The sequence below is a fragment of the Notamacropus eugenii genome, chromosome 4 (genome assembly GCF_028372415.1).
Source record: "Notamacropus eugenii isolate mMacEug1 chromosome 4, mMacEug1.pri_v2, whole genome shotgun sequence".
Taxonomy (NCBI): Eukaryota; Metazoa; Chordata; class Mammalia; order Diprotodontia; family Macropodidae; genus Notamacropus; species Notamacropus eugenii.
The window spans coordinates 24,782,793-24,843,740 of record NC_092875.1 but is presented as its reverse complement, the minus strand read 5'-3'; the positions used below and the strand labels follow the sequence as shown (position 1 = coordinate 24,843,740).

Below are 60,948 nucleotides of genomic sequence, written 5' to 3'. Positions count from 1 at the left end.
ACCATGGGCAAAGTCATTTTTTCTCTCGGTTTCCTCAACTGTAAAATGTGCATCAAAAACCCTGCCAGCTCTCAGGATTCTTGTGAGGATCAAATCAGACAAGAGAGGGAAAATGCTTTTGAAAACTTAAAGCCTAAAATAAATGCTAGATATTATTATTCTTGGAGAAGAGAAAACTCTGTAAATAATAGCTGTCTTCAAGTACTGAAAGGCTGTCATATGGAAGAGGGGATTAGCCTTATTCTTCTTGGTCCCTGAGGGCAGAACCAGGAGCTGTGGGTGGAAGTTGGCAGAGTCAGATTGACAGTCAGAATAGCTAACATTTATGGACAGAGTGCCTTAAGACTTACAAAATGTTTTATGTAGGTCATGTTATTTGGTCCTCACAACAACCCTGAGATGGAAGTGCTCTTATCATACCCATTTTACAGATGAAAACTTGATGTTGAGAGAGGTCAAGTGCCAATGAGTGGTATCTCACCACCTGGATACCAGCACAGTCCAAATAACCATTCCCTCAGGTAGAGCAGATCCTTGCTTGGGTAGGAGTTAAACCAGATGGGCATTAGGGGCCCTTTCAGCTCTGAGGCTCTGTGATCTGTGATCCTGGAGGTCCCCCAAAACTCAGGCCTCCTGCTTTTCTTCAGTCTCTGAGGAGAGATCACGAGGTCCATCCTGATCACCCTCTGGCAGGCAGTGGGATGTGCTGGAAAGAGTCCAGCTTGGCCTTGAAAGATCTGGGGACTGTGTATATGACCTTGGGGTAGTTGTTGCCTCTTCCTGGGCAGTTATTAGTCAGAACAATGAATAGAATGTAGTTGTTGCCTCTTCCTGGGCAGTTATTAGTCAGTACAATGAATAGAATGCTGGGCCTGGAGTCAGGAAGACCTGGCCTCAGACATTTACTCCCTGTGTGCCCCTAGGCAAGTCTTTCTGCCTCAGCTTCCCCAAATATAAAATGGGGATAATCAGAACACCCACCTTGCAAGATTGCTGTGGAAACCAGAAAGAGTATTTGTTTAAAAAAATAAGAAGTGCCTGGCATAGAGTTAATTAATGTTTTTTCCCTCTTCTTACCCCCATCCAAAAAAAAAAAAATGAGGTTATCATATTCTGTTTCTGTGCTGCAATTTTGTCATCTATAATAAAGGTGGAGTTGTTCTAGATGTGAGGTCTGTGAACTTGTTTTAAAAAATATTTTAATAACTGTATTCCAATATAATTTATCTCTTTTGTAATCCTATATATTTTATTTTATGCAGTTGAAAATATGACTCTGAGGAGAAAGTCCATAGGCTCCACCAGACTAGCCTCTGATGAGGTTTCTTTTAGTTCTAAAATTTTGTGATCCTCAGAATTGATCAACCACTTATCATCCGAGAGAGTTCAGCAATTAGCACAGTGCATGTAGTAGGTGATTAATTAATGCTTGTTGACGTGAGTGTGGGCAGATCACTTCTCTGTGCACAAGGTCAGAGAATTAGGGCTGGAAGAGACCTTAGAGGTCATCTAATCCAGCTTGTGGGGAAATGGCCTAGAGAGAGAAAATTATTTGCCCAAATTTATACAGGAAGTAAACGGCAAAGCTTGGATTTGAACCCAAGGCCTTTGATTCCAAATCTAGGAGCACTGTTTCCATTAGACCAGGGGTAGGGAACCTGAGGCCTTGAGGCCACAAGGTTGCTGGTTCCCTACCCCTGCATGAGACCATACTGAACTTCATTTTCCTTATCTGTAAAATGGGGATTTTGGGAGAGAAGAGGTATTAGATTGACTACCAGATTGAAGGTCTACAGAGCCATTGTACTGACCTCATTGTTGTATGCCTGTGAAACATGAACAGTCTACCAGTGCCATGCCAGGAAACTGAATCGCTTCCATTTGAACTGTCTTGGGAAGATTCTGAAGATCACCTGGCAGGATAAGGTAGCAGACACTGAAGTCCTTGCTCAAACTGAACTGCCAAGCATTCAAACTATGCTTCAGAGAGTGCAACTCCGATGGGCTGGCCATGTTGTTTGAAATGCAAAACGTACACTTGCCAAAAAGACTATTTTATGGAGAACTCACATGGGGCAGGTAGTCACATGGTGGTCAGAAGAAGAGATACAAGGACACTCTCAAGGCTCTCTCAAGAACTTTGGATTTGACTGTGCAACATGGGAGACACTGGCACAAGACCGCTCAGCATAGCGTGTCCACCTCAGAAAGGGTGCTGTGCTCTATGAGCAAAGCAGAAATGAGACAGCACAAAGTAAACATAGGATGTGTAAATTTGAAGTATCCACCCTAAATGTCCACACAGACTATCTGTGCCCAACCTGTGGTAGAGCATTCCGAGGTCGTATTGATCCAATCAGCCACAGTCGGACACATTGAAACTTCACTTTATCGTGGTGATATCATTTTGGTCCTCTTTGAAAATGAAGGATAACCACCACCACCAAAATGAGGATCGAGGTGCTAGTGAGGAAAATGCCTGGTAAACCTTATATTATTCTGGAAATGGGGGATCATTTTTCTCTGAAGGGGGAAGGGAGAGCAGAATGAGCTGCCTGGGAGCCATGCTGACCACCCTTCCTTTTGTTTTCTCTCCTTATGCAGGAAAGCCATGGTCGAACACCTAAGGTAGGACCTCTAGGCATCCTGTGTCCCCTGTCCGTCTCCCCTGCTCTCTGACCCTGGGACAAGAGTCATCAGGAAGGAGGCTTAGCCGCTATAGGAGCACAGTAAACATCTCCAGCTGCCAGAAAGGCTGGCTTCAAACCCTTAGCCCAGATCAGCTTGGCCTTGTATGGCCTCCAGGGACAGATAAACCCAGCAAGCTGGCAGAGGAGGATTATTTTGAGGTCAGCTGCCCTGGGGGCCTTTAAACCTCTGAACATCAAGGCTCTCCCTGTTCAGTTCATAAGAGGAAGCCCCAGATGCCACACAGTGGGAGGAGGGGTCCTAGTCTTGGATCAGCTCCTCCAGCAAGAGTGAAGCAAAGTAGCTGCCTTTTTCAGTACATTCTACTGAAGCTGATTTGAACGAGGGCAATCCTAGAACACAGAATATAGACTTTTAAAGATGGAAGAGACCTTACGACACAGAACACAGGATGGGAGAGAAGGCTTTAGTCAATCAGTAAACATTTATTAAGCACCTACTATGTGCCTGGCATTCTGCTAAGTTCAAGAGATACAAAAAAAGTCAAAAGATAGTTCCTATCTTCAAGGAGCAATGGTAGAAATGGAAGGGACCTTAGAACAAAGAAGACAGAGTAGTTGAGCTGGAAGGTGTGTGGGATGGCTCAGGTCCCTACATAAATCAATTACTCAGAGGCCTCTCAAAGTGATGACAGAAAAGTGATTTATTCGATTCTCGAGAAGCGGGGCTCACCTATAGGAGTAGGAAAGCCGAAGACAAAGAACAGGACAGTGATTTATATAGACCCTAACGCAAGTCCCTCCTCCCCCCACTGACCATTATCCTCATTAGCTGAGAATATGGTCTTACATTCTAGACATGAAATCTAACCAATCCCTTTTGAAATGAAGACATCGAGGAATTATGTAAGTTTTGTCCAATCATTGAGACCCTAATACACTACACAGTTTTATATCCTTATATGGAACTATTCTATTCTAAAAATATTGTAACCTTGAGCCTTTAGGCCTTACCTCACCCCTGGGAGAAAAATTACAATCTGAGGAGTCTTCACTAAGTCTATCCCACTCAAAGGGATCTCAGAATCAGCACAAAGAATTTTAGAGATGGAGGAAAATTTAGAACATAGAGCATTAGAGAAGTAAGGGTGTCTGAACATAGATTAAAGAGTTTTAGAGATGGAAGGGAACTTAGAACCTAGAACACAGAATGTGAGAGAAATTGCAAGGGAATATAGAAGATGTTCAAATAAGGGTTCTTAATCTGGGGTTGGTGAACTTGTTTTTAAAACACATGAATAACTGCATTTCAGTTTAACTGATGTATTTGGTAATCCTGCAGTTATTTCATGCATTTAAAAATGCTGCTCTGAGAAGGGATCCTTTGGTTTCACCAAACTGCCAAGGGCATCTATGGCACATACAAAAAGGTTGAGAGCTCCTGCAGCCAGAGCTGGAAAGGACCTTGTAAGTCACTAGGGTGAGTCACTCAACCTACTTAGGCCTAGGTAACCTAGGCTGGACTAGGTAGCCCTCAGGGTTCCTTCCATTTCTAGACTTATCATCTATGAAAAGAGAATGAAGGAGAGATATTAGAACTTTGAATATTAGTCAATGGGATGGACCTTGGAACATAGAACACAAAGTGTTGGACCTAGAAGTGACTTTAGGAATCATCTCTATTTCAATGTATTTTATTTGACTTGTTACAAGGGACAATGGGGACCGGTGGGGGAATAAATTAGTTAGAAAAGAGTATTAGTAAAACATAAAAGATGTACAAGAAAACCAAAAGAATTTCAGAACAAAGCACAAATAGGGCATTTTGTTACTATCTTGCTAAATGTAATAGACACCTTAAAAAAAAGGACTGCTCTATGCCAAACCCCTCACTTAAAAGAAAAAAATTCTAAACTTAAACTCCCCCAAAAGCAAGCATTTAAAATATATATAGCAGAACACAAAAAGAGTGTATATATGTGTGTGTATGTATGTATATATACATATGAAACTGAGTCTCCCTTTTATACAGCTCACTTTTTTTAAAAGTATGCAATAAATTTCACACAACTTTCAAAATTGTCCTACTTATCTGTGCTTCCTTCTGAACTTTCTTCTGTTCTCTTCTGTATATTTAGCCCCTCACTTTTCTCCTTTGCACTACACCATCCTCCTGGTCCCTCAGGCTCCCAACCTAGGAGTCATCATGAACTCCTCACTATCTGTTACCACCCCTGTCCCACCCCTCCCCCATATCCAAGTTGTTCCAAGGCCTGTAGATTTTACCTCTGTAGCATCTCTTGTCCATTTCATCTTTGCAACATCTCTTGTCCCTTTCACCTTTGCAACATCTCTGGTCCATTTCACCTTTGCAACATCTCTTGTCCCTTTCACCTTTGCAACATCTCTGGTCCATTTCACCTTTGCAACATCTCTTGTCCCTTTCACCTTTGCAACATCTCTGGTCCATTTCACCTCTACAACAACTCTGGTCAATTTCACCTCTGCAACATCTCTCAAATATGCCCCTTTCTCTCCTCTGGTACTGCATTCACCCTGGTGCAGGCCCTCATCACCTCACACCTGGATTGTTGCAATAGCCATTAGTGGATCTGTCTACCTCAAGTCTTTCCCCACTCCAATCCATCCTCCATTTAGCCACCAAAGGGATTTTCCTAAAGCACATGGCCAATCATGTCACTCCCTACTCAATAAACTCCACTGTCGTCCCTATCACCTCCAGAAGCAAATATAAAATGTTGCTTGGCATTCAAAACCCTTCATAACTTAGCCCCCTCCTACTTTTACAATCTTCTTAAACTTTACTCTGCACCTTGTATTCTTCCATCCAGTGACACCAGCTTCCTGGCTTTTCCATGAACAGAACACCCCATTTCTCATCTCTGACATTCTCTCTGGCTGTCCTCCATGCCTGGAGTACTTTCCTTCCTTTGCTCCAACTACTGACCTCCCTGGCTTCCTTTAAGTTCCAACTACAATCGCACCTTATACCGGAAGGCTTCCACACCCCCTCTTAATTTTAGTGCTTGCCTTTTGTTCACTATTTCTTTTCTATCCTGTATATCCTGTAGCTTGTTTTCTATACATATTTGTTTGCATGCTGTGCCCCTCTATGGATTGCCAGCTCCTTGTGGGTCAGGACTTTTTGTGCCCTCAGTGCTTAGCACAGTGCATGAAACATAGTAGGTGCTTGATAAATGTCTACTAATTAATTGATTTATAGTGAAGGAAGCTGAAGCCCACAAAAGAGAAGTAATTGGTCCAAGATTTCAGTGAGGAAAAGGCAGAACTCCTTGACAAATTTTTATTGAGATTTTGGTTTTTTTATCACCGTAGTACCCCATATATCCCTCCCAAAGAATTTCCCATGGCACATTTTTGGAGAAGAAAAAAAGTCAGCAGAACTGATTGATACATTAAAAAAGTTCAAAAAATGGTGGCTGTGTTTTGCTATTTTCGTATCCCCAGCATAGTGTCTGACATGTTGGCTCTAATTCTGTGATCTTTCATGTACATTATGATGTGCCCAAGAGCACACAGGGGATAGTTGTTCTATTCTTAGCCTGTTTGAATAAGAAAATCAAACCTGGTATATGTTTATTCCTGCCTAGAGATACTTCCGCTTTCTTTCCATGACTTAGGGATAGACTTTTTTTCACAGCTGTTGCTGACATCTCTCTGGCTGGCTTTTGCCAATCTACTGTTTATTCAGTTTTCCTGAATGCCAGCTGTTAACTCTCAGCCCTCCAGACTTCTACCTGTAAGAATGAGAAAAGCAAATGAGAAAGCAAAGGGAATCAAAGTTTTCAGACTTGTGAGCCTGCAAAAATGCCAAACAGACAGAAACAAGAATACTATGGGTGTAGACAGACTCACTGCCTCCTGGAGCTGGGAGGGACCTGCTGGGAAGGTCCAGCTCCTTCATTTTCTGTTTCCTTTTTCATGGGGGTGATCAGTGGGCCACAATTCTTGTTGTGCACCTGCTCCCAAAGTGGTCGCTCCACCAGCGCACAGGCAGAGTTTTAAGGGGTCTGGGCTGTCACAAGGCCTGCTACCAACCCAGTTGGATCTTCTTTTCTACCACTCCCTAGCTGATCCTCAGCATGTCCTTGTCTACACTCTACATTCTCCAGTTTCCTCTCTTGTAAAACGAGAATAACCACACTTGCACTCCCTGCCTCCCAGAGCTATCAACATAAGTAAAGAGTTTTGTGCATTGCAGAGCCCTTTGGAAATGAGTTAATCTTATTAATAATGACAGCTTGAATTGATACAGCATGATAAGGTTTGCAAAGTGCTGAGAGCTGGAAGGACCCTTGGAGGTCATCTAGTTCAATGGTCTCATTTGGCAGAAACTGAGGGGGAAAGGAGGAAACTGAAACAGAGACAGAGAGAAAGAGACAGAAGGAGAGGGAGAGACAGAGACAAAAAGACAGATACGAAGAGGGAACTGGGTCCAGATAGAGACAGACGGAAATAGAAACAAAAAAGAGACAGAAAGATGAAGAAAGAGAAGTGGGCAGAGATAGAGAGGGAGAGACAGAGGAGAGAGACACAGAGACAGGGAGGGCCAGAACAGAGGTAGGACGGAGGGAAAGAAACAGACTGACAGACACTCAAAGGGAGACAGAGATAGCGGACAGACGCGGGAAAGGGGGAAGGAGAAGACTCAGAGAGGGAGAAAGAAGGGGGGAGGAATGGTGAACATCCAAGGTCACACAGGTCGTAAAACAGCAGCGTTGGGATTTGAAGCCAGGTTTAAAAATTCAGTGATTTTTTTCATTCCTTGACCTTAAGAGGATTCTGGGAGAAGAGTTGATCTCAGATTTAGAGCTGAAAAGAGACTTTCTCCCCTCTCCCAAGTCTACCGCACAATTGCCTCATTTTACAGATGATGAAACTGAGGCACAGCGGGGTTAATCGTGACTGAAGGGGGTAAGCATCGGAGCTGAATTTGAACCCTGGTTCTGCGACTCCAAATGCAGCGCGCTCTCCTCTGCGTCACACGGAGATGGGCCAGAGTCCAGCCTCTACCACCGGGAGGCTGGGCAGCCTTGGGTAAATTCCTCAGCCTCTCTGGGCTGGTTTCCCTCGATGGAGCGGTCCAGTCCCCGGCAGGTCGAACTTCCCAGGACGGTCTACGCCTCTGCTTTGTAAACTGAATAAAATATTCCGTAATGCGGCGCTCTTTGTATCCTCAGCCCTTAGTGCCGGGTGTACGGGAGGTGCTTAATGAATGCTTAACGACCGACTGACTGACGGGACTGAAGCTGTCCGGGTCCATAGAACCGTCCGGCACCGATGATCCAGAACCAACAAATGTCACGTGGGTACACCATTCCTACCTGCGCAGAACAGGGGCGGAACTTTGGAAGCCCCGAGCGCCAACGACGCATGCGGAGTAACCGGCGGCAAAGGCAAACCTACCAAGGCCGGACACCCGCAAGATCTGCTAGGTGCGCATGCGCTTCAACATGGCGCCGGGAGGGGAGGATGGGGGCGAAGCTCCCGGCGTACAGCGCATGCATCACGTGAGCTAGAGGCCTGCAGGTGAACGAGAAGCGAACCCGCGTCCTTCCGCACTGCGGCTTCGGAGGATTTAGGCGAGGCGCTGCGCATGCTCAGGACCCAATCCGGGATTGGCTCCATCTCAGCGGAAAGAGGCGTGGACAATGAACTGTCCAATAGGAAGCCGCCCTGGACGCCGGGGTCCCGCCCCGCGGACCCGTGCCTCGTTCCGGTTCCGGCGGCTGCTCTAGTCGCAGGATGGCTGTAACGGCGAGCGGTCGGCTGCTGGCGCAGCTGGGCCAGGTCCGCGCCGCGGCGGGGCGGTCGTTCTCCAGCGCTGCCCACAGCGAGGAGGGCTCGGGTGAGCGGCGGCGTGGCCGCGGGGCGGGCGGGCGAGGCGGGCTGGGCGTGGCCGGGTGACCTTGTCCCCAGGGCGCGGGCCCCGGGCCTGGCCGGGAGGGCGGAGGGAGCCGGGCCGCCCGGCTCACGGGCCGCTCCTTTCCCGCAGGCCGCTGGTGGAGGACGCTGACCTACTTCGTGGCGCTCCCCGGGGTGGCGGTCAGCATGCTGAACGCCTACTTGAAGTCGCGGGAGCATCACGAGCGGCCCGAGTTCGTCGCCTACCCCCACCTCCGCATCCGGACCAAGGTGAGGCCCCGGCTTTGTGCCGAGCCCTTCACGTGGGGCGGCCCGCGTGACCTTAACGCGCCCCGGCCTTTAAGTGTCCCCAGAACCCTTCCTCTCCGCTAATCCTTCAGCGGCCCGGGGCTAGTTTGTGCCGGTTAGAGGTGGAGCCCCCAGCACAGGGCTTGTCTCGGATCCCTTTGTGTCCTCGGTACCGACCCAGTAAAGGCGACCTTGATCCGGCCGTGCTGGATCCTCCCTGACGCCTCTTCCAGTTCTAAATCCACGACCCCGTGCACCAGATACTTTGTTTTTAAATCTCTAGGAAGGAGCTTTCTCTTTTCCTCGTCGCAGATCAATAACTACAGGAAACATAAAAGCCATAGCCTTGGAGCTTCTTCCACCCCTCCTCCCCCAGCAGAGACTCTTTCCACTGAATAATGAACTCTGCAGTCGCCTCAGTAGCGTTCTGGTGCGGGCCAACAGATACTAAGCGTGGCTGTGTAGGAGAACCTGGGCCCAGAATAGGTGATGCCCAGGAAACACTGACCTCCAGGAGGCTGAAGTGGCCAAGTGGTCAGTGCGCTCTCACATACACTGGTTCATTTATGCTCCTTGCAGTCCGTCTGCTTGAGAGCAGTGGTTTGTCTCTAGAAGCGTTTTTGTGGTTAATGCACATTGTTGGTACAGAACCCTTAAGTGCAATTGATGTTGAATTCATCTGATACCAACAAGTAATAGTAGCTAACATTTCTATATTGCTTACTATGTGCCGGGAACTGTGCTAAATGTTTTATACTCATTGTGTCATTTGACCTCACAGTAACCCTGAAAAGTATGATTCCTATTTTGTAGACGAGGAAACAGGTTCAGAGTCTCACAGCTAGCTACTAAGTGTGGGAGGTTAGATTTGAACTCAGGTCTTCCTGATTCCAGGCCCAGTGTTTTGTCCACTGTGCCACTAAAGGAGAGTAGGTGCTTTGATGACTTTCTGGATTTCCACCACCCTTGTCTCTGCCAGTGTGAGGTGAATTTAGGGTTTGCAGAATGGTTTACATCCTTTATCTCATTTGATCCTCACAACCACCCTGTGAGATATCTGCTTTTATCTCCATTTTATAGAGGCTTTGAGAAGGTAATGACTTGCCCAGGGTCACACAAGTATTAAGTATAAAAAGTGATATTTAATAGAGGTATTCTTGTCCTTCCACAAAACTGATTTTGTCCGTTTTACCAGGCTGCCTAAACTTTGCACATTGTGTACGGGCCGTGTTCCCTTTTAGAAGATTGTATAAGCTTGTTTTGTTCTTCATGTCCGACTCTCTGGGACCGCTTTTGGGGTTTTCTTGGCAAAGATGCTGGAGTGTTTTGCTATTATCTGTTCTCCAGATCATTTCATAAATGAGGAAACTGAGGCAAGCAGGGTGAGGTGACTTTCCCAGAGTCACACAGCTCTAAGTGTCTGGGGCCAGATTTGAACTTAGGAAGATGAGTCTTCCTGACTCCAGGCCTAATGCTTTATCCAGTGCCACCTAGTCACCCCTTCTTGAGGATAGGTTGTCACTTAATGTCCCCAAGTACATAGCCTTGTAAATTGTGACTCTACAATAAATGCTTATGTTGAGTTGCATTAAATGATTTACCTACATTTTCAGAGGTAATTAAAGGCAGAAATGGACTTTGACCCTAAACCTTAGCTAGTCCAGTTCTACTGGACCATACTTTTTTAACCTTTGATGTCACCTTAGGAAAGTGTTATAATTTATTTGCCTCTATTTCCTCATTGGTAAAAGGAAAACTACTGTTTGTACAGCTTTCTCACTGGGTGTGAAGAAAATGCTTTGTAAATTTGAAAGTACTGCATAAACGATGCATTTGTGTGTGATGGGCCTCTTGTGGCCCCTCCCTCCGCTCAGACTTGGCCTCATTTATCTGCTATCTGGAGATTGCTCTTAATGGTGAAGACCCTAGGTGAGGATGGTGTTGGGATACTGGTTTGTTTTGATTAAACTTTCAGGACATCAGAATTGTTGGCAGAACTTGAAAGGTGTCAAAATGCCTCTAATGGCAGTAACTAAGAAGAGGCCGATTTCTAGAATTGACTTATCCTTGAAAGAATTGGTTGATTAATACTGCTGGTTTGGGTTATACTAACAGTACACTAATATACTAATTTTCCCCTTCCCTCCCCTACATGTCATCTTAATAGCAGTGGTATCAAACTCAGAAACAGGGGCCATTAAACTACACATAAGGATCCCTGCCAGCTGTATGTTGGCTTAGAAAACCACATATTAACATTACCTGTGGCTTATTGTATTTTTGTTCAAAAATTCCCAATTTTTAACCTGGTTCCATGTTTGAGACCTCTGATCTACATCACTAGGCATTGAGGTGGCATAGAGGAAGCTGGGCCTACAGTCAGGAAAGCCTGAGTGGCCTCAGACGCTCACTAGCTGTGATCCGGGGCAAGTCACCTTATCTGTGTCTTCATCTGTGCCTTTTGTAAGATGGGATAATAGAACCTTCTATCCACATTTGTAAGCATAAAGCACTTTGCAGACTTTAAAGTGCCATAGAAACATGAATGCTTCTACAGAGACTTAATTGTGCTTGATCTGGATATACCAGGAGTGGTTGTGTTCACTCTGTATCCAGTAGAGAGCCTGTGAATTGTTGGAAAAGGTTGGGTGTATCCAAAGAGAGACAGGCAGTCTTCTGGAAGTGCCCTTACTGGGCATGGGTCAGAAGCATTCACTGGGATTGTTTGATGGCTGTTGGCATTTCTCTTCACAGCCCTTCCCGTGGGGAGATGGAAACCATACTCTATTTCATAACCATCACGTCAATCCTCTCCCAACCGGCTATGAGGACGAGTAAAGAAAACTTGGACCATACTGATCAAGCGCTGGGGGACCACTGCAGCGGTTGGACCATCCTTTTCTTTGTATGTGGAACAGAAAATTATAGGGGACCTTAAATTCACTTGCATCACACAATGAAAATATGCTGACCTTTTATCGTTTTGCTTGTGATTGGGATGGCTTAAATAAATAACACTTACCCTAGACTATGGTGAACTGTTGAATTCTTTCTTAAACACTCATGTGCGTCAAATTACACCCATGTAGTGTTTTCTAAACATTAGGTGGTCAGATTTCAGGATATGGTTTATCGTCGATGGGACATTTCTCTTGAAGAGCTGCTGTAAGTGATGTTTGGCTCACGGCAAGGATGTCATGAGTGAAAATTCTTTTCTCCCTTATACCAAATGGTATTGGATGCCTCTGACTGATAGAGTAGAGAGGCTGAGGCTGTGGGGTAATGAAATCTAAGGAGCACAAAGTCTGAAGACAGCAGTGTCTGCAAAGCTGTCTGAATGCCCACCCCCACCCCACTTGACCATCTCATCTCCATGTAAGTTATATTAGGAGCACATCCTAATCTAATCTACCCTGGGAATTAATAAAGGAAAATAATTTTTCAATTTAAATTCAAGGGTGTTATTTTCTCTACCTCATCACCCTGCCCAATTTTTTTCTGGAAAATTACACTTGATTAATCTCTAGGAACAAACTAATGATTTTTTTAAAGTCTTGAACATGGGATTGCTAACGGCATATAGCTAGCACCCATCCAGTCTTATATAAACAATTGCTTTATGAGGCAACTCATATCAGCATAGTGAATAGCTGGGCCTTGTTCAGATCTGACTTTAGACATTTACTGGATTGTGACCTTGGCCAAGTCATGTAAACCTTTTAGGTCTCACTTTTCCTCACCCTCCAGTAGGGATAACAGGAATAGTAAAAAGTGCTTGGCACAATGCACCTACTGGCTTAGTCTCCCCTCACCCTCTTACGACTTTCAAAGTGGGTTTTGTGGCATGAAACTGAAGTGACACATTATAAATCCATATCTGCTTTCCAATTTAAATTGGTAAGGCAAAAAAACCCCATGTTAGCTAGATTGATTACATTAATAGATTTCATCAGATACTGGCTTTGTGAATCTGAACAAGTCACTTAAAATAGCACCTATCTCATTGTGTTAGGAGATGAAACTTCAGGTGCCTTGCATATCTTAAATGGGTATAGAAATGCTATTATAAATCGTCTCCCTGAAACGTCATTAACTATGAAGTAGCTCTATCCAATTCGGTTCACTAAGAATGATATTTAAAGCATTTTATTGAAACATGACTGATTTTTAGGAACCCAAAAATGTTATGATCCTATTTTAAATCTTTAGTCTCACTAAACATACAAATAAGCTTAATTACAATGTGGTCTGTAAATGACCATGTATCAAAAGTACTCAATCCCTAAGATGATACCTAAGGTTTGCTGGTAAGAATCCTAACAAATTCAAATGATGTTCAGTTGGTGGGCTGTGTCAAGGTAGTCTGTGCTCACCCACTCATCAGGTGGTGTACTCTGTCTTGAGTAGCCAAAATATGAATTTGTTCTCTCCAAAGAGACACTCTTCATTCCTACTGATTAGTCATGGAAACAACGGGGTCTGGGTTCTAATCCCACCAGGCTCAGAATTTTTGCTTTTTCATCTAATGTAAGATTAGACATATATACTCGACAGTCTAAGGATAACTACCCATGTTACAGGCATGCTGGAGATGAAGTGCTACGAGGTCGATGAGAAAGTAAACTATAAACCAAAGAGCAGTTATTTATTCCATCTCTGATTTCAAATGTTACAGAACATGATAGACAAATAAGGCAAATAAAGCAAACTATTTTCTTCATCCCAATTAACCATGTGCAACTGTCAAGGTATTCAAGAGGCCTTGTAAACAACCCTCTTCCACCAACCCATGCAGGATAGTCTATAGCTCAAGCCCAGTGGTGTCATTTCTATCAGCATTTTTTTATAGTCACTATCACCATTCATGAAACAGCCTAAAAATCAAGAAAATCTGATTTCTGCATATTTTAGTACCTTCATAGCTAAATTCACAAGATTCAGAGGAAACCAGGAATCACCTTAATTTGTGCGCTTAGTACCAAACTTTGGGAGCTCAAAATGTTTCTTTAGAAGCCTTCAAGAACTTCCTGTTTTGTTTTGATTCCATCTAAATCCTCTTCTTAAAAGCAGGCAGTAGTCTCCTAAAGGCAGATCCCTTTTTGGCTAGCTCCACACCTTTAACCATTATTCCGTCGTTACCCAAACAAAACGTTGCTAATTAAATGCAGGAGTCACTCCCAGAGCATCAGAGGTGTGGTTCCAGAAAAAAAATTAATACTTTGCAGCAAGGATTCCTCATTCAGGACAACGTAGCCATTCTGACTCAGGAGTACATGTACTGGTATTTCTGTGCAGACCACATAAGTGCAGCAGACCAAGGTACATTCTGTTCATCTAAAGACTTGTTCTCTTATGCCATGTTTGGTACTGCAAGATGCCACACCAGCGAGGTGCCATCCGTCACCTGAAAGCAAATAATAAAGGTCTATCCGAGCCTTTCAGTAAATAAACCTAAGGGACTCTTCCTCTAAAAAGCTCCTAAAAACCAGTCGTCTCCAGAGACCAGTCTTCCTGACGTCTGAATGTTTGCAGCTGAAAAGGTCATCGCGAAGGCGGCCGTCAAGGTCAAGGAGAGCTTTCCGACTTCTCTTTGCTGTGGCCCATGAACTCCAGCCCTTCTATAGGAATCTCCTTCTCCTTGATCGCTTTCTGTGGATTGAGAAATGACATATACAAAGGAAAGACTCAGAGAAAGGAGCGTCTCAAGAATCTAAAGCGCTCCTGACCGGACGAGGAATCAGACCAACGTCGCCAAGCGCTGGGCTGGCTTCCCGACCTGTGACCCTCCTCGGGGAGCTCCGAGCTGGGCACTCAGGCCTCAGAGGCACACAGCAGGGGATCCCAGGGCTGGGCCGCCGACCCCTCCCCACCACCGCGCCGGCACGTGACCAGTCCGGCCGGCGGCGCTCGGGAGCCCAGTGGCCACGGCCACGCAGGGCCCACGCCCAACCCGCGGCTCTCGGGGCTCACCTGCACGCACTGCTGGTAGCGCTTGAAGAGGTCGGTGCAGGGGTCCCCGGAGCCGTCGCCCTTGAGGAACTTCTCGGCGAACCAGCGGTTGAAGCACTGGTCGTACTCTCGCTTCATGTCGGTGCAGGCCTCTCCCACGCTGTTCATGGCGACCAGCCCCGCAGTGGAAGGGCGACGGCGCGCTGCCGACGTCACTCGCGGAGCGCCGCTTACGTCACGCCGGAGCGCCCGTTTCCGGCTCGCAGTGAGGCGGCCGCGACCCCGGAGATGTGGCGTCGGATGCTCCAGCGGACGCTGCGGACAGGGCTGAGCCCCGGCGTGAGGGGCGCCATAGCCGGGGGGCCGGGAGCACGAGTCGGGAGCTGCCGGTCTGCGGGGGACGACTCGGGGAAGCCCCCACCCCCCGGCCCCCGCCCGGGCGACCGAGTGAGCGCCGAGCTGATCGAGCACCTGGAGCGCCTGGCCCTGGTGGATTTCCGAAACCGCGAGGGCGTAGAGCGGCTGCGGGCGGCCATCGAGTTTGCGGAGAAGCTCCGCGCCGTGGACACGGACGGCGTGGCGCCCATGGAGTCGGTGCTGGAGGACCGGTAGGCAAGGCCGTGCACGTCCGTGTGCACGCGGGGGCTCCTCGGGCAGGGATCCCCGATCGCCCAGCGCAGGAGCGCCACACGTGCCGGCGTTTTAACGGCCCCCTCGATGACATGACGTCATCTGCAGTTACCCTCCCAGGAGCGGGGTGGGCGTGCCTCCGGTGTCAGCAGGAGGTCACGAGTAGTGGAAATCCACCCCACCCAAAAGTGCGAAAACGCGGCTCCAAGTGATTGGGTTAGTGTGGAGACCGGCCCCAGGGCTGGTGGAGGTCCCCCGCCCCGTACCCCCGCGGCAGAAGCTCGGGGTCCGGGCCCCTTGCCTATGGGGCGGGCTTCTGGACTGTTGTAGGTGCCTGTACCTGAGAGCCGACGACGTGGTAGAAGGCGGCTGTGTGGAAGACCTGCTGCAGAACTCGCAGCAGACTGTGGAGGAGTATTTTGTGGCACCCCCAGGTAGATGCTACATTGGGGTGCTGGGCAGTCATGTTGCAGCTCAGAGGCAAGGTTTGGGGGGGATGAATAGGTTTGAAATGATTCTGGGAGTATAAAGTGCTGTTTGAATCCCAGGGAGGTGTTAGCCACCCTTAGGCTGTAAACGCGTTGTAAACCTTTTCCATGTAAGACTTTCAGCCCATTTGAACCCCACAACTTAGCAGCCTGTTTTTTGAAGTCAGTTCTACATTTTGGACTTTGAGCTTCATAACAGCGTTGTATCCTCACCCTTCTCCGACGTATGCCCAGCTTAGATGCCAGTCCAGGAAGCTGGTAGAGGGCATAGCACTTCCATATTACCCCCATACTGAAAGGGATTCCGGTTGGGTCAGGGAATCTCAATTTGGTATAGATCGTAGAGTGTCTCTGGTTCTGTGAATTACTTAAACGTTACCAAGTAGTTGCTGGAAGCAGGGGGAGTACCCTTGAGCCATATAGATTTTTTTCTGGAGAATATGGATTCAAATTCCTCTTCTTGGGATGTGTCAAGTGACTATATGGATTCACTGATTGATAACCTCCTCCCTCACAAAAAACCCCAATCCAGAACTAAGCCAGGTAGTTTTCATTTCCTTCCCACTGCTCAGAGGTGCCTATCTAAAGTATTTCAGGAATTACTTTGGTGTGGATGTTTCTTCTGCCAATTGCAACCCCCACTGTCTGAGGATGTTAGGTAATTCCACAATGGGCACTCCTTTCCCTCTTAAATGTGTAGCAAATCTAGTAGTGATCCAGGTATTCCTAGCTGAGAAAGCAGAGTGGTGACAACATTGTTTTCATGAAACACCAACTAGTTTCAGAAGCAAGAAGAGTTAGGCTTAACTGTAATTCTTTCCTTTTTGGATTTTAAACAGGGAACATCACTCTGCCAAAACAAAGTGAACAAGATCCAGCACTGCTTTGAGGAATAGTGCTCACAGTAGGAAATGATGTAGATGGAGGACCTTGGGAAAGACTAAGTTGAAAAAAACTCCCTTGAACTTCCTCAACACAACCAGGTTCTGGCCCCTTTTCTCCTCTCCCCCTGCTGCTCTCCAGTGAAGATGGGGTGAGGATGGAGAACTGCTGAAGTGAGATCCTGCTCTCCCCGATAGAGGTCAAGGAAGACTAGGGACTTGGAGAAAAGCTTCCCAGGAAATGGATCAGGAATTCACTTAGTACCTGGGTCACATGTTGGAAGTGTCTTGTGGTAATTGCAAAATCACCTTTGGTTCAGAGTTTCTGCATGCTGTTATGTAGAGTGAGTTTCTAACCAAAATGCACTTTTGCCCAAGAATTTGTTTTTTCCTGATCAAAGGACTCCATGCAGTCTGGATTATTCATATTTCCTCCCTAAGTATTCCTAGTCTCTTCATAAAGTATCTTCTTTTATCAGTGATTTCCTCTACTGCCAAAGCCTCCATTCAGAGAGAAACAGACTGAAAAGCTCAGCACTGGATTTCGTCTAACAGCAGACCACCACCGACTGTTCCCGTTCAAGCCCCTACTGAGAAGTTCTGTTCAGATAACTTCTCTTATTCTTTTAATCCTCTATCTGCCTGGCACAGAAAAACTGAGTTTACGTAATTAAAATAACCACGACTTGGAAACTATTAAACTTTAGAAATATATTTCTAAACAGAATGGGCTGATTCCTATATATAGTGTCTGTGCAGAGTAACCCACCTTGACACAGCATTGCTTTTTCTCCATAATTGGGGGAGGAAGGGGAACTATGCAACTTGCTTCTAAACCAAAACAACTGCAGCAGTTCAAAATATTTCACTGCCAATATGGCCCTGGTAGAAACTGTATGTATGTAGTTGTATGTAGTTTTTCCTTTAAAAAAAAAGTTATTAAAAAAAAATCCTAAGATACTAAGTCAATTTGGAATGTAGATTCCGAGCAGAGAGCAACTCAGTTCACACTAAAAAAAAAAACAAACAAAAAACAGAACCAAAAAAACCTCATAAGCGGTTTCAATATGGTGCAAAGGAAGAGGTGTAGTATGGGGAGCCCCTGCTTTGGTATGGAGAATCACGGCCCCTTGACCCTGAGCGGGACCGGGAGTAGCCATAGCTGCTGCTTCTTTCTGGATAAACTCTGATATAGGAAGTTTCACCCTGAAATTCAAACAAAAGGAAGGAAAAAAAAGTGAGGGATGAAGATGGGTAGGGGAAGGAAGAACAGGGACTCATATCCAGCCTATTCTGGGCCGGTAAGTGGAAGAAGGTCCAAGTGTCCCAAGTGTTATCCTAAACTTAAGCAGAAGACTTCATGATTGCAAGATCATTGCAAGTTCACAACCGTGGCCACTTTGCTCTTGAAGTGTAAGGTGGTTTGGGCAATGGCACGGTCGAACCAGTTGCCAGGTGAGTGAGGCAAACCACTTTTAAGGAAGGAAAAAAAATTTGGTAACTGGGAATACAGGAATTTTAAACACCGTTTGTATGTTGAAGGCAATCAGGACAACGGGGAGGAAGGTCCAAGAGGTCTCTCCTTTAGGTCCCCAAGGTATCAGGAAGCCAACAGCTTAGTCATTCCTTACAGAAAGGAATTTCACTCACAAATTACCAGGCACATAAAGGGACAGTAGCCACATCAAGATAAGTTGTGTTTGTAAGAGGCCTGGGACACAATCCTTAAGTCACTTCCAAGAAAGCAACTACAATGAGATGACAGCTTCCTGAATTTGTGAAAGCTCAAGTTCAGCCACTGGAGGCATAATCCACAAAAGCTCTCTTAAACAGGTGGGAAAGAGGTGGCTCACTCATGCTGACCTACTTGCCGATTCTCTCCAGGTACTAAAGGACCATTGCTAGGGTCTGTAAGACTTGGGCACGAAAGATGTTGGCTTGTCCACTAAGGTTCCTTACTGTTACTCTGAGATTATTTAACAAGCTATCTACCAGCCTTCTGTGCAGTGAGGACAGCTGCAGGCCCAACTGCCATGGGATTATAGAAGTTCTTCCACAAAAGGTGGGAACCCACCTCATGAGAACGGAATTTGGAGTCGTCCAGTCTACGCAGGGCGTATTCCATATCTTCCTTTCGGAGGAACTCAACTACCCCCATGCCATCTTTCTGCACATCTGCATAACACACACCCCCAGCTTCTCGCATGTGATCCTTCAAATCCTGCCAGCTGCCTGAGGGAGGAAGGCCTGAGCATGGAGAACACAAAACAAGACAGCGTGTGAAAGGTCTCAACATTCCAGATGGGCCAGGGCTCCTCCCCCACATCTAGTCCAGTGACAGGCTTTGTCACTGCTCCAGTCCTGACAGTCCCAAAGTCTTAAAACTTTTAATAAGTCACAAAGGGGCGTCAGAGACACTGACCACAAGGCATGCACTGTATGCCATTCCAGAGAGCTAGTCCTATGCCAATCTTCAAGAGAGAGGACTAATCTTTGCCTGTAGTTAGAGCAAGAAGCCAGTCCTGTGTAGTCCTGAGAATTCAGATAATTTGTTCTGTGTTGTTTCCAAGTCCTTCAAAAATACTCTTGTGGCTTTTGATTCCCCTGATTTAAAGATTTACTTGTTAACAATCTCACCTGCCCCTCATAAAGTAGATCACAGACACTGCTTCCCCAAAGCATTAGGACAGGAATTTAGACTCCAGCCAATGAAAAGCTTAGGTGTGGTTGGTGTTCAAGTGCTCTAGGGCAGTTTGGGTGACTGATAACACTCATTCTCTTAAGGACCAGGTTAAGACCTGAATGCTAAAACTAGACTGGAACCACACTTTTTCACCCTGGGGTTTCGTGTGATTCTGTGCAATTCCCCTCTTGAAAGGAACCAGGCTCTTGTATGCATTTTAGTTAGGTCCAGGGTCACAGGAAAGTCATACCTGGAGACACAAAGAAGATCCAGGGTTCTTACTGTCTTTCTTCTGCAAGGCATTGATTGATGCAGACCTTTGGCATTAGAATTGGTTATCTGTCATAACAGTTACCAGAGCACATGCTGTGTTTGGTATATCGCTTTTAAGACTTGGAAAAGCAGTCCGGGAGACTTCAACTTAATAATCTCAGCATAACCACAATCTTCCAGGATCCAAGGCTAGAGAGCAAGTTGTCTGATCAAATATGGCTGTTTTGATTCCTTTCTAGCTAACTTTATACCAGTATGAATTCCAGAGAAGAGAAGATCATCCAAGAATCTTTTCAACTGACAGAAAACTCTTTTATAGGAAGCTCTTTATGTTCTAAAGGGATATTAGCCCTTCTTCTGTAACAAAGCACCATTTCATCTTCGTAAGACATGCATCCCTGGCAGGGCTGTGCATTGGATCAGCACTATCCAAAGTTAATATTCAGTGTACCACCAGCCTAGACAGTCTTACATACCTGATACAAGAACTCGAAATTCAGATCTTCTGGACGGTGGTCCAGTTCTCCCTCGGGGCCCTCCACCCCCAGGATTCCTGGGTAGTTCCACACGAAGCCGGCACTGGCCATAATCATAACCATTCCTTCCATAAATAGCATCTTCTGCATCCCTGCAAATAAGAGCTAGTAGTTATTGCTGTTTAGGCAGCAGATTCTGTCCTTCCCGTGAGATGTGAGTCGATGGGGGTGTCCAGGTATGAAGATGGAAGATGTCCAGTCTTGATTAACTAATGCTCTGGCTTTAAGGGCCAGGAAGCTGTACCTCTTACATTACCAAGGCCATGGGATGTTTGTTTCCTCTTCATCTCAGAACCCCTCAACATTTACCCCCTACTCCTTCCCCTCTTCCCCCATTTTTCCGATGGCTCTTTTCCTTGTTAAGGGCAACCCCTAGATCTCATTTCATTTGCATTCTCCAGCGAACTACACCTTAATTGTCCCTTCTTTCAAATATTCATCCACTCCCTAGCTACTGACTCTTTCCCTTCTGCCTTTAAACACACCCAAGTCTCCTCCATACTTAAAAACTATCACTAGACCCAACCAATTCCTCAAACTATTACTGCTTTATCCTTCTCCCTTTTCAATCAGACTCAGTGGAGAAGAAAGGTGTCTTCACTCAGTGCCTCCACTTCATCACACCCCACCGGGAGGTCCCTCCCCACCCCCAACTTTTGCAATTTGACTTCTAATTCCATTACTCAACTGAAAATAGGTTCTCTCGAGTTATCGGTGTTCTTAATTGCACCAATAACTTTCTCAATTGCCAAATCTAATAGTCTTTTCTTAAAGCCCATCCTTTTTGATCCCTCTGTTGAATTTATACTGTTCTCCCTAGAGGCTCTCCTCCCTTAGCTTCTACTGCACTAATGTTTCCTGGTTCTCCTACCTGCAGGATTCCATATCTCCTTTCTAGTTTATCATCATGCCCTATAGCTCTGGATGTTCCCCAAGTTCAGTCTTGTAGGAACCTCCTCTACCTCTACACTGAATAATTTCATCAGGTCTCTTGGCTTTAACTATCCTCTCTGTACAAACAACTCAGATAGATTCAGTACCAACCTTCAGTTATTAAAGGTGATGTAGGACTGAAGCCTAATCCTACCAATCATTTCAGACTGAATATCCCAGATTCAACACATTCAAAACTGAAACCATCACCTTTTCCCCTAAATCCTATGAAGGGCACCATCATTCCTCCCAGGTCTTCAACCTCAGCATTATCCTTGATTCTTGTCTTTACCCCACATAGCCAATCAGCTGCCATATAGTTCTGTTTCTACCTCCAGTGTCTCCCATCTGATTACCTCACTATCTCTCAACTGGATTTTTGCAATGGTCTCCTACTTGGTGTCCAAGTTTCAAGGTCATCCTCCACACTATTGCCAAAATGACTTTCCTCAAGCACAGATCTGACCACACCCCTCTCTCCAACTATTTAATCAACTCCAGCTGCTCCCTGTTGCCTTTAGAATAAGAGATGAATTCCACTGTTTATAGTTTTTACAGCCCTTCATCTGTCTTCACTCCAATCCCATATCATACTCTGTGATGCAGATCCCCAGAACCACTCTATCATCATTCTTGTGTCCTATGTGCACAAACACATAACCATAACCTCCCCTTATCCCAGCCTCAGATTCCTTCTCCTCCTTTGGGACCCAATTTCTACAAGAATCTTTCCTAATTCCCTACAAGGCCAGCGTCCTCCCTCCCAAACTACCTCATCTTTAATTACTTTGGTACAGTTAATGAAGAGCTGTATCAAAGTCAGGAAGACCTGGGTTAAGGCCTCCTCTGATACATACTGGATGTGTGACCCTTAACCTGGAAGTGGTCTGGGCAGCTCTCGAAGACAGCTGGCAACAAGGAATGCAATATTTACTGTGCACTGGTAAAGGGAGTCGGTCTCCTTACCCAAGTTCACTCTACTAAGGTAGTCACAGGTCCAGGCTCTATCCCTTTTCTCTACATTTATTTTACATATGTTTTTATATGTATTTACTGTCTTCTCCATTAGAACGTAAGCTCCTTGTGGGAACGGATTGTTTCATTCTTTGTATGTTTAGCTTCGGACCTAGCAAAACACTTGGTAGGTGCTTACTAAATGCTAGTTGATGGGAAAGAGGACTAGCCTTGGGGGTGGGGTTCAAAGAAACGGGGTCTAAATCCCACCACTGCCATTTTCTAGCTGTGTGACTTTTAGTCACTTAACCTCCCCCAGCTTCAATTTCCTATTCTGTGAAAATAATTAAGTTGACCTAGACGGCATCTGAAGTTCTTGAAGTTCTAAAAATACAATTCCTTAGTGACATCCAAGTTCCAGAACTTTTAAAGTGACCACGTACTGAATTCCCCATAACAATAAAGGGGTCTGACTACGGCAGCTAGGTGGTGCAGTAGATAGTGCACCAGTGTAGGAGTCAGGAGGACCTGAGTTCAAATCTCACCTCAGATACTTGACACTCACTAGCTGTGTGACCTTGGGCAAGTCACTTAACCCCAACTGCCTCATCCTGGGTCCTCTCCAGTCATCCTGATGAATACCTGGTCACTGGATTCAGAAGGCTCTGGAGGAGAAGTGAGGCTGGTGATCTGGACAGCCCTCCCTCCCTCAACACAAAGTCAAGTGCAAGTCAGATCATCATTTCTCTGATGGCATGGTCTTCTTCAGCAATGAAGGACGAACACAAAGGGGTCTGACTACATGAAAAGATGACTTTATGAGTGACTAATACTACATAGCCCAAATTTGAAAACCTGTAAGAATACAAATCCAATCTGGAAAGAGACTAAAATAAGAGCAGGATCAGAAGCTCCTCATAACCTGACTGACAGTTTCTCCCTCTTGCTCTCACCTTAATCACTGGACTCAGCAACCTGGAATTTTATATTCTCTTATCACATCCATGACTATAAAGAACTGAGGATGGAAGATCTCAAAACCCTTCTGAAGGTTTCTCAAAATCTTTTGCAGGCTCCAAAGAACCAGTTAATCAAGAACACTGCTGAAAACTATTTTCTTAAACATAAATGACTAAGTAAAGATTTAAAAAGTCCCAAAGTTATAAAGTCTTCGATTTCATCATCAAATAATGAACTTTGGATACAAAACATTGCCCTTCTCATAGAAGTACAAAAACCCTAGGAATACATGAAGATTAAAAGATGCTATAGGCTTATTAGCCTTGGAGCATAAACAAGGTATTTTCCCTAGATTCCACATCTTTGAAGCAACCTTGCTGGAGGCAGCTGCCCCTGATTAATATGTATGTGCAGACCACCATTAATGGAGTCACAAATGAATAACAGTGCAATGCCAGACATATAGTCGGCACTCAATGCCATCCCCGTCAGCTCAGAGAATGAAAGGGTCTCTGCCATAAAATACAAACAGCAGGGACAAGGAGAAGAGGAGAATTGACCCAGCATTGAGACATTGTTCTTCAGTCTCCAAGTTTACTAAGATTAGCTACAGGAAACTGTCAAGTTGTATATTTCTGGCAAGTATTACAGCATTAGAACTGAGATCAGTAATAAAGTAATTCAGTTATCATCATGTGCAGCTTCCTCAAGGAAAGGGGTTACAGGATAGATTCCCAGACCACACTACATCTGGATCCTTTCAGGAGACCCAGACACTCTGCTGTGTCTTTGAATAACAACACCCACAGTGAGAAACCCAATCAGGGGCTGCTTTACATTGAGTTGGAGAAGAAGGAAGCTATACAGTTAAACAAGATGCAGCTACTAGCAACATGTGTGCTTCTCTGGTCATTTGTTCAAAGGTATTTTCCGGTCGTTCAGTTTCTCCAATATTCCTCATAGACTCCAAGGGTGTTCCTTTGGGGAATCTTAAGCATGGGGTTCTTAACTTTTTTTGTGTCCTGAACTGTTTCTGGTAAAACCTATGGATGAGCCTAAAATGTTTTAAAAAAAGTAAATTAATGATATTGACAAAATTAATTGAATACTAAAAAACAAGTTCAAAGACTCTAAATTTAGAACTCCTAAAATTCTAATGCGACACATCCTGGATGCATTAACCACCTGCAACTTGTGGAATATAAAGTAGCCTTTAAACTCTTTTTGGCCTAATAATTAAAGCAGTTCTTCATTTATGCGCCTTTTTATTTTATTTTTTAAAAATCAGCATAAGTAATGGATTAGATAGACCGGTAGAGGGCACCCTAGGGGAAAGCTTGAGGTCTGAGGAAACCCAAACAGTAACCAAGGCTTTCACAACCCTCTTCCTGGGGCAAGTAAGTCTTCTACCACAAGGCCTACCCCAGCGGGAGGGTGGAGAGAGGAGCCCTGGGGAAAATTTTCCTCCGGGAGGGAAGGTAAGATTAGGGCTCAGGATCCCAGTGTGTCACAGGTTTGGAGGAGATTCACAACACCGCTGAGCTCCAATTCCCCCACCCCTAACCCTTCATCTGGGTTCTAAGGGAAAACATCCAGGATAGCCCATCGCACTCATGTTACTGAAAATATCTCCTTGTGGGAGAAGAGGCACCAAGAGAGTGGTGTCCTGGCGTAGGTCCAGGAGTAGTTCAAAGATCCCCAAGGCCAGGAGCTTCTCTTTGCAGGAATAAAGTTTGAATTCCAAGGAAGGTGTTTTGGGGTCTCTGCATAGCAGAACCAAACCTGTTCTACTAGACACCGTTTTGGTCTCAAGACCCCTCCAGGGAAGGTTATCTTGGGGTCCAGGCATTATCAGACTGGAAGTCTTTGGACTGAATGCTTTTGTGAGAAGACTGAGGACTCTACTAGGGACCTAGGAAGGTCAAGATGCCCATCTGGAGAGGTCAGTCTGTCAGCAAATCCTCCCCTTCCTCCTTCTGGTGGTCACTCAGAGCTTTTCCCATGAGCTACTCCCCTAGCCCTAGAGCTGAGGGAAGGTCAGACCCAAGGGCAGGAAAGGCACCCCCTACACACCTTAGCCACTGAAAATACTTCCTTTCAGATTAGGGGATTCCAAGGGTGTCGGAAGTTCCCCTTAGCTAAGGACTCCTCAGTTTCCTCATCTGTAAAAGGAGCAGCGCGGTCTGGATGACCTCTGGGGTCCCCCAACTCTAAGTTTAGGGGAACAAAAGTAGGTTCAGCACAGCTTCAGGTCTTGCCCCGGAGGACTGGATCCTAGGTCCATCCCTTTATCCCTATTAGCTGGGGGCTTTCTGGTCTGGAGGGCCCGGGAGGGGGGCCCAGGGGGCTCCCCCCACAGCCCCGAGACAAGGAGGTGACATCATGACAACAAACCACGCGGAAGGAGCCGGAGCTCGCAGGGGTCACATGCGGGCAGTGTGGGGACCACCGCGTCCGATTTAATTTAAGCTTTAACAAAACCGCGCACGGAGCCGTCTCTTCCTCGGCGTCCGGGGCGCCCCATCCCCGCCGCGCGGGCCCCCAAAGTCAAGGTCCCCGAGTTCGGAGCGCCGCAGGCCCGCGGCCCGAGGCGGGAGTGGCGGGGCCCGACGAGAGGGGAGGGGCGAGGGGCGAGGGGAGGGGAGCGAAGGGGGGAGTGCGCGCGCAGCGGGGAAGGGCGTGCGCGCGAGGCCACGAGGTGGCGCGCGCAGCACAGGAGGGGAGGAGGGAGAGAGCGGAGGCCCCCGGGAGGCGGCGGCGCGCGCAGCAGGGAGGGGGCGGAGACTGAGGCTAGCGGAGCGCGGAGGGGGGGCGAGAAGGGGCGTCGCTGGAGGTCCAGAGGAGAAGGTGGGCTGGGGGAGGGGAGCGAGGAGGAAGAGGAGGCTCGGGTCAGGGGGCGGGGGCCCGAGGCCTCACCTGGGATCCTCGAAGCGCACGAAGGCGAAGGGCGCCAGGCCCCGGCGGTTCTTGAGCTCGATATCCCGGATGCGCCCGTACTTGTAGAACAGGTCCTCCAGGTCTTTCTCCCTCACGTCCGCCGGGAGGTTCCCCACATAGATCCTGCCGTCGTTGTCGTTGCCCCGTTCATCGTCCTCCCCCCAGCCCATCATCCCCGACATCCCCTCAGCCGCGTCCCGCAGCCCAGGCCGCTCTCTGCCGCGGCGCATTGTGGGAACCAGGAGCGGAAGTGGGTCGGAGGCTCTAAAAGAAGGTTTCTTAAAGGGGAAGTCGCCGGAAGGGCTCTCTTCTCCCCGCCCCCGCTCGGCGCTCCACTGAGCCTGCGCGATGGCGTCACCGTTTTCCTCCCCTCCCCCCGCACGCGCACACTCGCGCTCCGCGGCTTTTCCCTGCGGGCGTCGGCGTGGGAGCCGCGGGAGGGGGGCGGGTCCGGGGTCCGACCCCTCGTGGGCTCCCTGTGGCCAGGGTGCTGGTGCCCACGGCTCTGGGCGCTGAAGACTTTAAAGGTCGCTGGCGGTCAAGGCCAACGTCAGAACTGTTTTGCTTAACCATGCATATTTCCCATTGAATTTCCTCCCCCCGTGAACAAAAATGTGTTTTTTTCCTCCCGCCCACCCCCGGCCTTTGACGAAGAAAGACAAAGCCTCGCTTGTAGCCGGTGTCGTGGTCTGCAGGCTTTTGTTTCTAACGGGGGAGGTGGGAGGGATCCTCGGATGTGGGCCGACCTGCCCTGCCCAGGCCGGGGCCCTGCCGCCGGCGCTCGAGGACCTCCGAGGCCGCGTGCTTCGGGCCCCTAGGGAGAAAGTGAATGGGCAGTCTGGCCATCCAAGTGACCGCTGGTGCAGGGGGTGGTGGTGGGTGCAGCCCTGCGTGCTTCGGGCCCCTAGGGAGAAAGTGAATGGGCAGTCTGGCCATCTAAGTGACCACTGGTGCAGGGGGTGGTGGTGGGCACTGCCCCCGCGTGCTTCGGGCCCCTAGGGAGAAAGTGAATGGGCAGTCTGGCCATCCAAGTGACCGCTGGTGCAGGGGGTGGTGGTGGGTGCAGCCCTGCGTGCTTCGGGCCCCTAGGGAGAAAGTGAATGGGCAGTCTGGCCATCCAAGTGACCGCTGGTGCAGGGGGTGGTGGTGGGTGCAGCCCTGCGTGCTTCGGGCCCCTAGGGAGAAAGTGAATGGGCAGTCTGGCCATCCAAGTGACCGCTGGTGTAGGGGGTGGTGGTGGGTGCAGCCCTGCGTGCTTCGGGCCCCTAGGGAGAAAGTGAATGGGCAGTCTGGCCATCCAAGTGACCGCTGGTGCAGGGGGTGGTGGTGGGCACTGCCCCCGCGTGCTTCGGGCCCCTAGGGAGAAAGTGAATGGGCAGTCTGGCCATCCAAGTGACCGCTGGTGCAGGGGGTGGTGGTGGGCACTGCCCCCGCGTGCTTAGGGCCCCTAGGGAGAAAGTGAATGGGCAGTCTGGCCATCCAAGTGACCGCTGGTGCAGGGGGTGGTGGTGGGTGCAGCCCTGCATGCTTCGGGCCCCTAGGGAGAAAGCAAACGGGCAGTCTGGCCATCCAAGTGACCGCTGGTGCAGGGGGTGGTGGTGGGCACTGCCCCCGCGTGCTTAGGGCCCCTAGGGAGAAAGTGAATGGGCAGTCTGGCCATCCAAGTGACCGCTGATGCAGGGGGTGGTGGTGGGCACTGCCCCCGCGTGCTTAGGGCCCCTAGGGAGAAAGTGAATGGGCAGTCTGGCCATCCAAGTGACCGCTGGTGCAGGGGGTGGTGGGTGCAGCCCTGCGTGCTTCGGGCCCCTAGGGAGAAAGCAAACGGGCAGTCTGGCCATCTAAGTGACCGCTGGTGCAGGGGGTGGTGGTGGGTGCAGCCCTGCATGCTTCGGGCCCTTCGGGAGAAAGCGAATGGGCAGTCTGGCCATCCAAGTGACCGCTGGTGCAGGGGGTGGTGGTGGGCACTGCCCCCGCGTGCTTCGGGCCCCTAGGGAGAAAGTGAATGGGCAGTCTGGCCATCCAAGTGACCGCTGGTGCAGGGGGTGGTGGTGGGTGCAGCCCTGCATGCTTCGGGCCCCTAGGGAGAAAGTGAATGGGCAGTCTGGCCATCCAAGTGACCGCTGGTGCAGGGGGTGGTGGTGGGCACTGCCCCCGCGTGCTTAGGGCTCCTAGGGAGAAAGTGAATGGGCAGTCTGGCCATCTAAGTGACCACTGGTGCAGGGGGTGGTGGTGGGTGCAGCCCCATGGGCTGGGGTCACCTTCAGGCCATGTAATAAGGTACCTCTTCATTTCTGGTTCGCTCCCCTTCCTGAATTTTGTGTTCATCTGCCATTAGAGATGTTAAGGAATGAAAAGGCCTTCAGTCCCTGAAGGGCCTCCATCTGCTCCTTAAAGAGGAAACAAGTGGAAAATGGAAGACCCACAGGCAGGGACTTCAGACACCAGCTCGGCTGCACCTCTGGTACCCTCCAGAGGGGAGGAAGGCAGTAACATCTATGAAGTGCCTGTTAGGTGCCCGGCACTGTGCCAGCACCCTGTGGTCACACAGCCACCAAGTGTCTGAGGCCAGGTCTGGAGGAGATGACACTCCTAACTTCAGCATCCATCCCCTGGGCCTCCAGCTGCCCCAGTAATGAAACAACCCCTGTGCTAAGCACTTTGCAGGCGTGATAGTGTTTGATCCTCATGACAATCCTAGGATGGAGGTGCTGCTGTTATCCCCATTTTACAGATGAGGAAAGGCAAACATCATCAGTGAAGAGGGCCCACAGCTAGTGAGCGTCAGGCTGCATTTGAACTCAGGGCTTCCTGACTCCTGGTCCCATGCATGCTTGGTACCTGCACCCCCAAGCTGCTTTGTCACAATGACATTTTTAATGCATGAAATAAAATATATGGGGTTTACAAAGGAAACCACTTTTATTAATCTACCCACTGAGCCCCTGTGGGCCTCCAAGAGAAGGGCATTGTGGCCATGGGGCAACATGTGGATGGGAGACCTGCATTTGGATTCATTCTGCTGTTCTCTCTCTGCCTGGGTAAATTCCATTTTCTCACCTGCAAAAGGGGGCCTTGGACCAGAGAACCACAGAAGGGCAGGCTCTAGCAGCTGCAGTGTCTGGGAAAGGCCTCCTGCAAAAGGGGCCAGGGGAACTGAGCATCACGGAGGTGTGTGGGTGAGGCCTGTGCAGAGGCGCAGAGACAGGAGGGACAGCAGGGAGATGGCCTTTGAGGTTCCTCCAGACTCTGCATCTGATCCTGTGGTACCACTTCTCCCTGGGGAGTTTTTGTCTTAGGAACCACTTAACAAAGACTTGTGGAATTGGAATTAGTATAAAGTCTTTATTTTGCAGATCTAGAAACTGCAATTAGACCCCAGGACTGTGGAGAGGAGCTTGGACTCAGTTACCTTTAAGATAAAAGTTTTCAGTCCTCTTCTCACCACAAAGTCAGTGCTTGTTCAATATATATTTGGCAAACTCATCTGAGATGTAGAAAGGAAAGGCAGCTTACAGTCTAACAGGATCTTATGATATACAGAAGTATATGGAATGCAAGACAGAGTCTGGTGAAAGTGGAGGAGAAAACCAGATAAAATGCCTTAGAAACATCTGAAGAGGGGGAGAGAGTGTTATGTCTTAAGGAAAGGCTTCCTTCCTGGAGGAAGTGATCACTGAGCTGTGCCTTGATGGAAGAGGAAAGTCTCAACAGGCAGAGAGATGAGGGGAGCATGTTGCGATTCTGGGTCTAGGAAGTGTAGGGCTGCGACTGGTGAGAGCTTGTGCCTGGTGCTCTGGCCTTAGCTTGTTAGGGGTCTCAGACTGAGTTCAGGCCTGGCAGAAATCTCTTCCTCCACCCCTGAATCCTAACCCCCATCCCCCACCCCAGTAGTTCCCTTCAGGGAAGTATTGTAGGACATTGAAAGGGATTCCAGGCACACACCCATTTGACCACGCCTCAGAACTTCTTATGTGGAGGACAGGGCATTATGGGGAGGGGGAGGGTATTTTTCTGCCATTTTTTGTAAATCCATAGAAGACCCACTTAGCTGGCTTAGTGGGCCCTCCTCTGAGAGCCAGTGGGCACTCAGCTGTCTATGTTGTTTCTCTCTGTTTACATGAGCTGCTCACCTCTGATGGTCATGATCTGCCTCTGTGCTTCCTGGAGTGAATCAGGAGTATATCTAAGGCCCAGTCACATATCACCACTAGACATCATGAATTTAGTTAAGGCTTCATGTGTGCTAAGCATGGGGAATACAAGAGAGAGTGAAAATAACTCCTTCCCCATAAGGGACTTCCTTCTGATGGGGAGACATGATCTAAAAGGGTATATACAAAATCTCCATATAGGCTCATAACTTTAAAGGGGCTTAATAGCACTGGAAGTCACAGGCCCAGGAAAGGCCTCCTGCAGCATCTGACCTGAGACTTGAGGGAATGCAGTGGAGAGGAGATGGCATTCCGAGCAGGGAGATAGAGCAGGGAAGGGAAATAGAAGAATCCTGGAAGAAAGGGAAGGCTTTAAATGCCCCAGGTGTTTATATTTGATCCTGAAGGTCACAGGGAGCCACTGGAATTAATTGAGGTGAAGAGGTGCAGTGACATGATCAAATGGAAGAACAGTTTGGTCACTACGCAGATCGGGGAGTCAAGATGGGACGATCAATTTGGCAGCTGTTGAAACAGCCCCTTTGGGAGGAGAGGAGTGGAGTCTTAGGACAACACTAAGATGTCCAACCTGGGAACCGAGAAGTGGCGAGTCTGGGGAGAGATGATGCGTTCTGGTTCGGTGTTTGGGGTACCTGTATCTTCTGCCCTAAGAAAGATTGTTTTGTGGAGAGGCATGTGACTGGTCAGAATTCAGCAGCCTGAGTCTCTCCTCACACCGAGATTCTATCACAGGTCTTGAGTGCCTCCCAGAGCAGTTGTGAGAAACAAATGAGACAGTATTCGGAGAGTGTGTTGCAAACCTTAAAGCCCCATTCATTACCTTTGCTGCTCATTTGGTGAAAGGGGAAAGGTGGGAGAGAGAGAGAATGATTGCTTCTGAAAAGAAATGTTTTTAAAGTCAGTGCTTGTAGTGACTACCAGGGAATTGGTAAACTGCTTGTCACAAAGGGCCCATGATCACTCATGCAGTAGTATATAAAAGTCTGGAGATCAAGGACCCTCTCCTTTCTCCTCTCCCTTCCTCTTTTCTCTCTTCTTCTCTTTCTCTTTCTCTCATTCTCTCTCTTCCCCTTCCTTCTCCTCTCCCACCTTTGGTCTTTGGCTCCCCAGTGCCTGGCCTGTAATAGGAACTTAATCAGCGTCTCTGAATTGAATATATATGATCACACAGGACCAGGGTCAGACCTAGAAGAGACTTCGCTGTCCATTGTAGGCACTTAATAAATGCTTGTTGAATTAATTAATTAGCTTAAGTTTTATGAACCTTTAAGGTTTCCAGGAGAGGTAACATGGTACAGAGGTCATCTGGATTTAGTTTCTTCCTCAGACATTATTTGGACTCAGCAAGAATCACTTCCACTTCTCATTCCCCAGACAATTCTCTTGGATTCTTAAGTTGCAGAGCAGGTACTAACTGGCATTGGTAGAGAGAGTTTCTTCACTGGGATTTTCCATAGACCAGTGGAATCATAGGTCCTCAAAATCATTCCTTAGTAGATTAAGTGGTCAAGGAGTATGAACACTTCTCAAGAAAAGAATTGTGTTTAACAACTATGAAAGAATTCTCCAAATTGGTAATAATAATTGTGAATCAAAACAATCCTGAGGTTTGACCTTACACCCAGCAGAATGGCAAAGATGACAATAGATGGAAATAGTCAACACAGGAGGGGTGGTAGAAAGACCAAGATGCTAATACGTTGTTGGTGGAACTGCAAATTCATCTGATTATTCTGGAAAGCAATTATTATGCCAAAAAAAGTGACAAAAAATGTTCATACTCTTTTACCCAGAGATTCTGCTGCTAGGCATATACTCCAAAGGCCTCAAAAATATTTGTAGCAGCACTTTTTGTGGTAGCAAAAAACTGGAAGCAAAGTCCATTTATCTGGTAATAGCCATAAAAGTTGTGGTACATGAATATAATGGAATATTAGTGGGCTGTACAAAACAATGAATCTGACAGAAGTACGGAACAATTTACATCAACCTAGCCAAGGGAAGAAAGCAGAACCTGGAAAACAAGATACTAGATGACTCCAATCAACCACTAGGCAAGATAAACCAAACAATTGAAAGGGAAGACCCTAAAACAAGAAGGATGGGTGTTGGCCCCAACGAGGAGATCTGTAGAGACACCTGGTTCTCTCTATTTAAAGGACAGTAGGCTCTTGGATTCCAGATGGGAAGAGGAATACACTGGGAAATGTAGATTAAGTAACAACAGAAGATATAGATAAAATTATATATAAAAAGAAATTGCAGTTCCGGTCCAGAAAACCCCAAAAGGTTTACAAAATGCCCCCAAAGCATTAACCTTGTGAAGTAGGTAGCATTGTTGTTCTTACTTTACAGGAAGGGAAACTGAGGCTCAGAGAGGTTATTCTTAATAATATATATTGCCTTTGTTGTTGTCATTTTTAATCTTATCCAACTCTTTGTTGGCAAACTTTCCTTAGCAAAGATGCTGGAGTGGTTTGCCATTTCCTTCTCCAGCTCATTTTACAGATGAGGAAACTGAGGCATTGGGTGAAGTGACTTGCCCAAGGTCGCATGGCTAGTAAATGTCTGAGGTTGGAGCTGAATTCAGGAAGATGAGTCTGCTTGACTCCAAGCTCAGCACTCTATTATAAGGTGTTGGAATTGAGACAAAAACCTGTATCCAACCCCTCCAAATCCAGGTATCCTTCCACGCAATCATCTTACCCGCCCCCCAGGAGGCATCCCACTGAGCTTTACCTGCTGCCTTGTTCATGTTGGCCTGGCTTGGTTCAAGACTGGCTGGCCTGGTTTGGACCCCATCAGGAGAGTGGGAAGTCAACCCCGGAACCAAGCAGTCTCTTGGGACACTCATCCCAGTGACTCCCAGACTGTGCTCATCTTCTTTCTAGAAGCCTGTTCTGAAGTCAGTCTGCTTGACCCCAGGCTAGGCATATAAAAAGATCTGGTCCTGAGGGCATGCCACCCTAGAATTAGTTCTGGCTTTTAACTTTTTTCAGAATGGTTAAATATTATTTTGTCTATCTTCATGAATAATTCTGTGAGACAGATGTGGTAGGTATCATTATCCCCATTTTACAGATGAGAAAACGAACATGTGCTTAAGATCACACACAGGAAGCTTGTTATGGCAGAGCCTGAATTAGATTATACAGAGCTGGGGGTGGGGAGGGGAGAAGAAGGTGGTAAATCTTAGCCCATAAGGAAAGCAGAGTGTGGCATATAAAGAAAAGGAAGGAAGGGGAATAAGCACTTATACAGCACCTACTGTGTCCGGAATTGTGCTTAACACTTTTTATAAATATCTTGTTGGGTCTTCACAACATCTCTGAGAGGTAAGTACAACTGTTATTATCAGCCCCATTTTGCAAATGAGGAAAGAAGGCAAGCAGGTGAAATGATTTACTCAGGGTCACACAGCCAGTAAGTGTTGAAGGCTAGATCTGAACTCGGGTCTTCCTGATTTCTCACTGGGCCACTAGCCTGTGGACCCTTTCTAATTATAACTAATCTTTACCTATCCTGGAGTCAGGAAGGCCTGAGTTCAAATCTACCCTCAAACACTAGCTTTGTGACCCTGAGCAAGTCACTTCACCCTGTTTGCCTCAATTTCCTTATCTGTAAAATGAACTGGAGAAGAAAATGGCAAATCATTCCAATATCTTTGTCAAGAAAATTCCAAATTGGATTTTGAGTCAGGCATGACTGAAACCACTGAACAAGAATATAGCCCTTTGAGGCCTGCAAAGAGCTTTACGAATGTCTCATCTGATCCTTACAACAACCCTGGGAGGGAGGTGCTATTATTATCCTGAATTTCATAGATGAGGAAACTGAGGCAGACAGGAGTTAAGTGACTTGCCCAGGGTGTCACAGCTAGTTAATTGTCTAAGGTTGTATTTGAGCCCAGGTCTTCCTGACTTCTGGTCTAGTGCTCTATCACTGCACCACCAACTTTTCAGAATGCTATTTTTAATACATGAAATAAAATACATAGAGTTACAAAGAAAACCCATCATATTGAAATAAGTTAATAAAAATACTTAAACAAGTTCACTGACCCCAAGTTAAGAACCCCTGGCAGAGTGTGATGGACCCAAAGCCCAGAGGGCATTAATTTAAATCTCTAACACTAGGTATGTGTTTATGGGCAAGACCCATGCTAGCTCAGGGCCCTAATTTTCCTTCTCTGTAAAATGGGGAATAATACCTGTACCTGAGCCTCAAATGTGATACAGTATAATAATGGTGATTTGCAAACCCAGCACTATGGAAATGCTCATTATTACAGATGAGGAAACTGAGGTCCAGAGGGGTAGAGCTAGAGATGTGGAAGGGAAGTACTTCCTCTGCATGTGTCCCCAAGCAGGTATAGGGTTAATTGCCCTGTTATTAGAGACAGAGTCATTTGCCTGCAGCCATGGAGCTCCAGCCTCAATGGCCCCACTTGCAGATCCAAATGCCAAGAAGTTACACCTAATTATTTTTTTTAATGGGATATAAGCTCTTAAGAAAGCAATCTGAAGCCACATATTGTTTATCCAATATCATCGGAAAGATATTAGTTAATTATTTAATATCCAAAGTATCTCTTACATCAGCTTGCTGCCCAGGCATGTCCTCAGAAGTTGGCTAACATAGCAGTTTTATTGATTTCTCTTTAAAAACAAAACAAAACACACTTAGAGATACAAGAAGAAAACACTGTGTTTTCTGGAAATAGGTTGTGCCGTTAGGGAGTCCTGCATACTCTGGGTCTAGCATTTCTGGAAAATATGGTAACTCAAAATGACAAGTTCAGGGGACCACTTAATATCCCTTAACATCATTAATTGATTTGTTATCAGAAGAGCCTTTGGACTTAAAAAGCGTCAGTCAACAAGGATTTCTTCAGCACTTACTGGCCGCTAGGCGGCACCATAGTGGATAGAGCAAGTTCAAATCCACCCTCATGCACTTACTAGCTGTGTGATCCTGGGCAAGTCACTTGACCCTATTGGCTTTAGTTTCTTCATCTGTCAAATGAACTACAGAAGGGAATGGCAAACTACTCTGGTATTGATGAGGTTTAGGGATGCTGGGGACCCCAAAACACCGACAGTGCGAGTCCTGCTAGAATGAATTTGACTCAAGCCTTCTTAAAGCCAAAGAAAACAAAGTTTGTTAAAGATTCGCCATCTTGGGTTGGCTCTTAAGGAACCTAAGCATTTGTAACTCTTGTATTCGCAAGCGGGCCAGATAGAATCTCAGCTAGACAGAGTCTGAGCTGGATTGCATGTGAGCACCTTCATGGAGGCAAGATAGAACTAAATACAGAAAAGACTACAGGAGGGACGGGGAGGGGGGGGGGGGTGTTTCTGGTAGTCCAGGGTGATAGGAGGAGGGATTTAGGAAGGGTCTTGAGGAGAAGTCCTGGGAGGGAATCCAAGGAGGGTCAAAGGCTGCAAACAGCTGGAGGCTATCAGGAGATATCAGGCTATGGAGGGTTTGGGTGGGAAGCAAGTGGGGCAATCCAGAGATCTTGATAGGGGCAGTATGGGAATGAATACAGATCTTGATGGGAGTAGTTGGCCGCCTGGGGAATGGGGTTTTGATGGGATCAAGGGTGGGGGGTGCAGCAGATACCTGAGCAGAAAGATAAAGAAAAGCCCATGGGCTTCCTGAGACTGCCGGAACAAATGGGAAGATTCGATTTGAGTGAGCAAGGCCAGATTAAGTGGGAAGATTCAAGGGGAGCTCAAGGAGACTGAACTACAATAAAAGTGTGCCAGCACCTGTGCTGTGCAGGGGATGTGACTTAGGGCAAAATCACAAAACCTGGGCCCTGGCCTCCAGAAGCTCCCATTCTAAGGAGGGAAACAACATGCAAATAATTGCCTATGCACATGTAAAGTAGGTATAATTCAAATGGAAGTCCCCTCCTATGTGAAGGCTCTGGCCTGGGGTTGGGGGGGTGGGGGTGGGGGTGGGGGTAGGAAAGGCCTCTTTGAAGGAATTGAGAAAGGAGCCATATCTTTATAGTTCTCTATGAAACCACCGCTTATAATCCCTTTGTATCAGTAAGCAGTGGTTATAAAATATTACCTGTATTTCTTGAAGTTCATACACTTTACAAGTTTGTAATTATGAATGAATCTGCAACTGAAATGGATTTTGCTAATTGTTTCCAAGCAACTTGGAGTGAGGAGGAATCAGTATTTGAACCCTAGTTTAGGGCTCTTTCCCTCTTTACATTCAACCCTGCTACGTGCAGGGTAGGATTTCATCAGGGTCCCATTCTCCAAGATGGCAGTTCCTTGCCCAGGGCTCTTCCTATACTTGCTTCATAATAACCAAGTGAAGAAGTAGGTAGCTTTAGAGTAAGAGCTGAATTCAGATCTAACCTCAAACACTTACTGACTGTGTGACCCTGGGCAAGTCACTTAGCCTCTTTGTGCCTCAGTTTCCTTATCTGTAAAATAGGAACAATATAATACAGTGCAATTCAATAAACATTCATTAAGCGCCAAATGCTGCCAACCTCTGGGGTTACAAATAAGAAAAAAAGACAGTTCCTGCAAAGAACTTACAATCTAATGGGAGAAGACCACTGGAAGAAGGAACCAAAAAAGGAGGCAAGGACCAGGGGTACTCAAGAGGGGGCAGGTCCTTTTGAGGAGTGGAAGCCAAGCAGAGGCGCTAGAGGAAAAATGGAGTTAACAGGAAGAATGAGTCCTCCAAGCAGAGTGGAGAAGCAGTCCCAGTAATGAGATTTCAGGTGATTGACTTGGGAGTGGGGGCAGGAGGCATATTGTTTTTGCAAACCTTAAAGGGCTGTATAAATGCCAGCTATTATTATGTCACGAATGAATGACAATAACAACTATTTAATAGCATCTTCTAGCACTTGAAGGTTTTCAAAATCCTTTCCTCCTGACAGCCACACCAGGAGCAGTCTTCTAGGTTTACGAAGGGAGAAACTGAGGCATAAAGACTGAGGTGTAGCTAACTTACTTGAAAGTATCAGAGCTGGGATTCAAACCCAGCTCTCTTCCCGGTCCATGGCTCCATTTCCATTCTCTCCCAGTCTTTGGAAGTTTGTGCATGAATGCTAGACAGGAAAAGGGCCATAGCCCAGGGTAAATACAACGGTGATTCACAGATGAGTACATCTGTCTCATTGTTTCCCTGTGGAATCACGTTTGCATCCTTTCCCGCTCAGCAGACTGGGAGGACCTGCAGAGCTGCCGTAGTTTGTGGGAGATGGTCTTGGACTTCCCCTGGAGGCAGGGGAGAGGTAGGAACAGTAATGATGGGAGGCTGCCTGGAGTCTGCAAGTGACTCACCTGGAACCACCCAGATTTCTCCTGGGTGCCAGCAGTCTCCAAAAAAGGGCTTAGTTACTCACCCCCAAACCAGTATTTACCAAAGAGTGTTCTCTGAAATTCTGGGGTTCGGTAGGATGGGGAAACTTTAAAATAGAATATCAATGCTAGCATTATATTCCCTTCTGAAATATTAAATGTGGAAATAGCTGTTCATATTCAAGTGGAGTCTCACTTCTAAGTGTAAATTTATGGAAGTCCACAAGCAGTGATTAAAGCACCCACTGTGAGCCAGACCCTGGGAATACAAAGAAAGATAAAAGCCTGTCCCTGCCCTTTGAGGAGTTCCAGTCTGATGAGGGAAGATAGTAACAAAAATGCTTCACACAGGAAGTTTTCATTATGAAAATTAGTCATTTTCTCTATTTTTCCTCAAGTTTCCTCCAATTTAATCAATCCACAAACATTTAAATGTTAACCAAGGGCCAGGCACCAAGCTAAGCACTCTGCTTATAAGAAAAGGCAAAAAACCTCCTACAAACAAACCCTCCCACTCCCCCAAAAATCCCACAACAAATAAACTCTGCATTCAAGGAGTTCACATCCAAATGGGGAAGACAATAGGCTGACATTCTAACAACCACAGACAGTTTTTCTGCGGGGGGTGAGATCTGCACTAGGTCTGGACACCAGAGAAGACAGAAGGCAGCATTTCAGACATGGGGGACAACCGGAGAAAATGCCCACAGTTATAAGTGTCTTAGGGAAAGAAGAGCAAGAGGGTGAATGTGGATGGATCACAGAATTCTTGAAGAAAAGGAGTAAAGTGTCCAAAGACTAGAAAGGTAAGAAAGGGCTGACTTGGGAAGAACTTTGATAACCAAATCAATGACTTTATATTTGGTCTGAGAGATAATAGGGAGCCACAGCAGTTTACTGAGTAGAGGGGAGACATCCAGAACCTGCACATCAGGATAATCCTTTTGATAGCTGAGTGAAGGATGGTGTGGAATGGGCAGAGACTGGAGGTAGGGGGTCAATTTAGGAGGTCATTGCAGTATTCCAGGCTAGGAGTATGGCTACATGAGTGGAAAGAAAGGAACATAAAGTAGAGATGTAGTAAAGGTAGAAAAAACAGGCTTATGTGAGTTGAGTGGAGGGTGAGGAGTGATGGATAACACTACACTTATGAGCCTAGATGACCATGCCCTCTACAGCAGCTGGGAAATTGGAAAGAGGAGAGAACTTTGAGGGGAAATACAGTGAGGTCTATTTTAGGCACTATCCCAGGGAGGCCATGTGATATTACAGGCAAAAGACCAGAGTAATACTGCTAACTGTCACTAACTTATTCTATGACTTTTGGGCAAGATTTGACATCTCTGGGCCTCATCTTTGATGTACGTTGGAAGGGCTGGACTAGATCAGGAGTTTTTGACTCAGGGGCCATGAAGGACCTCAATTTAAAAAAAAAACAACTTTGATAAATATTTCAATATCATTAATTTGTTTGATAGATTTTATGGTATGCATTTTGAAGCATGATTCTGAGAGAGGGTCCATGGGCATCCCTTGATAAGGCCAGAGGGGTCCATAATTCAGAACAAGTTAAGAATTCCTGGACCAGACAGTCTGTAAGTACCTTCTAACTCTTAAGATTCTGTTATTTAGAAATTTTGTCAAGGTATTGGGATGGGAAGAATGTAGAGCTTCTTAGTTAACCAAGATACACATAGAAGCAGAAAATGGCAGCCATGATTCTTCATGAGACATTGATAATGGTAACCCCTGGTGGTAGATTCCTGTGTTGTGTTGTGTTGTGTTGTCTAGTCAATCCCAGATTGTTGCCAAGGCCTTGCCATCAATGTTCATATGATCCCCAATGACATTTAGGAGAGAGTTCAGGACTATTTGGAGATGCACTGAGAAGGAAACATACACAACCCCTCAACACAACCAATCATCTTTCAGATATGAACTGCTGGTTACGAAGGAATCATCCAAGAGACTAGGGCTGGTTCCCACTGCTGAAAGTACAAACCACAGAGGATGTCCTAATGGGTGAGTATCTGTTCAGATAGAGAAGTCAGCATTATCATTTAATGTCTGCTGCTTGTAGGCATTGTCCTGGACACTGTGAGAAGTTATAAAGAAGATACAGGCCCTGACCTTGAGAATTTTACAGTTAAGACACCATGAGGACCCATTACATGTATCCAATTCCTAACATGGTTGATGATATTAATAAAAACAAAAGCGATTTTAAAATGGACTTGATAATATCCTAGAAAAAACAGATGATATTTATAGAAAGTGGCCACTCACTCTCCACTTAAATACCTCCAGGGATGGGGAACTCCCACAGCCTGTGAATAGCCCATTGAACTTCTGGAGAACTGTAGAAATTAGAGGGTCTTCCCATGTATGGAGTCAAATTTTGCTCTGCTTCTTCCCCCCATGGCTCCTGGTTCTGTCCCTTGGGCCAACAGAAAGAAGGCTAAACCACAGCAGCCCTTTTAATACTCAAGAACAGCTTTGGTTCCTCCTCTGGCTCCCAAGCCTACTCTTTTCCACCATCAGCTCTTTTCCATCAATCTTCATAGGGCATGTTCTCTAATCCCTTCTCCAGACCGATCATCTTCCTTGGATTCTACCCAATCAAAATAAAATAATTAAGTTCAGGGAAGAACACTGAAAACCTGTCCATCCTGTTTCCTCACTTTCCCTGTGACATCAGTTCCCACTGGCACCCCACCAAAGTGTGTTCCCTTGATAATCAGGGCTGGTCAGGAGCTCCTCCCAAGCTTCCAGCCCTGGAAAAGCTGTAGAGCTAGAGGGGATGTGATGGGCCGAAGGGGTAACCATGGAAAGATGAGTCAAATCAGCAAAATTAGTCCAGAGCAATAGGGAAAGATCAGCAAGGGAGGAGTTCTAGGACCCAACTCAATGACTTTTCCTTTTCCTTGCTGCCTCTGTATTGAAAATACCTTTGTTTTGTCATTGAAGGCTTCTGCGTATGTCTGTGTACATGTATACGTGTTTTGGGGGATGGGTTCACATTTCATAATTCCAAACAGATCCCAATTCTTTCCTTTTATTTTTGTTTTTGATGAGGTAATCAGAGTTAAATGACTTGCCTAGGGACACACAGCCAATTCTTTCCTCTTAAACATATTGATACTAATCACTCTCCTGAGAAATCATCTCTTGATTTTTGTCTCCACTCCTTGATGCTTGGGCCTCTCCTGGACACGTAGTAGGCACCTTAATAAATATTGGTCCTCTTCATGATGAAACATGCTTCCCCTCTCCTGACACAGGTGGTAAACTCAGGATGTGACCCTGGGCAAGTCACTTGACTGTCTGCTCTTAGTTTCCTTATCTGGGTAATCATTGTAGCTATCTCTCAGAATTGTGAGGATAAAATTAGATGATATTTGTAAAGCACTTTGCAAGCCTTAAAACGCTATGTAATTGTTAGCTATATTATTTTTATTATTAATTTTATTTAGATGCATCCAGTTCTCAAATCTATATCCAGACTAACTTGTCTCCTGAGTTATACCACAAGCTGCCTCTTGGGCATTTCAAACTAGATGACATTTTAAACTCAAAATGACACGTACTCTGTGAATCTCCCTTTTACCGATGAGGAAACTGAGGCAAAGAAAGATAAGTGCCTGTCGCAGGAGTCAAAATCAAGCCTTCCTGACTCCCAAGAATCCAGCCTTCTATCTACTACAGCTGTTACATAATGATAGCTAATTATTGCTTGTTGATTGAACTGAACTTGATTGAATGAGTAAAGTACATAATAATTTTAACAGCAAGCATTTACGTAGGCTTCAAGGTTTGCAGAGTGCTTTATATATGTTCTCATTTGATCTTCACAACAACCCTGTGAGGTAGGTGCTGTATTTATCTCTGTTTTACAGGATAGGAAAGTACAAGTGATTTGCTCAGGATCACACAGCTATTCAATTTCTGAGGCAGGATTAGAACTCAGGCCTTTTTGACTTGAGGCCAGGTGTCCTATCTACTATGTCTTCTAGTTCCCTATACATCAATCAGTCAGAACTCTGAAGATCCTAACAGGGGTGGGGAACCTTCAACCTCTAGGCCCCATGTGACCTTCTAGGCCCTCAGGTATGGCCTTTTGACTGAGTCCAAGTTTTACAGAACAAATCCTTTTATTAAGGGGATTTGTTCTAGGCCCTCAGGTATGGCCTTTTGACTGAGTCCAAGTTTTACAGAACAAATCCTTTTATTAAGGGGATTTGTTCTGTGAAGTTTGGATTCAATCAAAGGGCTGCACTTGAGGACCTAGAGCTATGTGTGGTCTCCAGGCCACAAGTTCCCCATCCCTATTTTAGAGCTAAGAATCTCATGTCATCTACCGATCTTTCATTTTTTTGGAGAAAAAAACTTAGGCCTAGAAAGGAAAGGAGAAGTATCATTTAATACTGAACATATGGAACATTTGAAACCAAAAATATCAAAGCAAATAACAAAAACTCAAAGTGAAAGGCCTTTTCTGAGGTCGCTCTGTCTCAGATCAGATCTCTCATGATTTTTGAAGCCTCATCCTGAATTGTTCCAGCAAAACATTTTCCAGCTTTTCCCACTCTGTGGTGCCATGATTATAAATACAGTTTAGGGCCCAGAAGACTACAGGGGCTTGGGTAAGATGGGCTATTCTAGCACAAATTATTTTTTAAGAAAGTAAAAATGAACATGTGGATGTCATTTATTAGTGAAATTACGATCTCAGTGCCACCAGCAGACCTTACAGATGCAAATAAACCCCCAAAACAACAACCAAAAAATCAAAAAACCCTAAAACATAACCTGAACCTTACCAACTGAATGTCTGGGCATCACGCGCGCACACACACACACACACACACACACACACACACACACACACACACACAGTGAAAGCCAAGAGACTTGGCATCTGCACATCCCCCAAAACTAACACATGCAAGACACAGTAGCTAAAGTTCCATCTGGTCTGCTTTTTCTCACTCTCCCCCACAGCCGACACATGTGTGGGGCTTCTGTGAATAATATCCTATCGCTATAACTTTTGCATTAGTGCCAAGAGGCAGTAACATATGTTTGGTGTTTTCATTAGTCCAGCATGTGGGGACCCTGTCCATTTGCTAAGATATCCTGGTTGAAATCGCTTCGTTGAGAGACCCTATTTTCTTCCCTCTCTGGGTGTTCAGGTACCAGTTACAAGAACCCAAGTCTCTGGGCAGGGAACTCTCATCCACTTTAGTAAAGGACTCTTTAAAAACATTTTTTAAAAATTTATTTTCGGTTCCAAATTCTCTCCTCTGCTCCTCCCGCACCCATTCTGAAGGTAAGAAATATGATATCCATTATATATATATATATATATATATATATATACACATGGAGTCATGCAAAACATATTCTACATTAGCCGTGTTACAGGGAGAAAAAGGCAAGAAAAATAAAGAGAACAAAATATGCTTCAATCTGAACTCAGAGTTAATCAGTTCTCTGTCTGGAGGTGGGTGGCATTTTTCATCATTATTCCTTTGAAATTGTGGTGGATGATTGTCTTGATACAGTTGCTAAATCTTTCACTGTTGATCATTGTTACAATGTTGCTGTTACTGGGTACAATGTTCTCACTTCACTTTGCATCAGTTCACATAAGTCTTCCCAGATGTTTCTGAACTCATCCTGCTCATTATTTCTTACAGAACAACAGTATTCCGTCACAATCATACCACATCTTGTTTAGCCATTCCCCAGTGGATGGGCATCCCTTCAATTTTCAATTCTTTGCCACCACGAAAAGAACTTCTATAAATATGTTTGTATATATGGGAGCTTTTCATCTTTCTTGATCTCTTTCTGGTATAGAACTACTAATAGTTTTCTTGGGGCATGGCTTTATAGTTTTTTGGGCATAGTTTCAAGTTATTTTACAGAATGATTGCGCTAGTTCACAACGCCATCAGCAATGCATTCTTGTCCTTATTTTCCCACATTCCCTCCAGCATTTTCTTTTCTGTCATCTTATCCAATCTGATAGATTTGAGGTGGTACCTCAGAATTGTTTTAACTTGCATTTCTCTAATCATTAGTGATTTAGAGAATTTTTCATATAACTATAGATACCTTTGATTTTTTTCTTGTAAAAACTGCCTGTTTTTATCCCTTAATCATTTATCAATTGAGGAATAGCTCTTATTTTTATAAATTTGGCTCAGTTCCTTTATGTATTTGAGAAATGAGACTTTCATAAGAGAAACTTGCTCTATCTATCTATCTATCTATCTATCTATCTATCTATCTATCTATGTATCTATCTATCTATCTATCACCAGTTTCCTGCTTTGGGATCCTGATTGGGATCACGCAGTTGTTTTTCAGATGAGGAAACTGAGACAGAGGTTAAGTGTATGACACCGGATTCAAACTCAGACCTCCTTAACTCCCAAGTCTAGTCTCCTTTCAGAGGACAGAAGCTGTGGATTAGCTCTCTTTTGGAATCCCAGGTAATTAAGATGACATTCGAGATCCTTCTCTATACCCCATGTGTCACTAGCTTGGGGTTCTTAGCTTTACAGCTGAAAGTTCATTTAGTCCAACCTCCTTTGTTTTTGCAAGTAAAGAAACAGTCCCAGAGATAGCAAGTGATGTTTCATGTTACACAATTAATAAATAGTAGAGTCTAGACCAGAGATTTTTTTTGGAAATAGTATTTTATTTTTTCTAATTACATGTAAAGATAATTTTCAACACTTATTTTTAATAAGATTTTGAGCTTCAAATTTTTCTCCTTCCCTTTCTTCCTTCCTCCCTCCCCAAGACAGCAAGCAATCTGATATAGGTTATACATGTGCAATTATGTTAAACATATTTCTACATTAGTCATGTTATGAAAGAAGAGTCAGAACAAAAGGGAGAAAAAAACCAAGAAAACCAAAAAAAAAAAAAAAAAGAAAGAAAAGCACAGATCTTTGATCTGCATTCTGACTCCATAGTTCTTTCTCTGGATGTGGATAGCACTTTCCATCATGAGTCTTTTGGAATTGTCTTGGATCCAATATTGTATTGCTGAGAAGAGCCAAGTGTATCATAGTTGACCATCACACAATGTTGCTGTTACTGTGTACAGTGTTCTCCTGTAGACCCCAGATTCTTAATCTGGGATCTACAGATGCCCTTAGGTCTATGGATAGATTTCAGGAAATTTATGAACTTGGTTGGGAAAAAATTACATCTTTATTTTTAATAACTTTTACTAATATAAGGGTGCATGGACTTCACCAGACTTTTAACAAGATCCATAACACACCAAAAAGTTCCAACTAAACTACAACCTTCTGCAGGAATTCTTCTTAATATTTTTGTACATATGGGACCTTTTCCCATTTTTATGATCTCTTGGTGATACAGTCCTAGAAGCGGTATTGCTGGGTCAAAGGGTATGCACATTTTTGTAGCCCTTTGGGCATAGTTCCAAATTGCTCTCCAGGATGACTGGATCAGCATACAGCTTGACCAGCAATGAATTAGTGTTCCAACTCTCCCACATCTTCTTCAACATTTATCATCATCCTGTTTTGTCATGTTAGCCAATCTGATAGGTGTGATGTAGTAAAAAATATTTATAGCAGCACCACATCTTTGTGGTGGACAAAAACTGGAAATCAAGGGGATGCCCATCAATTGGGGAATGGCTGAATAAATTATGGTATATGAATGTAATAGAATACTATTGTGCTATAAGAAATGATGAACAGGAAGACTCCAGAGAGGCCTGGAAGGATTTATATGATCTGATGCTGAAGTGAAAGGAGCAGAACCAGGAGAACTTTATTCACAACAATAACCATATTGTGCAATGATTTTTTCTGGTAGACTTAGAACTTCATTGCAATGCAAGGACTTAAAAAATTCCCAGCGGTCTCTTAAGGCAAAATGCCTTCCACATTCAGAGAAAGAACTATGGAACTGGATCGCAGAATGAAGCAGATCATTTTCTCTTGTGTTATGTTTTGGTTTGTTTTATGATTTCTCCTGTTCATTTTAATTCTTCTATGCAACATGACTAAGGTGAAAATGTATTTAATAGGAATGTATGTGTAGAACCTATATAAAATTGTATGCTGTCTCTGGGAGGGAGGGGGGAAAATCTAAGTTATATGGGAAGTGATTGTAGAACACTGAAAACAAATAAAATAATTAAAAAAAAAGATTCTTCTTAATGCTAGTGCCTTTTCTCTGAGATAACCTCTAATTTATCTTGTCTATATCTTGGTTATCCATGGTTATTTGCATTGTTGTCTTCACCACTGGACTGTAAGTTCCAAGAGGGTAGGGACAGTTTTGGCCTGTCTTTGCAATTTTAGTTGTCTTGACACATGGTCTACTACAAAAAAATTCCTCCTGTGACTTTACCTATCATAAAATAAACACCTCTGAGCCACAGAGAGCAGATTTTTTCAGCCTAAACTACATATTTTAAAAATTATATTCACAATCCTTTTTCTACTCCTTGTATATTGAAATGTTTGTTTTTGTTGATTGTTATTAGGTTCATAATAAAGTTGTTGAAACAAAAAAATTACATTACTGAGGATCAAGGCTGTGTCATGGAAAAAAAGTGATGTATTGAGAGGGTCTTGTCTGAAATTCCAGTTTTATTTCTTGCCACCTGTGTAATCTTAAGAAAGTCACTGACCATCTCTCTACCTCAGTTTCTTTAACTGTAAAAAAGGACTAAGATGACCTGTAAGGTGCCTCTCATCTCTAGACTGAGGATCATATGAAGTGTTCTATTTGTTGCATCCTGGGTCTGGGGTCAGTTCTGCTCTGTGCTCCTTGAATACAGCCTCCTCAGTGTTTCCTGGAGGTCATCCTAGCTGCTGTCATTCTTTTGGCAAGTGATCAGATGAAAGTTTCTGGCCATCCCAGATGGATTTCAAAGAATGAAGCTAGGACAACCTTTGCATTCCAGATAACTAGCTAACTGCCAGGCATTTCAAGAGTTAAGCCCTTTCCAGGAACTCCAGACTTAGCCTTCCAAGCAAAGCCTCAACATGAAGGCTTTTTGCCAGGAAGAACAGGTCTTAGACTGAGATCTGTGACCCCAGAGAGAATTACTGAGACACCTTCAACCATGAGGCTGCCATGAAGAAAGTAAACTGGATTTGGATTATGGAGACCTGCCCTAGTTCAGATCTTGGCTTTATTGCCTATCTGAGTTCTGGAGACCCAAGTACAAATCCTGGCTTTGCTACTTGACTATCTCTTTAACACTGGCATATTTTTTTTCCCAAGTAGAGGCCTTAGTATCCTCATCTCCAAAATAAAAGCATTGGGTTAGATACAATTCACCAGGCATTCACTAAGTGTCTATCACGCTTAATGCACTGGATGGGATGCTGGGGGTACAACATACAAGAAAAATGGTCCTTGCATCAAAGAGATTTACATTCCACTGGAATTAGAAGTTCTTAATCCTGGGGTCTGGGAACATAAAAAAAATTATTAATTCAGGGTCAAAGTAATTGACTTCCTTTGTAATCCTATGCTACTTTCTTTTATGTGTCAAAAAAAGAAAGAAAGAGAGGGAGGGAGGAAGAAAAAAAAAGAAAGGGAAGAGGGAAGAAGGAAGGAAGGAAGATAATAGCATTAAGGAAATATATTATTACTGGCTGAAAGAATCAGACATACTTCTGGTCACCAACAAGCTGGTTCAAAATCACAAATTCCAGTCACAGCTAATCACGTAGTGGTAAATAGAGTGGCCCTTGGAGGGAGATGGGGAGGTGTATTGAATTTTTCCTTTCTCCCTTACTCATTGACCAGATGATGACCTTATAAATTTTGAAAGGTCAGAAGATCTGGAATTCCCATTGGCACTGATAGTGATAACCCCTGGTCAACAATGGTTGCCAGCCAATTCCGCATCAGGAGCTAAGACAATCTAGATCCAACAAGAAACAGCAGCTTCAGTTCTACAAGATCACCAAGTCCAAGAGCCCAGCATAAAGCTGTACCTAAGAGACACATCATGAAGTCACCAGGAAGGGAGAAAAATACTTTCAGTACCCAGGAGATATCAGTTTGTGTTTGTCCCCATGTGCTCTTAAGTCTGAACCTACTCTCTCCACAAACTTTACATGTGCAAAGGGAGACTTTTTACCTGGTTCACAGAGATCCAGATCCACTGGTTTCTATATAATATGTCCTTGTTATACTGGTTTCAAAGTTGCTTGTTCTCAAGCTTAGTTAACTCTACCTGGGGAGCACACTGATGGGGGTTTGTGAGCAACAGTAGTAGAAATAGCAGTAGTGATCATTCTCTCATTGGCCTGCCATTTTGGTTAGGAGTTGGGCATGTAAGCCCGGAAGGGGGTGATATACAATTGGGGCTTCATCCAGGATAACATGAAAGCAGTGTGGAATCAGAGGATTTACGATTAAAACCCAGCTTTGCCACCTAATACCAATGAACCCTGGGCAAACCACTCCCTTGTCTTAATCTCAGTTTCCTCATCTGTAAAATGGAAAGGTCAGATTAGATGACTGGAGGGTCCTTCCAGATGTATGTCTATGATCTTGTAATGTCCAAGACATTAAGTCTGAAAATGTCAGTGGGAGGCTTTTTTGCTGATTTCATTTTCTTGTCTCAAAAGGGATTGTGAATTCAACGTGATACAAAATACAAAATGGGATTTAGGATCAAGGACAGCTCCCCACTCTTTCCCTTTTAATAGAATTTCAACTTTGCTAAGAAGTTAATCTCGAGGAGGTATTTTTAAGCCCCTTGGTGGAAGTTCCTTGGAGAAGAAACCTTCTTATTTCCTGTCTTAAGTCCCAGATTGATGGCCCTTTGGTGCTTAGAATGGAGTTCTCAGTCTTGTATTCACACTGACTAAAGTGGAACAACTAGATCCCTGATTTTCTTTACCCTGGGGAAAGCTGAGGCTTTCTAACAAGAGATGTCTCAGGTTGGAAATGGAGTCACCAAGATGGATGATAATAGTAATAATACCTGGCATTTGTGAATAATGATAGTTGACTGAGTTTGTGGTAAGATGTACAAAGCATTTCACAGACATCGTCTATTTACAGATGAAGTAGATACTATAGGTGTTATTATTCCCATTTTCCTGATGAGGAAACTGAGGCTCAGAGATAGGAAATGATTTAATTACTGCCACTCAGCTAGTATCAAAGACAGGATTTTAGTTAGTCAGTCAACAGGCATTTATTAAATGCCAACTATGGGCCAGGCACTGTGCTAAGCACTGAGGCACATTGCCCTTTATTTAAAAAAAAAAATAGCTAAGGGTAGAAATGCAGCTAGAAGTCAAATTAAGTGGAATGGATTGCCGGTCAAATTGCAGGCCTACTTCTCAGCATGTTTTGTTTCCTGCATTTGTAATTGAAGGAAATGCTCCATTTCAGTTAGAGTTTAGTGAAAATAAAGATGGAATTTTTAAATTTTTTTAAAATTTAATTAATTTACTTGTTTTCAGTTTTCAACAATCACCTCCATAAGTGCTAAATTTTCTTCTCCTTCCTCTCCTCTCCCTCCCTGATTCGGCATGCAATCTTATGTGGGTTCTATACATACATTCTTATGAAACACATTTTCACGTTAGTCATGTTGCACAGAAGAATTAAAATGAATGAGAGAAACCATGAGAAAAAAACAAACAAAACAAAGCATAACACAAGGGAAAAGAGTCTGCTTCATTCTGAATTCTGATTCCATAGTTATTTCTCTGGATGTGGATGGCATTTTGCCTCAAGAGTCCTTTGGTAATGTTTTAGGTCCTTGCTTTGCTGTGAAGGACCTAGTCTATCAGAAACAGTCCTCCCACACTGTGGCTGTTACTATATATAATGTTCTCCTCATTTCACTTAGCATCAGTTCATACAAATCTTTCCAGGCTTTTCTGAAGTCCGACTGTTCATCATTTCTTATAGTGCAATAGTATTCCATTACATTCATATACCACAACTTGTTCAGCCATGGATGTAAGTTTTTCCTATCTAGGTTTACATACCCTCTGAAATCTATCACTGGACTCCTTGTGGTATCTGAGGATGCCCAGGTAAGAATTCCTGACCTAAGTAGGACTTCTTTGAAATATCCTTAACAATGTCTTGAAGTATCTACTAGGTTCTAAGTACCATGCTTGCTAGGAACTAGGAATACAAAGGTTTTCTGGTTTTTTTTAATGGTCCAAACTGCCCACAAGTTGCTTAAAGTTTCATGTCTGGTTAGAGAAAGATCTAATAGCTATAGGGAAAGACATAGCACAAGGGTAAATACCCTGTTTCCATAGTTAGCTTATTTCAACCCCATCCTTATAGGAGAAAGATGTGCTGAGGGTAAGGGAGAGCCAGAGAAAGTGCTCAGGATAACCTGAGGAGGTAGAGCTTCCTTTGAGGGGAGGTGGTGGTGGTTGGGGGGTAAATGGGGAAGGCTTCATGAGGAAGGCAACATTTACTTTGAACCTCAGAGGGATAGAGGGAGGGACTTTTATAGATAGGGGAGGGGTATGTGGCATCTGAGGAGGTTCTTCCAAGAATGGAAAAAGGTATGAACAAAGACAAGGAAACAGAGAATGTGATAGGTGTTGGGGGTGAGATGTAGCATGGGATGTCATCCAGTTTGGCCAGAAAATAGATTATTTGAAGGGGAATAACATGAGAAAAGTCTAGAGAAATATGCTAGAGGCAATTTGGGTGGGCCCTTTAATAGCAGCTTCAGGAATTTAAAGTTTATTCCTTTGGGAGGCATCAGGAAAGGCCTACGTGAGATTCCAGACAAATCCTGAAAGAAGTCAGGGAACTGAGACGGAAAGTGAGGAAGGAGAACATTACAGGAACAGGAGACAGTCAATGCAAAGACGTGGACACTAGATATAAAGAGTCATGGACGAGGTAGTGGGTCAGTCAGTCAATAAACAATTTTTAAAGTGCCTACTATGTGCCAGGCACTGTGCTAAATCCTGGGAGTACAAAGAAAGGCAAAGACTATCTCTGCTCTGAAGCAGCTCCCAGTATAATTGGGGGGACAACATGCAAACAACTATGTACAGGATCAATCAATCAGTTTTTATTAAGTACCTACTATGTGCCAGGTACAGTGCTAAGCACTAGAGATATAAAAAGAAGCAAACGACAGTTCCTGCCCTTAAGAAGTTCACATTTTAATGAAGGAGACAGCATGCAAACAACCATGTACAAATAAAGGTAGAGATAATTAGCAGGGAGGAGGAGCTAGAATTAAGAAGTACTAGGCCAGTATCGTTAAAATGTAGGTTTGTTGTGGTTCAGCCATATCAGTTGTGACCCCGTTTGGGGTCTTCTTGCCTAATATACTGGAGTGATTTGCCATTTCCTTCTTTAGCTCATTTTACAGAGGAGAAACCAAGGCAAACAGGGTGAAGTGACTCGCCCAGGGGCACACATCTAGAGTCTGAGGCCAGATGTGGATTCAGGTCTTCCTGGCTCTAAGCCTGGTGCTCTAACCGCTGCACCACCTAGCTGCCCAAGGATTATGGGGTACATAGAGGGAAATAAAATGTAAGAAGATTGGACCAGGTCAGACCAGATTGTGAAGTTCTTTAAATGTCAAACAAAGGACTTTATGTTTATTCCTAGAGGGAGCCAGGGGAACTCATTTTAGTAGGGGAAAGGGGAGGTGACATAGATCTATGCATCAGAAAAATCATCTTTGCAGCTGTGTGGAAGATGGATGCTAGTGGGAAGAGACCTAGCAGGGGCTCTTCCAACAGTCTGGACAAGAGATGAGGAGGGCCTGCCCTTAGGAGTAGTTATGTGAAAGAGGAGTGTTTGGGAGAGATGCTGGGGGAGGTAGGCAGGACCTAAGACTTGGCAATGGTTATAATAGTTGAGGGAGAGTCAGGAGCTGAGGATAGTACCAAGAGAAATGGAAGGATAGAGATACCTTGGACAGTAACAGGAAAAGTCAGAAAGACATGTTGAATTTAAGATCTTTGTAGAATGTCCTATTTGAGATATCAAGAAGGCAAATTAGTGGTGTAGATCTGAAGCTCAGGAGAGAGACTAGGACCAGATTACGTTGGGGCAATAGAATGGTGGCAATAGTGGATAGAGAACTGGGCCTAGAGTCAGGAAGACCTGAGTTCAAATCCTGACTCAACCACTTACTAGCCGTGGAACCCTGGGCAAATCACTGCATTTCTATTTGCCTCTGTTTCCTCTATAAAATGGGGATAATAATAGCATCTCCCTCTTAGGGTTATTGTGAGGGTTAAATAATATTTGTAAAAAGTGTCTAGCATCTTATGGAAGTAAATGTTGAAGACTAAAAATAAATAAATTTAAAATAAAAAAAAGTATTTAGCATAGGCCTGGCACATAGTAGGTCCTTAGTAAATATTAGCTATTATTATTGTTGTTATGTATAGTTGACTCTGTGCACTGGCTCATTTCTCCAGCTTAGCTTTCTAGATTTATTTCTCATTAGCCCTTCTTAGGGATCTGAGTTTCAGCCAGTGTTGTTCCTGTAACTCATGATTCCATCTTCTGTCTCCATGACTTTGTACCACCTGTGTGTGATCCATGACATTCTTCCTTCTCTGTACCTCTCCAGTTCCCTTCAAAGTTCAGCTCAGATGCCACCCCCCTTCCTAATTCCTCTCATTGTCCATTTTCCCCTAGCTCCCAACTTGTTTCATATTTAAATATCTCTGTAGAGGTTGGGGTCTCCCTAAGTGGAAGGTAAGCTCCCTGAGGGGAGATTGTTCAGTTTTTGTCTGTTTCCCCAATGGCTAGCATCATCCTTGGCACAAAGTAGTTCCTTATTGAATATTTTAAAAAATACATTTTTATGGATATCTTTTGTTTTATGTTATCTATATTTCCCATAATACCCTACCCTGTCCCAAAGAGCCATCCCTTATAACAAAGAAGAAATAAGCTTTTTAAAAAAAAGGTTCAACAAAGCTAAAATAATGGAAAATTTTGACATTCTATGCAGCACTCCACACCCACAGTCCTCCATCTCTCCAAAGAAGTGGAGAGGATGTGGCTTCTCCTACCTCTTTGGGACCAAGCATGGTCCTGATGACTTCACAATATCCAATTTCCATCGTTTCACTTTTCTTCCATTTTCATAGTTGTGGTCGTTGTGTACATTGTTTTCCTAGTTCTGCTTACTTTGCTCTGCATCAGTTCATACAAGTCCTCTCATCCTTCTCCGTATCCATCATATTCACTTTTCATTACAACCCAGCAATATCCTTATTATGCTCATGTACCACAGCTTGTCCAACCATTTCCCAATTCAAGGGTATCACCTTTGCTTCTAATTCTTTACTTATACAAAAAGTGAAGCTATAAATATCTCAGTATATATGGGGTGCTTCTATTTTTGTCCTTGACTTCCTTGGGGGAAATGCCTAGCACTGGAGTCTCTGGGTCAATTTTAATCATTTTATTTTGCATAATTCCCAATGGCTTTCCTGAGTGGTTAAATAAATTCATAGCTCTACCAGCAGCACATTTTTTTCCCCTCAGTCCTTTAATATTGACGATTTCCATCTTTCATCACCTTTGCCAATTTGCTAGATGTGGTTTAAATATTTTCATTTATATTTCTTTATTAATTAGCAAATTAGAACCCTTTAAATATAATTAAAAATTAAAACAATTTCCATTTCTTCTTTTGAGAACTATTTGTTCATATCTGTTGACCACTTATTTATTGAGAAAATGAGTTGTGGTCTTATATATTTCTGATGTCAGATCTTTATTCAAGGTTTCACACAAAGAATTTTCCCAATCAATCACTTTCCTTTTTATCCTTGTTACATTAATTTTGTTGATGTAAATTCTTTCTAATTTCATGTAATTAAAATTATCTATTTTATCTTTTGTAATTGCCTAAATCTTTTGTCTGGTTAGGAATTCAACCCCTAGCCAAAGCTATGAAAGATATTTAGTTTGATTAGCTTCTAATTTTTTAAGATATAAGCTTTAATATTAATTCAGGTTATGTATTCATTTTTTAATTTATTCTTATATTATGTAAAATGTTGGTCTAAATTTAACTTCTTCCAAACTGTTTTCTGGTTTTCCCCAGAAAATTATGTCAAATAAGGAGTTCTTTCCTAGATGTTTATATTTGGGGGTTTCTATCCAACACAGGATTTTTGAATCCTGTTATAACTGGTTTTTGTTTTTTGTCTGATCTATTTCATTTGGTCTACTTTTCTATTTTTAGTTAGAACCAAATGGCTTTGATGATTACTCCTTTATAATATAATTTGAGATCTGGAAGCACTAATTCCCCTTTATTTTTGCTCTTTTCCACAATTTCCTTCCCGTTGTTCCTCCAAATGAATTTTATTATTATTTTGTTTTGTTCTATAGAGTATTTAGTAGTTTGATTAGCATCATACAAAATCTATAAGTTAATTTCTGTAGTTCTGTCATTTTTATTATTGGCATGGCCCAACCATGAACACTGAATATCGAATTCTTTCGGTTGTTCTTTATTTCTCTCTCTTTTTTTTTTTTTAGTAAATAGCATTTTAATTTTTTCCAATTACATGTAAAGATAGTTTTCAACATTCATTTTTATAAGATTTTGAGTTCCAAATTTTTCTCCCTCCTTCCCTCCCCTCTTCACTCTCCAAGACAGCAAGCAATCTGTGTTCTTTCTTTCTTTAAGAAGAATTTTGTAATTATACTTCTATAGTCACTAGGTGTGCTTTGGTATATTGATTAACAATTATTTTATGTTTTTATAGTTGTTTCAAATGCAATTTTTCTTATTATGACTTCTTTCTGTATTTTGTTTTCTCCTATATCAGAGGCAGCTCAGTGAATACAGTACTGAGGTCAGGAAGAACTGAATTCAAATCCAGCCTCAGACATTTCCTACCTTTGTGACCCTGGGCAAGTCACTTAACCTCTTATTGTGTGACAAAATTGATCCACTGGAGAAAGAAATGGCAAACTCTAGGATCTTTGTCAAGGAAACTCCCACGGACAGCATACTATGATCCACAGGGTCACAAAGAGAAACAATAAAATATTATGTTGCTTTATAGCAACGGTTCTCAAACTTTTTGATCTTAGGACCTGTGTATACTTTTAAAAATTATTGAGGACCCTAAGTATTGATTCTATCAGTCATACCTACCACTACTTACTGGATTAGAAATTTAGAATGTCTTAGTATCATTATGAAAATAGTGTAAGCTTTGTGGACCCCCTAGAAGTGTCTCAGGAACCCTGAAGGGATCTCTGGACTACTCTTTGGCAACCAATGCTCTATAGAAATATGATTGATTTTTGTGGGATTATTTTGTTTTTTTTTTCAATTGAGTTTTAAAACAGAAAAACCAACTCAAACCATTGTGCCTTGGAAATCAGGAGATAGTATTAAAACTCTCTTCCTCGTCCACCAGATTGATGATTTCCTGTGTAGCATCTGTTGTTTTTAAGGGCCCAGACAGAGGAAAGGCCAAATTGGAAAGACAGCAATCAGAAATGGAGGTGCCTTTTGGTCCCCTGTACATCTTATCCAACCTCTCCCTGAATGCGGAATCCCTCCACTGCTGACCTAACAAATGGTCAGCCTAGCTTTTGCTTGAAGACCTCCAATGGGAGGAATCCACTTACTTGCCAAGGCAGCCCGTTCAGTCTTAGGGGGAAGTCGGTCCTCACATCAAGTTCAAATCTGTTTATTTGCACCTGCGTCCCGTGGCCCCTCTTGGGTCAGGCAGATCTTGTCTGTACTCCTTCTTCTATGTGACACCATCCTTCAGGGCCAAGAAGGCAGCCTCACCCAAGCCTTCTTGAAGCAGCCAGCCAAGGATCCCAGGTCCTGGATTCTAACCTGCATTTGATGACTCCAAATCCAGTGCCCTTTCTTCTTACAACAAACTGGCCAAACTTTTCCATTTTACAGGTGAGGAAACTGAGCCCCAGAGAAGGGAAATGATTTGTCTAAGGTCACCCAGCTGGTTTTTTTGGGAATATCAAGTGAGATAACCTAGTATTGTGAACCATAAAGTCCTACATGAATGTCAACTGTTATTATTATCACTATAACCATTATTAGTCCTGAGTAGTAAAACTAAATGGTTAAGCATCTGGCAAATGTAAGACTGCAGTGCTGGGCCTAGATTCAGGAAGACCTGAGTTCAAATCTGGCCTGAGACACTTCCTAGCTGCGTGACCCTGGCAAGTCACTTCGCCTCAGTTTCCTCATTTGTAAAATAAGGTGGAGAAGGAAATGGCAAACCACTCTAGTATATTTGCCAACAAAACCCCAAATGGGTTCATGAAGGCTTGGACATGACTGGAGTGACTGGACAATAAAACAAAAGGGACACAAGGACAAAACAGTCCTTGTCTTTAAGGAGCTCACATTCTACTGGACACGTATTTATTAAGCACATACTGTGTGCCTGGCATTCATCTGGAGTTAGGTCCTCAACTTAGAATCACAGATGGAAAGCTGGAAGGACCTTAGAAAGCATCCAGTCCAGCCCTTTTATTCTACAGATGAGGAAAGGTACAAGTGTCAAAGGGGAGATGGGACTTTGACTTAAAGGGCAGGGAGAACATTTTTAAAGTCCCCACTCTATGCCAGGAACTCTAGGGAAACAGACAAAAATTAAGCCATCCCTGCCTTCTGGGAGCTGATAGTCTATGGGAGGAATGGAACCCATAAGATATCACACAGTAGGCCTTAATAAATGCTTGCTGATAGATTGGGGAGTGAGTCACATTCTCATTTGGAAGTTTGGTATCTGAAGGTTAAGTGTGTCCAATGGGCATCTGTTAGCTTGGAGCAGGCAGATTCCATTCGATTTAATTTAACAAGTCGTTATTAAGCACATCATATGGTATTCAAGAGGACTGAAAAGACATAAGGATAGACGAGTCGCTGTCCTTGAAGACCTGACATTCTACTGGGGAAATCTGTCCTCTAAACAGGTAAGTATAAGGAGGAGGGAGAGAGGTGTAACCACAGAAGGTGCAGGGCTTCTAAGGAAGCTGTGGATTCTGAGAAGCTTCAGTGAGCAGGGAGGATGCCGGTGCCTAGCATGGGAATGTCCCATATAGTAAGGCAAAATGTGGTGAAAAGAAGTCATCCTGGAAAGGGAGGTCAGCCCGAGCCAGACTGGGAAGGGCTTTCAATGCCCAGCTTACCATTCCAAGCTGATCCAGAGGGGAGAGAAGGGAGAAGTGAACAAGATGATGAGGAGAGAGCTGTCTAGAGCTGGAGCCAAAGGCCAGGGTTGGAATTCCGTTTCTACCAATAGTTTTGGTCCCATGGGAAATCACTCAGTGGTGGCTCTAGGGGAGAATCGAGAGTTTTCTCCCAGTTCTAAGACTGAAGAGCAGAAGAGGGCAGAGGTGTGCCTGGTGCCACTCCTTGACCCCACCCATGCTGGCAGAGGGGAGATTTCTCATCCTGGGGTTTTCATGGTCTGGCTCGAGCTTCCTCTGCAATGCAGCCCTTGGCTGGCAAGACAGGCCAGCTGCCCTGCCAGCTCCCCCCTAGAGCTCCCTAGCCCAGATCAAGAACCTTTCCTTGGATCTAATGAAATAACCCACTGGCCCAGGGGAGCATCTGCCCTAGGAGCTGGGGCCACCAGGGACTGGGCACCCCTAGAAGTGGTAGGATCAGCAACTTTGCACATAGTAGGTGTTTAAGAAATGTTTAATGACTGACTGGCCAGGGAGGGGAAGAAAGTAAGCTGTGGATTCTAGCTCTGAGGGAGCCCTAATCATGTAGCTAAAACTGGGAGGGATCTCAAAGACGTTCCTTTTACAGATGAGGAAAATGAGGCTCAAATTAGATGATAATAATAGCCAACATTTATATATGTGCCAGGCGCTGGACTAAGCACTTTACAGTTAGCATCTTATTTTATCCTCACAATAACCTGAGGAGGTAGATTTATTATCCCCATTTTACAGATAAGGAAACCGAGACTTTGAAGTCACAGGATACTAATAATGACAGCTAACATTTATAGAGCTCCTACTATGTGGCAGATACTGTGCTAAGCACTTTTACAACTATTATCTCATGATGTCCCTCTCTCATATTATCTCAATACATCCCTCTCAATATGCAATCTCGTATTATCTCAATACATCCTTCATAGAGAGGTATTCTATTATTCTCTAGTTATTATGTTATATCTCATTTGAATCTCACAAAATACCCTAGCAAGTGGGTGCTTTAATTATCTCCATTTCACAGATGAGGAAACTGAGGCACAGAGTGGTCAACTGACCTGCCTAGGTCACACAGCTAGTGAGTGTCTGAGGCTGGATTTGTCTTCCAGATTCCAGAGTGATCTATCCCCTGTACCATCTAGCTGCATAGTATACAAAGGATAAATAATTTGATGGGCTTGGAATCCAGAAGGCCTTTGACACTTACTAGCTGTGGGTCCTTGGACAAGTCACATCATCTTTCTGAGTCTCCGTTTCCTTTTCTATAAAAAAGGAGAAAAACACCTAATGTACAGGGCATCCCCAACATCTGCTCTAAGCCTTGTGAGATACCTTGTCCTTACTGCCCACAATTCTCATCAGACTCATAGTAATATATGTAAAATGTTTTATGTAAATATATATAATATATTCACATAATATATGTGAAATGTTTTGCCAACTTTAAATCGCTTTTTATTATTATTTGGATTGGGAAGGACCTTAGAGATCATCTAGCTCCATATCAGTTCTCAGAAAGGTAAACTGAGGTCCATTCAGGTTAAGTGACCTGCCCAAAGTCACACAGTCAGCAAATGGTTCCTGGAGCCATCAGGATATTTATTGATTGAATGGTGCTCTGACTCCAAATTCAGTATTCTTTCTAGTATACCACACTGCTCTAGCAGGGAAACTGCTTTTTAAAACTCAAGGAGGAAGATTTTTCCTGCCTGGGGAGGGATGTTTTTCCAGACTTTTCTGAGGCTCTAAGCCCTAATCTTCATTTTGTCTGTATTCACAGGAATCATAAGATTTAGGACTGGAAAATACATCTAAGCCAGGAGTTCTTAAGCTGGGGTCCAGGAAATAGCTTTTAAAAATTGTGTAGCTGTATTGCAATATGATTTAATTCCTTTGTATTCCTATGTATTTAACTTTATGCATTTAAAATATCCTAAGAAGGGGTCCTTAGGAACCTTTAATATAGGATTTATTTCACTTCATGTCATCCTATCTTATTTTTTATACTTGTCGAAAGATGTTTTATCATTTGTTATTTTCATCAATGTTGTGAATGTAGACACATACCTGTTGTCACCGACAGCTTTCTGATAATTTTTTAGCTTTCAGAATAATTTATTATTTTCTAATAAGTATTTCTAAAAATTAATTTAAAGTGTTATATATTTAAATTACATATTATATTACATGTAAATTATATATTATTTAATATAGTGCTTAAATTATTCATTTAAAGTTAAAAATGAATCTCACTCCACATTGAGAAGTTTTTAAAGAGTAACAAATTCATGAAAACAAATCCACACATTAGCGCAGTCTGAAATGTCTCTTTCTGCATCATAAGTTCATCACCTCTCCTTGTCAAAAGGTGAGTGGTGGGTTTCAACTTCATTTATTTGGACTCATTTAACCTTGTGTTAAAAGCCTTTCAATATTCAAATTCCTTATTTTACAGAAGAGGCAACTGAGTCCCCAAAAGTGGAAGTGATTTGTCAGGACAGGGAAAGCTGGAATTCTTAGGTTTCCTTTGGGAATGAAGCTTGGAATTTCTGGGCTTGTCAGCTTAGACTAGTAACCAACAAGGAGGAGAACATAGTGGGAGATTTCTCTGTTCTGACCAAACTCTGGGGGTTGATGTTGGTACTAACACAAGCGAATCTACAACATGCTTCCATTATGTGTGTCTTCCACCCCGTTCCCTGCTCCCTTCTATGTAAGGTACTATCTTCTCTCATTAGGATGTAAACTCCCTAAGCGCAGGGACTATTCTGGTTGGCTTCATTTATATTCCCAGCACTTAATAAATTCTCTTATCTCCCTCTCTCTCTCTCTCTGTCTCTCTCTCCTTCTCTCTCTTCCTCCCTTCTTCTTCTTCTCTCTCTCTCCCCCTCTCTCTCTTCCCCTCATCTTTCTTTATCCCATTCTCTCTTTCCATCTCTCCTTCTCTTCTCTATTTTGTAGGAATGTGGTGAAACGAAGCAAGGGTCAACCTTACCCCCCAGTTGTGAAAACTACAGATAGACTAGATTGAGTCTGGGACCTTTGGGGTTCTGTGCTCTAGGGCACTGTTTCTTCATTTGGTCTCTGGACCCCTCAATACTCTTACAAATGACTGAGGATGCCTCTCAAGAGATTTGCTTTACATATGAGATATTAAAAGTGATAACTTTTAAAACTTAATAAATAATAAATCCATTACATGTTAATGTAAGTAACATTTTTATGAAAAAACCCTCTGTTTTCCAGAACGTAAACATTAAATTAGAAGATGACACTGTTTTAAAATGTTTTGCAAATTTCTTTAATGTTTGGACTTATAGAAGACAGCTGCATTCTCATATTTGCTTTTGCATTCAATCTGTTAAGATATTTTATCTTGGTTGAACTATATGAAGAATGTACGGCTTCCCACAGCTGTGTAGTGGGGAAGGGAAGGTGTATTTTAATGGGTAAATAACATCATACTATAGTATGAAGATAGTTTTGACCTCTCAGGCTCCCTGAAAGGGTCTCAGGGACCTTAGGGGGGCTTTGAACCAGACTGAGAACCACTGCCCTAGAATGTCCAGTTCAATCTAAGGCTGCCTAATGAAAGGACGATTAGAGGCTGCATTTTAAAGAGCCTGGGGAATTCTTGCTAGAGCTCTCAGGAACAGAGAATGGTGAAGATCAAAGTTCTGGCCCCAATTTCCTAGCTGCGTGGTATCCTCAAAAAGGGCCTGAATTTGAAGTCAGAAGATCTGGGTTCGAACTCTGCCTTGGTCTGTTACAAGCCATGTGACCTGAGGCTCCCTCCTGGGGCCCTCCGTTCTTTCCTCAGTAAAAAGGAGGAAGTTGGGTTAGATCTGGAGGGTCTTTGCCCAGGCTTGGAGTTGACTTCCAGTTCAAACTGTAGCAGATACTTGACTCTATGTTGAGTTCTCTGGGACAATTCTGTTGTAGAATTCCTTTGGTGTTCTTAGGATATTGGAGGACATTCCAATTCTTGTGCTCTCCAAGGGCTACTTGGGGGTGTAGAACTCCTGGGGCATTGGTTCTAAGGACCCACCTACCCAGAAAGGCAGCCCGAACGACTGGGGTGTTATCAGCTCTGAGTTCCTTAGATCCTATGGATCTGGCCCTTCACAGGTGACAAA

General features: G+C 44.2%; 4 protein-coding genes and 1 long non-coding RNA gene across 5 annotated transcripts; 3 read left to right on the top strand and 2 right to left on the bottom strand.

Annotated features, from left to right (window-relative positions):
• Positions 1–8,271: 8,271 nt before the first annotated feature.
• On the top strand, positions 8,272–11,871 carry COX6A1 (cytochrome c oxidase subunit 6A1). Its single transcript, XM_072600265.1, is given in 4 exon segments — positions 8,272–8,395; positions 8,398–8,538; positions 8,686–8,825; positions 11,598–11,871. Coding segments are annotated over 4 exon segments (474 nt in total). The 5' UTR covers positions 8,272–8,286; the 3' UTR covers positions 11,682–11,871.
• Positions 11,872–13,467: 1,596 nt separating this feature from the next.
• Positions 13,468–14,960, bottom strand: TRIAP1 (TP53 regulated inhibitor of apoptosis 1). Its single transcript, XM_072600268.1, has 2 exons — positions 14,814–14,960; positions 13,468–14,492 (listed from the first exon to the last, which is right to left on the bottom strand). The coding sequence occupies exons 1-2, from the start codon at positions 14,958–14,960 to the stop codon at positions 14,409–14,411; spliced, it is 231 nt and encodes a 76-aa protein (XP_072456369.1). The 3' UTR covers positions 13,468–14,408.
• Positions 14,961–15,080: 120 nt separating this feature from the next.
• Positions 15,081–17,505, top strand: GATC (glutamyl-tRNA amidotransferase subunit C). The gene is made up of 3 exons (XM_072600266.1): positions 15,081–15,400; positions 15,753–15,856; positions 16,750–17,505. Exons 1-3 carry the CDS (start codon positions 15,081–15,083, stop codon positions 16,797–16,799), a joined length of 474 nt encoding a protein of 157 aa, XP_072456367.1. The 3' UTR covers positions 16,800–17,505.
• On the bottom strand, positions 17,488–26,399 carry SRSF9 (serine and arginine rich splicing factor 9). The gene is made up of 4 exons (XM_072600267.1): positions 26,047–26,399; positions 20,224–20,375; positions 18,866–19,038; positions 17,488–17,997 (listed from the first exon to the last, which is right to left on the bottom strand). The coding sequence occupies exons 1-4, from the start codon at positions 26,295–26,297 to the stop codon at positions 17,854–17,856; spliced, it is 720 nt and encodes a 239-aa protein (XP_072456368.1). The 5' UTR covers positions 26,298–26,399; the 3' UTR covers positions 17,488–17,853.
• A 10,124-nt stretch (positions 26,400–36,523) lies between these two features.
• On the top strand, positions 36,524–39,741 carry LOC140499181 (uncharacterized). The gene is made up of 3 exons (XR_011965300.1): positions 36,524–38,388; positions 39,061–39,177; positions 39,515–39,741. It is a non-coding gene; the product is annotated as an uncharacterized lncRNA (long non-coding RNA).
• The last annotated feature ends 21,207 nt before the right edge of the window (positions 39,742–60,948 follow it).

Excerpts from the sequence above, each read along its gene's own strand:
- TRIAP1 (XM_072600268.1), bottom strand. The coding sequence starts at position 14,960 with ATGAACAGCGTGGGAGAGGCCTGCACCGACATGAAGCGAGAGTACGAC. Across the intron at positions 14,493-14,813 it reads GCTACCAGCAGTGCGTGCAG|AAAGCGATCAAGGAGAAGGA; the intron begins GTGAGCCCCGAG and ends CTCAATCCACAG.
- GATC (XM_072600266.1), top strand. The coding sequence starts at position 15,081 with ATGTGGCGTCGGATGCTCCAGCGGACGCTGCGGACAGGGCTGAGCCCC. Across the intron at positions 15,401-15,752 it reads GAGTCGGTGCTGGAGGACCG|GTGCCTGTACCTGAGAGCCG; the intron begins GTAGGCAAGGCC and ends GGACTGTTGTAG. Across the intron at positions 15,857-16,749 it reads GTATTTTGTGGCACCCCCAG|GGAACATCACTCTGCCAAAA; the intron begins GTAGATGCTACA and ends GATTTTAAACAG.
- SRSF9 (XM_072600267.1), bottom strand. The coding sequence starts at position 26,297 with ATGCGCCGCGGCAGAGAGCGGCCTGGGCTGCGGGACGCGGCTGAGGGG. Across the intron at positions 20,376-26,046 it reads GTGCGCTTCGAGGATCCCAG|GGATGCAGAAGATGCTATTT; the intron begins GTGAGGCCTCGG and ends TCTTATTTGCAG. Across the intron at positions 19,039-20,223 it reads ATTTCGAGTTCTTGTATCAG|GCCTTCCTCCCTCAGGCAGC; the intron begins GTATGTAAGACT and ends CTCCATGCTCAG.